This window comes from Armigeres subalbatus, chromosome 1 (assembly GCF_024139115.2).
Source record: "Armigeres subalbatus isolate Guangzhou_Male chromosome 1, GZ_Asu_2, whole genome shotgun sequence".
NCBI lineage: Eukaryota > Metazoa > Arthropoda > Insecta > Diptera > Culicidae > Armigeres > Armigeres subalbatus.
In genome coordinates this window covers 80751854-80823942 of record NC_085139.1, presented here as the reverse complement: position 1 = coordinate 80823942, position 72089 = coordinate 80751854, and the positions used below count along the sequence as shown (strand labels likewise).

At 41.7% G+C, this 72089-nt stretch overlaps 3 protein-coding genes and 2 long non-coding RNA genes across 5 annotated transcripts; 3 read left to right on the top strand and 2 right to left on the bottom strand.

Annotated features, from left to right (window-relative positions):
- Positions 1-40460: 40460 nt before the first annotated feature.
- Positions 40461-44218, top strand: LOC134206298 (uncharacterized). Its single transcript, XM_062682001.1, has 3 exons — positions 40461-40800; positions 40883-42871; positions 42972-44218. Exons 1-3 carry the CDS (start codon positions 40461-40463, stop codon positions 44216-44218), a joined length of 3576 nt encoding a protein of 1191 aa, XP_062537985.1.
- A 10993-nt stretch (positions 44219-55211) lies between these two features.
- Positions 55212-57248, top strand: LOC134214115 (glutamyl-tRNA(Gln) amidotransferase subunit A, mitochondrial). Its single transcript, XM_062693570.1, has 3 exons — positions 55212-55349; positions 55409-55896; positions 56265-57248. The coding sequence occupies exons 1-3, from the start codon at positions 55317-55319 to the stop codon at positions 57217-57219; spliced, it is 1476 nt and encodes a 491-aa protein (XP_062549554.1). The 5' UTR covers positions 55212-55316; the 3' UTR covers positions 57220-57248.
- LOC134214226 (uncharacterized) lies at positions 57194-57917 on the bottom strand. The gene is made up of 2 exons (XM_062693665.1): positions 57755-57917; positions 57194-57689 (listed from the first exon to the last, which is right to left on the bottom strand). Exons 1-2 carry the CDS (start codon positions 57821-57823, stop codon positions 57264-57266), a joined length of 495 nt encoding a protein of 164 aa, XP_062549649.1. The 5' UTR covers positions 57824-57917; the 3' UTR covers positions 57194-57263.
- A 9731-nt stretch (positions 57918-67648) lies between these two features.
- On the top strand, positions 67649-68500 carry LOC134214046 (uncharacterized). Its single transcript, XR_009979642.1, has 3 exons — positions 67649-67872; positions 67935-68296; positions 68365-68500. It is a non-coding gene; the product is annotated as an uncharacterized LOC134214046 (long non-coding RNA).
- A 1981-nt stretch (positions 68501-70481) lies between these two features.
- On the bottom strand, positions 70482-71076 carry LOC134213981 (uncharacterized). The gene is made up of 3 exons (XR_009979600.1): positions 70870-71076; positions 70735-70795; positions 70482-70659 (listed from the first exon to the last, which is right to left on the bottom strand). It is a non-coding gene; the product is annotated as an uncharacterized LOC134213981 (long non-coding RNA).
- Positions 71077-72089: the final 1013 nt, after the last annotated feature.

Below are 72089 nucleotides of genomic sequence, written 5' to 3'. Positions count from 1 at the left end.
AATCAAATTCATAAAAATAGTAACATAGCACTGAAGATGTAATCATTATCCGGTAATCAGAAGAAAAAAAAACAGTGTAGAGTAGTAAAAGACAGTAAAATAGTTCACAATTATTTTCCAAATGTAAATGTGCACAATAACTTACTCGAGAGGCAAACGGGCGAGAGAACATCCAGCGGAGACGAACAGACAACATCCGATGGCGAAGGAAGACAACAGTGCATCGAGAAATACATACCAGAGTTAATTGGTATCACCAGAACGACAGGTCATACAGAAGGTTGAAGATAAAGAGTGGGGGTATCAAGACGGATTCAACGGGACGAAATCTTTGGAGGAACATCAGGAGTAGAAATTTTCGGAGGAACATCAGGAAAAGGTGAATTATACAAGGCGATATAAAAGAAGATTTAACCAGGCGGAATAACACAATAACTCCGAGATAAGCAGAAACAGGAAAACCATGAAGACTAAACTCCCACGATAGAAGACAAGTTATGAAGAGGATCAACCCAAGGCGAAATATCAAACGAGCAAAATTTTATCAATAACAACTAATTTGCATCACACAACAAAAGATGCGAATGTCTCACAACAAAACTGAGCAGCGTATACACGGCAATTCACCACAACTTACGTATCAACGGCGAATCAACTGAAAACTATTGGAGATACATTATAATAGCTACACATTTTTTGCTATAAGGCAAGCAGTAAATTCATGAACTACAACCAGAGGAAAGCAACATATACATTCGGAGATGGCACGTCAAATTATTACTAGTGAACGGTACGATCAAATTTTACGCACCCAGCAAACGATAGACACCATATATCAAAAACTTTACCACGGAGACCCAATATTACGTTACAAGTTCAAACAACCAAGCAACAGACCAGGAGTATACCCTGCACTCGGAATCTGAAACCGACCAAGTGATCTACACGAAATATTATGAAGAAGCGAGCATCAGCTAGCAGACGCTAGGCGAGTTAAGAAGGCATCATCAGGTAAGACACTCTCGAGGAAGTATATGTGTAGAAGGATTAAGCGAAAATATTACAAAAAAGTTATAGCAAAATTAATTTGAGGAATCAGAAAATTGCACGAAAATAGTATCAAGGAATTTCGAAGATATACACTGCTTGAAATTTTGTATTTTTTAATGATCAGAGGACAACTTTTGAATATTTCATGAATATGTTTGAACTATAGCTTCAGGAGAACCCTAAAGTTTCGAAACGAAACCATCAACTATCCACTTGAAATGATAATTTACAATTCTAATTTCAAGCTCGGTGGGTTGGAAGAGATGTCGCGACCCTAAACGCCATGCAATAATCATCATTTTTCTTCTGTTATTAAAGTATGTCATATAAACGAACAAAAGGAAAGATTGGACAGGTTGGAACCTGTCCATTTATGTTTATCAAATAGCAACCGCTGTTGAAAATAAACAACGGATATTTAAGTATAAGCAAAACTTGGCGAATAAGCTGGCCTAGAAATAGTAGCTGACTCAATTGTTAAATAATTGTTTATTTAGAGAGTACGAATGCTCTCGGAGCAGAATGTCACATGAGAGTAAATGTAGGTAGCATGCAACATTCTGCAACATTATTGAAAATGAGAGAAAAATTGTAAACAATAGCCAGTAATTATAAATAGCGTTTTTGTAAATAAAGAAGAGAGTCGGATTTTGGACTTGGAGTTAGCAAGTCACATCAGAATTGTTCAAGTGTTTTATTTTTCAAATTGTGATGACTGTTTTCCAGAAAACTAACCGCTCGAGTTCGCGCACTAGTAACCGATTCTGCGGCTTTGACCCACATAATGACGGCTAAATGAAAAACAGCTTCCCGGTGCAGCCGGTGGTGCTTGGAATTGCAATACCACAATATGACGGTGATACATAGACGAGGAAAAGAAAACACCGTCGCCGATGCCCTTTCACGCAGTGTGCCCCTCTCGAGTACGCTCTGGCTGTGGAAATCAATGAGGATCCCCCACAGACCGCACACATGGAAGAGTCGATTGACAGAGACCTCCAGTGGTATGAACAGTTACTGGACGAAATAGTTGAAAATCCGGAAAAGTACGTGGATTATCAGATAAGGGAGGGGAAGTTGTTCAAGTTTCTATCAAACCCTGGCACGGTACACGACCAGCGGTTCGACTGGAAAGAGGTACCCGCGCCCCATGAACGTTCCGATATTCTCCATGAAAACCATGAGGGATCGATGCATGTAGGGACTGATAGAACGTTAGCTCGCATACGACAACGTTATTTCTGGCCGCGAATGGCAATAGCAGTCCGGAACCACATTAACAAATGTGGGGTTTGCAAAGAAACTAAGGCTGCAATGTTGCGTTAGCTCCCCGTTAGGAGAGCAGCGAGTCACTACCCATCCGTGGCAAATCATAGCACTTGATTTTATAGGCCCACTTCCTAGAAGTAAGAAACAAAATCAATATATATTCTCCGTGATTGATATTTTTAGTAAATGGGTAATGCTCATTCCGTTTCGAAGAATCGATAGCGTTGCCTTGTGCACCGCCCTAAGGGATCAGTGGTTCTTCCGAAACTCTGTCCCAGAGGTCATAATTACGGACAATGCGTCCTGTTTCCTTTCGAAAGAGTTCCGAAGTCTTCTAGTACGATTCGATGTGAGACACTGGTTAAATTCAAAATACAATTCTCAGGTAAATCCCGTAGAACGGGTTCACTGCACCATTAACGCCGCTATTCGCACCTATGTGCGCGACGATCAAAAGTTGTGGGATTGTAGGTTGTCTGAAATTGAGACAGTTCTCAATACTTCGCTTCACTCGGCTACTGAGTTGACTCCTTCTTCACTACACACGGGTATGAAATGCTGGCTCAAGGGTCCGATCATCGCCTCGGGATTCGGGAGCTGTGGTCAATCCTGAAGAAAAATTGAAGCAGCAGAGCGAACTTTGTGCCAAAATTTGCGATCTGGTGAAGACAAATTTGGCCAAAGCCCACCACGAATGTGAGAAGCGGTACAATTTGCGACATCAAAGATTTGGCAAAGAGTTTCAAGTAGGACAATTGGTGTTCCGTCGGAACATGAAATTGTCTAGTGCCATTGACAACTACAATGCGAAATATGGTGCTCTGTTTTTACCGGCCCGAGTGACACGGAAGAAGGGCTCTTCCTCCTATGAAATTGAGGACCTCGATGGCAAATCACTCGGTGTCTGGCCAGCGGCACACCAAAAACCGGGATAACTATTCCACAATTGGCCCTGACGAAAGCAAGAAAACAAAATGGGGGCCGGATGATGCGTTTCTATTTCACCTGGCAAGGGATATAGGACGTCAATTTTAAAATGCTTATTAAAACGTTAAAGCACATTTTAGCTGAAAATAGTTGGATTTTTCGGGTTAGAAATTTAATTTTCTTTTAAATAAGCAACACGAGAATAGAAATATTTTGATTAAAAAAACATGTGTAGATAAATAGTCTAACATGTAGTTTTTCAAATTTCTAATCCTACTTATTAAAAAGTTTTCAATATATCACTGTTAATAACATTTTAAAAGCATTTTAAAATTTACTTCCTATATTTCACCATGTTGAAATACAGTGATTTCACGCACACGTCCGTCTCCGCTAGATGGCAACAGCGCAGCTTCGTCAAAGCGAATAGCCACGCAGCAGGTAAGCAATCCGAGACTTATAGAAAGGACGGATGGAATCTATTAATGGGTCTCGTGCATATCGTTCCTTCTCGTACGACAATCACTTTGTTTTGATTTCAAATCAATTTCTTTCATTCGCGAACTGTCAAATCGCGGAATGGAGATGGCTGCGAAGTCAGCAGCAAACCGCACGACGGGCCTTGAAAAGGGCGCGTTCACGAATACAAATTCGCCGTTTTCCAACCAGATTTATTTCAGTAACGGGGATGAGTACTGCCGAATTTTCCCACGGCAGTGGGTAAAATATACCTATTATGGATTGTTGAAATAAAACAAATGTGGAGAACGTAACATTCGAGGCAAGAGATGCCTCGGTGATATCCGTCTAAGATGGTAGACGTCTTACGGATGCCAAGATGAATTTCTGATAAGACGGTAGGCGTCTTACGGAGAGTACTGATAGGCAGTATAGAAATAGCAAACTAGAGTGAATCATCATATATTACAATATCATATATTAGTTTTGAGAGTATTCGAAAGAATGAATGAGTTAGGGCCCAATGAGTGTTGATGAATGAGATGGATGTTTGAGAGTAGGTAGAATAATAGAAAAATAGAAAGAAAGAAGCAAGAAGTAGCTTCTCTATAAGGGAGTTCAAATAAGTTCCTTAAAAGCAAATAGCGAAAAATAGATAAGTAAGTTAACACAATTATAGACCCACCAGAAAGGGTGCACATTTAAGCCATTTCAGAGGAGTTCATTGTTCAAAGAAAGTGAATGCAAATTGGTACGAGCACATAAATATTATAGTTCCAAACCGTCGCCCTATTCGGATAGTCCCAACGTTGCCGCTGTTAAGAATGGTTTCCAATAGCCAATCAAAATATCCCATTAATCGAACGCAGAAAAATTAAGCAAAGCTTAATTTTTTCTCCCTCAGAGGGGCAATTGTTACCGAATGAGGTAACAACCCGCATAATTAAAAACTGTACATGGACATTTTCCCGTGCGGTCGGCAACAGTATCCTTTACTGTTGACAACTGTATATGAACAATCTCATATAAAGTTCCAACAGTTTGTGGTACGGTTATTTGACAAATAACAATATGTTGAATGGGTTGTTAAGTTATGTCACCATAAAAAATCAGCCGTTTTCGCCTGCAAAATTTTCGCTCGACAGTATGATAAAATGTTGACATATAATGCATGAAATATAAAACATTTTCAAAACAGCATGTTATACATTGACATTTAGTGTTGATGTCGAGCAGTTATGGTTGAATCGGCCGAAAAGTATTTGATAACCGCAACGTAAACTGTGAAGCTATATCTTACATCGTTATAATGATTCTGACCATATAACATGTTGTTTTTTATTATGCGGGAATATAGTCAACTACTGGTTCCATCCAAACGAAAAACCATCCCATCCAAAAACCAACTAACACACCCCTGGACATTTTCCACAACCGGCGAAATTAAATCGGGCAACCCACCTTTTTGGAGCGAAAAAGCGACAACCCGGAAACTGAACGAAAGGGGCAGCGAAGAAAGACAAAAAAAAGGGGGAATCGAGGAGTCAGTCGCAGACCGTTGAAGCAGCCAGTTAAAAAACGAGGAGTCTCCGTATTTAACCTCCGCGCCGTGGTGAAACGTGTTTACCAACCCGTCGGACCACAACCAAGCCAATACAACGTCTGCGAGTCCAACCTCCGCTCCGGGAAACGGGCCAGCGAACCCGTCGGACGCCAAGCCAGCCACCAAAAGTCTTCGAGTCCAACCTCCCCTTCGGAGAACGGGCCTGCAAACCCGTCGGACGCCTCCAAGCCACGTGTAAGTCGTCACATCCAACCTCCATTCCGGGAACCGGGCTTGCGAACCCGTCGGACCACAACCAAGCCAATACTAAGTCTGCGAGTCCAACCTCCGCTCCGGGAAACGGGCCAGCGAACCCGTCGGACGCCAGGCAAGCCACCAAAACATCTTCGAGTCCAACCTCCCCTTCGGGGAACGGGCCTACGAACCCGTCGGACGCCAACCAAGCCAACAAAGGTCTTCGAGTCCAACACCAATCCCCACTTCGAGGAACGGGCCAACGAACCCGTCGAAAGAACCCAGCCACGTATCGGGCCTACGAACCCATCGGACGCCTCCGGCGACCTACTAGGCGACGCCACGTCTTCGCCGTCGCCTGCATCCTGCCTTTCGTTCCGAGACAGCCACCTATACGAACGCTTCCGGCGACCAACCAAGCGACGTCACGTGTTCGCCGTCGGCACCATCCTGCCCCTCGTTCCGGGCCAGCCAACCCGTCGAACCCATTCCTCCGTTCCGCGTATGAACCCGTGTAACGCCACACAAGGTATGTCAACAGAGCATCTTCTAAGTCGCATGACCCAACCATCAGGTACCCAACGTAAGCAAACGGCCGCACCGAATGTTAACCCTCCCCAAAACTAACCCTACCAAAATGAACCCACAATAAACAATGTAAAATGTATAAAAAAATCTTTTAAATTAACCACTCAGCCCTAGGTAGCATGCCAGTCCGTTGACTTTCTTGTCCAGTCCGCTTCAGCCAGATTAATGTGTCGTGTGTTCCCCCAAGCAGGAGTCGTGCCGACCCTGAGAAATTAAGAGCAGAGAGCTAGTGAGGGGGACGTAAGGACGTCCACTCCGCAGGCGTACGGACGTCAAAGGAGTTTGTAACAGGTTTTGACGTAAACTACGTCTAAGGTGAAGGCTCTAATACAGGGTGTAAAATGGATATTTCAAAATTGGGAACCGTCACGAAATCATGTAAGATTTTGAACTTGAATAACGCCTTTATCGTTTGATGGATTTTTTATATTAAACGCATCGGAAACTCTCCACCAATTTGCAAATTTCATTGAAACTTTTGATAATCAACGTTAAACTAGTGAAAATTTCAATTCTTTCTAAAATCAGTAAAAAAATTCAGAACCAATCAATTCAATCCTGCATCCCTAGCACGGACATCAGTTTGATGTGAGTTACGGTTCTTTTCGCCCATCGTTTCATTTCTTTGTTTATGCATAAAAAGACTCGAGGGCTGCAAAATGGTGGGTTCACATCAAGGAACGAGCGCCCAACAGAGCTCTGGTCCCCACAAGTTCCTATCTCACGCTTCCACGGGCCTTCCGATGACAAAGGACCGCCAGCTAAGGGTTGGTTCTGACATCAGCAAGAGTGAGAAGGTGCGTCTCGAGTGTCTGTTCACCAGGAGGTGCGGCTTCAACAGTATCTGCCTAGTACCCAGTGGCTAAGTAACGAAATGCTGTATCGTGTCAGCTATATCTAAATGGGCAGCCCCACCATCCCAATGTAGGTAACGCGACCCTGGTAAGGTAGCTTACTGAAACCTCTGAAATAGCATAGCATAGCATATGTGATTGTACAAATCGCGGGTGGATATGCAATGCTCAATTGAGCAATCTACTGTATATTGTTGCAAATTGGAACTTGGGATTAGTACCTTTTCCTATACAATAGAAATTGTATACCTGGCTACGTCCTTACAATCACGGAAAGAAGGGAAAGAATGTTAGTTCAACATCTACTAGTAGATGCAGGGAACCCATACTACCTTCATAGATGTCTCGGGAAGGAAAATTTGTGTTAGTGGGTAATAATAGGAAGCTCTATCGACAATATAGAGCGTTTGTCAATAAGGTACACCGGGGCAAACTGAAATGCGGGGTAAGCTGAAACGGAAGCTGTAATTTGGATCGGAAATGACCGAATGCCCTGATTATTTTTTACAACAAACTACTCCCCTGAACGCACCTTCTGACTGCCATTCCCTGAAGATTGCAGCTACAAAAAAGCAATTCCTGCCATTTTTTATTTTCGCCCTTTACAAATTTAATCCAAATTTTGACGTGCCAATGAAACAGGTCTCAAAATTATGTTTGGAAGAGTTTTTCCATCAAATTTTCACGGTAGGTAATCATTAGAGTGGGGCGCAGTTGTATGGAAAAACGCAAACTTCGTCCGATCAAGTGAGATCAAGGTTTTTCTGAATCGTTTTGGGACCCCAATCAACTGTGCAAAATATGGGCTCGATTGGTTGCGACCTCGCATGCCGCATCGCGTTTTAAATTTACATGGAGATTAGTATGGGAAAACGTACTTTTTAACATTTTTGCTATTAGCGGCTTCAATTTATCATCAATCACGTGACTAAATACGTTAGCATATAGCCTGGAAGATACCGAAAGACTTTGCCGAAGAAGGTACGTAGCTGGAAGGTCTACAAAAAATGTTATTACGTTTCGAAAATTGATTGTTTTATACACTAATTTGGAATTGAATTTTATAATTAAAACACAATGCGAATTATTCCAAAAGTTGCCAAACGTCAAACGAAGCGAGTTACCCTGAAACATCAATAGCTATGGAAGCAAATTACAATGTAACTAAATTCAATGTTGAGGTGAGTCACATCAATGTTGCAAAAAAATATTGTTACTAGTAACTAATCTTCACAGGCGTACTAGTTGCAATGTAACTTGTGTAAGATTTGTCAAAATGATAGGTTACTTGTAACCCGCATGTAACGGATTTGTATAGCCCCATTTATATGATCAACACTGCATGTGAAATGATTATGTCTATATCGAAAATCGTTGTATACTGAAAAGTTTCTTGTGCACTTAGAAAAACCGAATTTTGGTATTATTTTGGTATTATTTGCTAGTTTAATATTGTTTAGTGCACAGCAATTTGACAAAACTGTGATTTGTCTTAACAGCCATTAGTATAAAATAAGGTAGATCGAACGTACTTGAGTGTTAAGTCAATAGCAGTTACAGTTACTTCTATCTACTGCCTAATGCCTTTCCGAGTCGATTTTTGCTTCTTTGAAAAATGTCAAAGGCATCTACTAATCTCGGAAATTTGTAATAAGATACTCGAAGTTTTTTCCCTATAGTTTTTTTTTCCACATAGCTATTTTTTCCATAACTTTTAAAAACAAGAACAACAACAGTGCATTAATGATTAGATGCTGCTTGTCGATCAAAATTCTTGTTTTATAAAATGTGGGAAAATACTTATCCGTCAGAATTTTTGTACCAATCTTCCTATGAAATTACCAGCAAAAAATAAATTTCCATTCCTATTTATAAAGGAAAACGAAACCCAAAGGTGTGCATAAGTGATGCTAAAATTTTGTCATTAAAAAATAAGGAAGTGTTATTTGAACACCTGCTTTAGAAAGATGGTCGAAGACGGTGATACTGTCTTTATGTTGATAAATCTACGGCCTTCCATAAGGGTCATGTTTTGAAATTGACAGTATGAAAAGTAAAAAATATAGAGATGCAAATAAGCAAGAAACGTAAAGACAAAGTACATGCTTGTGGGCGGAACCGAGCGCGACAGGGCCCGCCTGGGAAGCAGTGTTACGATAGACGGGGATACCTTCGAGGTGGTCGAGGAATTCGTCTACCTCAGATCCTTGCTAACGGCTGACAACAACGTTAGTCGTGAAATACGAAGGCGCATCATCTGTGGAAGTCGGGCCTACTACGGGCTCCAGAAGAAACTGCGGTCGAAAAAGATTCGCCACCGCACCAAATGTGTCATGTACAAGACGCTTATAAGACCGGTTGTCCTCTACGGACATGAAACATGGACAATGCTCGAGGAGGACTTCGAGTATTCGAGAGACGGGTGCTTAGGACCATCTTTGGCGGTGTGCAAGAAGACGGTGTGTGGCGGCGAAGAATGAACCATGAGCTCGCCCAACTCTACGGCGAACCCAGTATCCAGAAGGTAGCTAAAGCCGGAAGGGTACGATGGGCAGGACATGTTGCAAGAATGCCGGACAGCAACCCTGCAAAGATGGTGTTCGCTTCCGATCCGGCAGGTACGAGACGGCGTGGAGCGCAGCGAGCGAGATGGGCAGACCAGGTGCAGAACGACTTGGCGAGCGTGGGGCGTATCCGAGGATGGAGAGATGCGGCCTCGAACCGTGTATTGTGGCGTCAAATTGTTGATTCAGTGTTATCTGTTTAGATGTTAACTAAATAAATGAAAATGAAGCAAGAAACGATTGAACCAAATTGAACCATACACGACCTTTTACTTAAGGCAGAAGCATTATCCAAATATAAACATCAGTACATTGAAAAATTACATAAGTTATCAAGTCTTTTGAACCACCATGTATGCGGTCGTTTGATGAAATATGCTCGGAAATATGCTTGTATAATATATTTTTGAAAGATGATTAATATAATAAATAAGAAAACGGCTGACTCTATGAATCTACTTTTAATTTTAAATTCGAGATTTAGAGATATAATAATAGAGACATTTTTTTCTTTCCTTGTCATGATACTTATTTAGAAACAAAAATATATTCATGTTACTATAAATGATAAAACCTAAAAGCTGGTTTAACCTAGGGCGCGAGGTTTTTAGCTAGCTATAATGATAGGTTTCACCAAAAATTCCATTCCGCACATTAATCTCTGCTAATATAACATAAAAATATCACTTTGCATATAAACATTTACATTTTTGTTATTTTAGATTCATGTCTTCAACTTAATGATTAATGACATTCAATTTAAGTGACATTGTGACCAGATTTGTTTTATTTTCGTATTAAATACATAACAAAGTTTCATGACAACAAATAAAATGTTGACAAGTAGAAGTCAGTAAATAGTTACAAAGTGGCAATCAAGACCAGAATGTTTCAGTTACTGTAACATGGAAATGTTACGGATGGATTACAGTGCAACTTAATGTGAGACCGTATAGTTAGTTACATAGTAGCTCAATTTTTTGCGCTTTTTTGGTTGCACTAGTGTTACAAATACAGTTACAGTTATTAAAATTTCACATATAGTTTTGTCGCATATCGATCACCGTAATTCAATTGTGACAATCTGTGCTACTTGGGGTACTTTAAGGCAGCGGTTCTCAACCTGGGGTACATGTACCCCTGGGGGTACCTTTGCTAGCCGCAGGGGGTACCTCGGACAAAAATGCGTAATGGCGGACTTAGTACAATTCCAATCAAAACATATTGATAATGTTTTGATAATTGTGTATTTTTTTATTTCAAAACTTTGTCTTGTACATAATATGCATAGCGATCAGTAAATCAACCGCCAACCAATAGCCAACTGATTCCTGACCTCTACAACCAAGGGCTTATATGCTTCTTAACTAAACTCTAGAATTTAAAGGCACGGGAGCTTTCGTTTGACAGGATGGCGACTTTTTTTTTCGAAAAGCTCGGTTGTTTTGTTGCAGAAGGATTTCAGAGGCCCAGAAGCCTCCTTTCAAGAGGCCAGAAAGCCTCCTTTCAAGAGGCCCGGAAACCTCGTTTTAAGAGGCCAGGACGCCTCTTTTAAAGAGGTCCAGAAGCCTCGTTTTAAGGAGCCCGGACACTTCATAGGGCCGTACACTTATTACGTAAGCATTTTTTCTGGGTTTTTCAACCCCCCCTCCCCCCATGTAAGATTTTTTCCACACAAAAGATTTTTTATCTATATGGCGCGTAAGATATTGACAGACCCTCCCTCCCCCATCAGTGCTTACGTAATATGTGTACGGCCCCATATCAAGAGGCTTGGAAGCCTCCTATGAAGAAGCTCGAAAGCCTCCTTTCAAGAGCTCAGAAAACATCCTTCAAAAGGCTTGGGACCTTCCCTAAAAGAGGTTCTGAAGCGATCTTTATGTGGTCTGGAAGCCTCCTTTCAGAAGCCCGGAAATTTTGTTTTACAAGAGGCCAGGAAGCCTCCTTTCAAGAGGCCAGGAAGCCTCCTTTCAAGAGGCCAGGAAGCCTCCTTTCAAGAGGCCAGGAAGCCTCCTTTCAAGAGGCCAGGAAGCCTCCTTTCAAGAGGCCAGGAAGCCTCCTTTCAAGAGGCCAGGAAGCCTCCTTTCAAGAGGCCAGGAAGCCTCCTTTCAAGAGGCCAGGAAGCCTCCTTTCAAGAGGCCAGGAAGTCTCCTTTCAAGAGGCCAGGAAGCCTCCTTTCAAGAGGCCAGGAAGCCACCTTTCAAGAGGCCAGGAAGCCTCCTTTCAAGAGGCCAGGAAGCCTCCTTTTAAGAGACCAGGAAGCCTCTTTTTAAGAGGCCAGGAAACCTCCTTTCAAGAGGCCCGGAATCCTTCTTTCAAGAGCCCCAAAGCCTCCTTTCAAGAGGCTTGGGAGCCTCCTTTTAAGAGGTTGAAAGCCTTTTTGCAAAAAGCTCATAAGGCTCTTTTCAAGAGGTTCTGGAGGTTCCATTTAAGAGACTCTGAAACCTCCTTCTAAGGGGCTCGGAAGCCTCCTTTCAAGAGGCTCAGAAGCCTCCTTCCAAGAGGCTCGGAAGCGTCCTTTCCAGAAGCTCGGAAACCTTCTTTCAAGTGGTTCGGAAGCCTCATTTCAAGAGGCTTGGAAACCTTCCTTCAAGAGGCTCGGAAGCCTCCCTTCAAGAGGCGTAGTAGCCTACTTTCAAGTGGTTCGGGGCTCAGAAGCCTCCAATAGTCATGTAGGAAGCTTGATGGTTAAACTTTATGTGAATTGGAAAGTTGCACACAAAAATAAACATTTCAGCCAACTTAATGGAGATCCGATATACACTGTCAGTTAACTATGGGCTATATTCCGTTAGTTTTCAGGTCCATTTTCAGTTACGTTTATTTTAATTTACAGCAAAATATAGGGGGTACCTCAAAAAATTCAAAAGTTCGGAGGGGTACCTCTAATTAAAAAGGTTGAGAACCGCTGCTTTAAGGTAATATGCCACTTGATTTACGATGAACTGAAACCTCTAGTAGTAGAAATGCAAAAATATACGTTCTCCCATACTAATTTCCATACAAACTTCAAACGCGATGCGGAAAGCGAGGAAGCAACCAATCGGTCCCAAATTCTGCACAGTTGTTCAGGATCCAGAATGGCTTCGAAAAACCATTGATTTGAAAAAATGACCATGACGCCCCACTCTAGTAATCATTCAATGTTGAACAAGCATAATGATTATGAAAAATCAATGGTAAACCCGTTAAAATTTGTGTATTTTGGCCGTTTGAAATTGCTCCGGGCCTTGGTTTCGAGTAAAGAAACCCCCTCGGTCAACCGCAGTTCCCCGAAAGGAGTTAATTTTCGGCCCTTATCAGGGCCAAGAGAGTTAATAATAATTTTCGCAATTGGGTGGGATTCGTCACTGATTCGTCGCATGCTGCATTAAGGCAATTCGCATCCCGCTGGTTCCATTGAAGAAACAGCACACGTCAAGCGGATACGCTGCATGAAGACAGCTTTGGTTTGGCGCTCCACCCAGGAGCACCCAGCATCAGCCTTACAGTCCGCTGCAACATGACGCAACAGATGGAGATAGAAAATGTATTTCTTTGAAGCAAACGGTTCTTCTGAGAGCCAAAGTTTTAAATACCCTCCGCGTTAGAAAATGTACTTTGGTGTCAAATCCAATATTCTAGAGATAAAATGTTATACGCGAATAGCAGAATATCAAGATTTTTTATAACCGTGACATAACAAGAACTGTGACCGCGAAGTGGATGAAAACTAGACTTGACCATGCCTTTAAAGCCACTTAAGGTGATTATAGAATGAAGCCCGTGGTGAATTTCAAATTCACCACACGTTTATATACATACATTTTAATAAGCCCAAATCTCTCGGAATAGTTTTCGTACAGTGCCGAAAATCAAATTATGATTGTTCAGCATAATTAAGCAAACGATCTACCATTATTTCAGCCCCATACGCGTTATGGTTCTTTCATCTCGTGCGCTTGAAAAAAATATTGGAAAAGCACGTGGTTTACAAAATGGCCGATTTTCTGGCTTCATTCTATAATCACCTTAATATGTCCAAATTTCTTACATAATCTAATTTAGATAAAAAATCGGTGATAACAGCCCAAACATTATTATATAACAGTTTTCGTGAGCAATTCAAAAATGATATCTCAAAATGAAAAGCTATCAATCGATTTATATAGAAAAACATTGTTTGATACTGTTCGCGCACAAAGCGAACGTGACTGAATGTTCTCCCAAGCTACCAATCCGCATTTTCCGCACTTCACACCTGAACAGCAATTCTTAGCTCGATTGCCTGGCTTGTGGCCTGTACCGTGCGAAAACTCCCGTTAGGAAATAGACGCCAGCAGCGAGCAACAAAAGAAAGAAGAAGAAGCCCATCACGAACGCGTCGATGATGACGACGCTTTGGCTGACAAAGGAACAGGATACAAGACGCTCACTGATTGGCCGACCAATCAGGAAGCAGAGACGATTCAAAATCTATCTATCTATCTATCTATCTATCTATCTATCTATCTATCTATCTTATATATATATAAAACTCAATGTTTGTATGTTTGTATGTATGTTTGTATGTATGTTCCAGCATAACTTCTGAACCCATTTACCGATTTTAACCAAATTTGGAACACACATTCTTTATCTTGAGGAGACGACGATAGGGGGGTTAAGCATGCTCTTTGAAAAAGGGGAAGGTGTGGGGGGATTGGTATTGCTTAGTTATCGGTCAACTGAGTGTAAATTCTGAACCCTTGGCCGATTTCAACCAAATTTAGAACACAAATTCTTTATCTTAAGGAGGGACGGGTCGAGCATGCATTTTGGAAAAGGGGGAGGGTATTGGGGGAGGGGTATTGCTTAATTATCGATCTACGCAGTTTAAATGCTGAACCCCTTGGCTGAATTGGGCCAAATTTGGAACACAAATTCCTTATCTTAAAAAGGGGACGATAGGAAGTTAAGCATGCTCTTTGTAAAAGGGGGAGGGGTATTGCTTAGTTATCGATCAACTCAGTGTGAATTCTGAACCCCTTGGCCGATTTCAACCAAATTTTGAACACAAATTCTTTATCTTAAGGATGAGACGATAGGAAGGTTGAGCATGTTCTTTGGAAAAGGGGGAGGGTATGGGGGAGGGGTATTGCTTAGTTTACGATCAACGCAGTTTAAATTCTGAACCCCTTGGCCGATTTCGACCAAATTCGGAACACAATTACCTTATCTTAAGAAGGAGACGATATCGGGCTAAGCAGGCTCTTTGGAAAAGGAGGAGGGTGTGGGAGGAGGAGTATTGCTTAGTTATCGATCAACTCAGTGTAAATTCTGAACACCTTGGCCGATTTCAACCGAATTTGAAACACAAATTCTTTATCTTACAGAGGGAACGATAGGGGGGTTAGGCGTGCTCTTTGTAAAAGGAGGAGGGTATGGGGAGGGTATTGCTTAACTATTGATCAACGCAGTTTAAATTCTGAACCCCTTGGCCGATTTCGACCAAATTTGGAACACAATTTCCTTCTCTTAAGAAGGGACGAACGGGGGTTAAGCATGCTCTTTGGAAAAGGGAAGGGTGTGGGAGGGGTATTTCTTAGTTATCGGTCAGCTCAGTTTAAATTCTGAACCCCTTGGCCGATTTCAACTGAATTTGAAACATAAATCCTTTATCTTACAGGGGGAACGATAGGGAGGTTAAGTATGCTCTTTGAAAAAGGGGAGGGTATGGGGGAGGGTATTGCTTAATTTTCGATCAACGCAGTGTAAACTCTGAACCCTTGGCCGATTTCGACCAAATTTGGAACACAAATTCTTTATCCTAAAAGGAACGATAGGGTTAGGCATGCTCTTTGGAAAAGAGGGAGGGTGTAGGAGGAGGAGTGTTCTTTACAAAAGAGGGAGGGTGCGGGGTAGGGGTATTGTTTAGCAATCGATCAACTCAATGTAAATCCTGAGCCTCATGACCGATTTGAACCAAATTTGTATCAAATATTGTCTGTCCTAAGGAAGCGATTTTAGTGGATATGGTTAAGTAATTTAAAAAAAATGGGAGGGTGTGGGACCGGGGTATTGTTTAGTTATCGATCAATTAAGCATGACTTCTGAACCCATTTATCGATGTCGCCAAAATTTGGAACCCATATTATCTGTCTAAGGAAGACTATATCAGACTGGGTATGAGTGCCATAGCTAAATGAGAGAGAGGGTATATTCATTAAACGAACAGTTTAGTATACCTTTTTATCGCATAGGTCAATTCAAACCAAACACGTAAGCACGTAATGCCTACCCAAAGGAAACTATTATAGAGAGGCTGGAAGGGACTTTTGGAATGGGATGGGGGGGGGGGGGTATTGGGATTGGGTATTGTTGTTCATCGGAATAATTGTATGCTCAGTAAAAAGTAATGATTAATGTGTTTCCTTCTGAATGGTGGATGTGATTGCTTCTTCAAAAGTAGGCATTTGCCCGGAGTAAGGCAATGGTGGGTGTGATCCCTTCTTTAAAAATATGCGTTGCCCGAATATGGCATCGATGAATGTTTTTCCTTCTTTAGAAATAGACGTTTTCCCGGAATAAGACCTTTCAAACCCAAGATCCCTTCTTCAAAATCAGTCAATGTTTCCAAAAGCCTTCTTTTAATCAAATGATAAAGTATGAATAAGTAAACACAATTACCCTGTTGATCAATTGGTTTTATCATTTTCGATTGTAAAAGAAAACTGCAAACCAAACTGGCAATTCCGAGCAAGGCCGGGTACATAAAGCTAGTTAAGTATAAAAGAAAAGTGCATTCGCTTACAGAACATTCAGTCGTTCTTATTAGTTGGACCAAACCGAAACAAACAGCCTTTTTCAAGGCTATAAGAGTTAAATAATGTCCTTATTCAGTCAATATCGCATGGACTCGGAGGCCCTTCAGTCGAAGCTGCGAATGAGCTGTTGCTGGGTCTGACGAGAAGGCATAAAATAGCGCAAAGGGATTTTTTTCCTTTCATTCTGACCGGGACAAGCCAAGTAACAGTAATATCGATTCGAAAGCATTCACACCTTTTAGCAAGGCAGCATCGTCCATACTATCCACTTTTTCGGCCCGGCAGAGCCGAGGTCAACATCAGCCGAAGCATAGCCATCAGCAGTAGAAGAAGTTCCAGAAGCAGTAAACCCCACAGACCCGACACCGCAGCAATGTCGAGCAGATACAAGCAACAGCAGCAGAGTCGAGCCGAGGCCAGTCGACATCAGTATCGATCCGAGACAGGCTAAAGAAAAGCAAGAGAAAGAATTGAGATGCTTTTGAAGAAACCATGTGTGTTTTGGGTTCGAACAAGAAACTCTTTCGGTCAACCAGTTATCCATGAAAATTTAATTTCCGGCCCTTATCAGGGCCAAGAAAGATAATGATAATGCTCGCAATTGGTCACCGGTTCATCGGTCGGCAGTTCGTATCCCGCTGGTTCCATCTGGAGAAACAACACACATCGGCACATACCTACACTGCATGAAGACAGCTTTAGCACAGCTTTAGTTTCGCGCTCCACCCGGAGCACCCAACATTAGTTTTACAATCCACTGCAACATGACGCAACAGATGGACATAGAAAATGTTTATTTTCAAAGCATACGGTTCTTCTGAGAGCCATTGATAGACTTACTAAAGAGTTCTTAAAAATTCTAAAATACTCTAGAGATAAAATGTTATACGCGAATAGCAGATTTTCAAGATTTTTTCATAACCGTTACATAACAAGAACTGTGACATATAATGAAATAAATCACAAAAAATTCCACTATTAGATGAAAAATCGATTGAGAGCTTTTCTTTTTGAGATATTTTTTCCTATATTGCTCATGAAAATTGTTATAATAATGTTTGGGCTGTTATCGCCGATTTTTTTATACAAATTAGGTGACGTGAGAGATTTGGATATATTATACATCTTCAAAGGCATGGTCAAGTCAAGTCCTACGTCCACTTCGCGGTTATGTCACAGACATTACCCACTGTTCGTTTTTTTCTAAAATTCAACATGGTCCGTTAATACATTGGGAAAACATAAATTTATAAAAAGATCCAAACTTATGAAAATAAATTCAATAAATTTCCGCCCATCCCGTCATGAATGCAACCCTCCTACAAACTCGAGTAAAGAACAGCATGAAAAGGGATCATGTTTGAACTGCATGATCTAGTTTTAAGATTCTTAATCTACTTTTTCGTGTAGTGAGCGGCTATCAACAAAATAAAACAAAGAGCATGAAAACATTTCGTTAACTCCACCTTTCACTTCTTCAGTCCCATCTTCCTCCAATCGAGGAGTTTATGAGAGATACGTTGGCTAATAAAAGTGAAGCCACAACCGAATTAATCAAGCGCACAAATCAAGTGAACCAAATAATGAACCATCCTGAAAAGTAATTCGAGTGGTCACCAGTAAGAGGTAATCAATCTGATCAATTTCCAGTGCGTTCTCTAGAATATGGTCCCTGAAAATAACCCTTGTGACTTTGTTGTATACTGCCCTTATTCGCAGAAGCGTCCAATGTCAGTTTGTTCCGACTTGAGTAATTTGCCGTTGATTTCTTCAAACATGTTTTGCATGGAGAAATAGAAAAAAAATCTTATAAATTGAAAAATTCCATTTATTGAAATAATATTTTTTATTTGTATACTTATATTGCTATGGGACAATTGAATGGACCACATTTAAGTTTATTTTGACGTAGGACTACGTCTATGTTTTCTATATTGGGGTAAACTTTACGATTGCGAAAATCGGAAACCGTCACGAAAATATAATAGACTTTAAACTTTAATATCTCAGCCGTTTCTCGATGGGTTTTAAATTTTTTTGTACCATTCGATCAAGGATGAGTCAACGCTTCTTTGTATTCATATGAAAGTACTATTCTTAACCTATTTATTATCGATAATTGATCAAAAGTTTAGAAATACGTACATGCATCACTAGCACAGACTTCAAAAATCAATCACTTGCGGGTTTGGATCTAATCCTCAGTTTGAACAAGATTTTACGCAGAGCGGACGCATCAAAGCGATCGCAGCAGAGCGGACACAGCACGGAGGCGGTAATCACATTTTCAAAGAAAATTCATCGCATTGGTGGTGGTGCTCGATATGTTGCTGCAGATCATTCAACCTCAACGAACCAGCATTTCATATGAAGAAAGGGTTGACCATAAAAATAGCACTGTGGCGATCCCGCACCGCCAGTGCCGATGCTGAAAATTTATTACAAATTGTGGTGTCAGTTAGTTGGAAAGGAGCATTGGGAAAAGAAAATTGGTTCTTCTCAGGACCAACATTTTATGAAAAAAAAGAGTTTATTGCGAAAATGGACTGTTTCGGTGGCATCGGGTTTGGCGTGGTAGCTTGGTTGCTGTTAGTAATTCCATCCATTAAAATTCACTACATCATCTCCCTCCGACGCGCTACCAAATTCGCTATTTACGATTGAGTTTTGCACTTTGAAGAAAGTTTATTTCGTATAGTCGGAACAACCTTCTTTGGGGCCGTACACATATTACGTAAGCACTTATGGGGGGGGTCTGTCGTTTTCTTACGCACCATATAAATAAAACATCATTTGTATGAAAAAAAAATCTTACATGGGGGGAGGGGGGTCGAAAATCCCAGAAAAATTGCTTACGTAATATGTGTACGACCCCTTTTGTATAAAATGGTGGCTTTTGTATAAAATCAATGAAGACGCCACCTTAGTGGAAACTTTCTACAGCAACCACCCATCGGTGAACGTTGCTCGGACAAACAGATGACAAGTGATAATGTTTGGTAATATGAAGAAACTTCGTCTTGAGACAAAATTCTGCAAACAACATCTCATAACCAAATTCAGAATCTTGCGAGAAAGTTTCATAGGATTCTTTGAATTTGTTACTCTCCGAACGGTCCGTTATTTGCGGAATTCCGATCGAAATGGCTCGCGCGCGCCGAAAAGCAGCTTTCTTATATCTAATGAAGTAATTCCATTAGCCCAGCCCCTTCATTAATTGTTTTGAGTGCACATTATATTCACACCCATATCAGATCTCAAAGGGCGGGGCTAACGTGCTTAATTTATTTAATACAAGAAAGCTGCTGTTCGGCGCGCGCGAGCCATTTTGATCGGGATTCCACAGAGAGCGGTTCGACATTCGATGCAGCGGAGCGGACACAGCAGCACGAAGTGGGTGGCAGTGTGGCAATGCTGAAAATTTATTTCAACCTTTAGAGGCTTAGCGAAAAATCATCAAGTGGCGGCCGGACAGTTGCAACGCAAGGTGTCGACAAGCGATTTTATGGAAAGAAAGAGTTAATTGCGGAAATGGATTGTTTCGGCGGCATCGGGTTTGGCGTGGTAGCTTGGTTGCATCCGTCCATCCGTTCAAATTAATTAGATCATCTTCCTCCGCCGCGGTATCAAATTTGCTAGTTACGATTGAGTTTTGCACTTTGAAGAAAGTTCATATCGGATTGTCGGATCAACCTTCTTTTGTATAAAGACCTTTTTGGAGGACACCATCCTCAAAAATGGCCGAAATAAAGGAGAAATAAGCAGAATCAGAAGTGGCGCGAAACCAAACGTAAATATATTTATTTGCAACTTTTGGTTTTTGCCCGCGATGTAAGCGTACGTGGCAAAGTAAGGATTGTGATGTCCCCGACTGAAAGCCAGTCGAGTGGCTTCAGCGGCCGATGATTTATGTTAATTCCACGGTTAGAGACTCAAAGTCCATCCAACTGGGAACAACTATTCGACTCAATGTAAATAAAACGACATAAATTATTATGGCAAATAGGGTAAAAGTTCCGATAGTCGTGGGTGTTCCTATAGTTGCGGTAGTGCTATTTTTACTAAATTCACGGCTCAAACGCAGCAACTCATCTAGTCTACCAATTTGTTGACATGTCAATAGAGGAAATAACAGAAAACAGTTAAGGATTACCCGTAAAATCGGTAAAGTATCATTTAAATACCTTATATTTTTCTCAGCCTTGCACCAATAATTGCGGTAGTGTTCCTATGGTTGCGAGTCCCATGTAAAAACAATGAGATTCGCAACTATAGGAACCCGAATTAAAAATTATCGCAACTATTGGAACACTACACCAATAATTGGAGGTACCATTTTAGGAAACAAAGATGGGAGTTGCTGCAGTTAGCTCAGTTTTTGGATGAAATATAGTAAATAACCATTCATATGCACACTCGAGGTAAGGGAAATGAAGTATGGACTTGGTGTAAACCAACAAATAGTGATAGAACGTGCTTAGTTCCTCCACTATTGGGTCTTTTACCCTACCATCAATTCCGTATAGCAACGTAGTCCTACGTCACCTTTGCGTACAACCCGATTGGGCTGCACCTTTGAGTTTTTTGAGTAAAAGAGTGTCAATATCTGGAATGTGACTTTTATGCGTTCAAATATCAAGATCAGGCAACAAAATTTGGGATTTGGTTTTCAAATTTTAAGAACAAAGCCTACTATTTTATCAATTTTGCTTAAATAGGAGACAGTTTTAGGCTAATGTCTGAAAAAAAAATCAAAATCGCCAAAAAATTTCTTGGGATTCTTATGCGAATTTAGTCACCTTTCCAATCTCGCGCATCTTGCATCTCACTGAGTACATAATATTATATTGTGTTTTTAATACGGAAAAAAATAGCTTATGTCTGTATGTAGCGCAGTGTTTCAACTTGCCCCGATACGCGAGGCAAGTTGAAATGATGCATATAAAAAAGTAGTTTTAGTATGCAAAATTTGTATAGAAAAGTTTGGTGATGTTGCTAATTTTTTATGTACATATAATATTTGGCCCGAACTAGCAAACACCGCAAACGGATTCAAAATTTATCAAAGAATGACTTTTTTATAGCACTTCAAAGTTCAACTTTGAAAAACCCGTTTCAATTAGCCCCGGTGTACCTTAACAGTATATGCTAAAAAATTATTAAAATATATTCATCAATTTACTTACGAACCATCCAAAGCAGGACAAAGTAACCTGGATCTTGTAAATGTTTCGCATGATATACAAAACACCGAACATTAAAATCAGAACCAAAAACTCGGATTCGACCGCGCGAACTATCTGCTTACTGAGCAGAAACACGACAAAACAGGCACTCAGTTTACTGAAGCCTCTGAAATACCACGAAAAATGGAGATAGAGGAAAAGAGAACGTTACTTTTGACAACCGACCCTGCAACGAAATGAGGACTATGATTGGAAACTCGGTACCTAGAATGTCAGGACCCTAAATGCACCTGGACAAGTGCGCCTTCTGGCTCGTGAACTGCAAAAGGTTGGCGTGAACGTGACCGCTATTCAAGAAGTCCGATTGCCTAGATCCGGAGAACGTGAATTCCGAGCCGTGGAGACCACGACCCACACTGCATTCAAGAAGGGTAACTGTTCCGATCTCCATCTCACTGTACATATATCCATCACATCGCTAAACAAAGAAATACGGGACCAAATTCGTCGTTTCTTTTTGTCAACATGCGTGCTCACTGCTAAAAAAAATCACAAAAATAATAAACAAACCAAATTCCTTTCCATTTCTTTGTTTTTTATGTGATGGACATAGGAGCTATGAGATGAAGTGGCAAATCGTTCCCCTATAACATCTATCGCAGCGGCGGCGGAAAAGCAGACCATGGAGTTGGTTTCGTAATGATGGACAAGCAGGTAAAGCGAGGGATGCGGTGGACACCCATTAGCGAACGAATCTGTGTGTTGAGGATAAGGGGAAAATTCTTCAATTACAGCCTAATCAACGTTTACGCATCGACAAACGATAAATCCGACGACGTGAAGGACACGTTTTATGAATGTCTTGATAAAGCCTATGGAGAGTGCCCAAAGCATGACGTGAAAATTGTTATCGGAGACGCTAACGCTCAGGTCGGTAGAGAGGACTTTTTCCGTCCCATAATTGGTAGGGAGCGCCTTCACTCCGCTACCAATAACAACGGCCTACGGCTAGTAAATTTCGCTGCTGCCAGATGGATGAGTAGCACCTACTTTGCACGAAAGAATATCCGAAAGCACACCTGGAGAAACCTAAATGGTGAAACTTGCAACCAGATAGACCATGTTCTGGTGGATGAGCGCCATTTCTCAGATGTTATCGATGTGCGGACATTCATAGGTCCGACCAATGACTCTGATCACTGTCTCGTTGTCAGTAAAATTTAATCACGGTTGTAAACTGTATCGAGGGAAAGATCACAGCGAACGATGCGTTACAATATCCAGCGATTGTCGGCGGAAGGGGTATCGGCTGAGTACCGCCATAAGCTGGACGAACGGATAAGTGCAATCAACGTTAGCGACAACATCAACGATCTATGGGAGTCGATCCATGGAGCGATGAGCACAACAGCACGAGAAGTGGTAGGCACTGCACAGAGGCGCGCCAGGACGGGTTAGTTCGATGTGGAGTGTCAGAGAGTGAGAGACGAGAAGAACGTTGCCAGAAGGCGGATGTTGGTGTCGGGTTCCCGATCGAGAAGAGATCGTACAAGGTAGCAAGAGCAGCCGAAAAACGAACCCACCGCAGGAATAAAAAAGAGTACGAAGAACACGTGATTTGAAGACGCAGAAAAAAATGAAGCGGAATAATATGCGGAGGTTTTATGAGACTGTCAATAGCGTGCGGAGAAAGACAGCGCCATCTACCGTCATGTGCAACGAGCAAGAAGGGAATTTGCTGACAGATAAAACCGAAGTGGCTGCCAGATGGAAGCAACACTTCGAGACTTTGTTGAGTAGTGGAAGTGACAGTGTATCAGTGAACAGAATAAATACTAGACGACGATGGACAAGCTGTGGAGTCGCCTACACTAGATGAGGTTAGAATAGTTGTTAAAGAGCTGAAAAACAATAAGGCTGCGGGGAAGGACCAGCTCCCGGTTGAACTTCTCAAACATGGCAGTGAGCAGATTTATGAATTTCTGCACCATATTATGTCGAAAATATGGAAAGACGAGGAAATGCCTGCTAGCTGGTTGGACGGCCTCATTTGCCCTCTCTTTAAGAAAGGGCACAGACTGTCCTCGTTTACTGAGGGCACGTGGATGCTGAGTCATCATCACAAAATCGAGCATGCAGTGATCCTTACTGACGTGTCGGGGTCCACACCCGCGGCTGCGGTTATAAAACATTCAACCAAGCAAGCAAGTGGCAACGCAGAATGAAGTGGCACTCTTCTTTTTTCCCCCGAGCCACACCATGTGAAATTGTGCTTCCTGGCAGTAAAGTGGCACTCGCTCCAGCGCCAGCGCTAGCCAAACCAAGGGACAGGAATAACTGAAGTGAACCGGCGCCAAGCGGCACGACGATGCCCACGGCAGCAGTGAGGCATCGTTGTCGCTCGTTTGACTGATGAAAGGGTAATTACTTTGTTTATGTTTCAACGAATGCTCCAACTATCGCCGACTAGTAGCAACTCAAGTGCGTCGTCCAATTAGGATTCGCAAAGTAACTTCCACGTCCCTTTACCGCACCATAAACATAAAGCCCCAATCAAGACCATCATAGAGGGAAGTGAAAGGATGCACATAGCCGCACAAAGTTAGTATTGCTCCGGACAGCATTCACAAAGTGTGAAGATACTTGTCACACACGAAGGAGAGTGCTTGCGGAAATGTCACACCACACTGCACATTCGTTGGTCTGAATAGATTTGTGCATTTGTGAAACTGAATTGAGTTTCAAAGGCAAGTGTACGCGGCCTTGCGTTAGTAATGTCATTAATAATTATTTAAAGCATGTTCTCGCAACGCTGCGCAGAGCACCTTTAACTGGTGCCTTTACTACAAATTAAATTAGATGATATGATTTACATTACAATACATAAATAAATGCCAGAATTAAAATCTTACAACTCACATGAGTACTATAGTTTGTGAACTCTGATAAAAACACTCTTTGCACAAACGACGATAAGTATACAATTTCATCACTTCAAGAAAACAATAAAAGCAGATATATATATTGGAATTTAAACAAAACCATTTCCCAACCTAAACTCGGACGCATTACAATTGAATTAGTTGATTATTAATACGTGGTAAGCTTTTGCACGTTTCTAGTGATATGAAAAAATCAATCCATTTATTTGGCTGGAATGCGGCCGAGTAATAAGAGTTGCTGATGGGAGAGATGGGATGAAGGTGCTACCCAAATGACCCTTCTTACCACCACCTGATATATTTTTTCCGTGAGATTTCCTCAACGCATTTTGACTTTTTCAATACACGAAAAATGGAAACAACATCGCTAGGATTAATTTCTGTTTTCTATTGGATTTTAGTTCTGTTTATCTGTTATATGAGAGCACATGGATCGATTTTACGTCGTTCTATTTTATAATTTCACGCCACCATAGAAACTAATATCATCACCATAGATCGAATCATAATTAATACCGGTTTCTGGTGCATATTTGATATGAGGGTGAGCTCCAACCAGCCGAATGTGTTAATTTGCATAGAATATTATGGCCAATCGTTTGATGGTCGTTGCTTAGTCGGTCTATAGCCTATATGGATGGTGTCGGCTATTATGTATTCCCTGACTACCTATTCACGGGAAAAGTTGCTCGCCATAACACCTCCCACTGGTCGTTTTTTGGAATTAATAATGAGTCTGAGGAAGCGAATCGCTTCACTGGCACTGTGATCGAGGGGGAATTAGGCACTTTCAATCGATTGTGTTTCAAATGCATTTGAATTTCGTAAATACTATCAAACTAAGTTATCATAGCAATCCGTCTGTTACTATCGATCCGTACGATACAACTTGTCAAAGCTCAGTCCACTCACCGCAACCCAACATCGAAACGAGATAAGGCCTCTGATAGAACACTCTGCTATAGAGATGAAGGTTTCCATTGCAAAGTTAACCTTTTCTTGTTCCTTCAGCTGTATTCTTACAGCTCGGACACTTTGGTTTTCCGACGCATTAAAACATTGGTTTTATATTTCACATATTTCAACAAACTACATTTATTCGGCTTGGGGGCAGCAGGGACTATGTCCAAGGGCTTGACGATCCCTCCCCAGGCCATCTGCGAGTTGCGGTGTCTGCCTGGGATGTGGTGGGGTTCAACAGTCGGCTCTGTTAAACTTGTATAAAAAGCTGCATGAATCTGCTTGCAGGCTCCGCCAAAACGACCGTGTGCCGCTCAAAGCGCACAAGCCCAAGTCCTGGTATTAGGTGGGACGCTAAGCAGATCTAATACGACGGTCCTCCGACGAAACAGAAGGGTTTGCATAGGCCAAATAATCCGCCATTAAAAACAACCGTTACGAACGACATAGAAGATAATACGACTCGATACAATCGGCAAAGACCTAGGCGACGAATAAAGGATCACGATTGGAAGCTTGGAACATGGAACTGCAAGTTGCTAGGCTTCGCAGGTTGCGACAGGATAATCTACGATGAATTACATCCCCGCAACTTCGACGTCGTAGCGCTGAGGAAATCTGCTGGGCAGGACAGAAAGTGTGGAAAAGCGGGCATCGAGCGGCTACCTTCTACCAAAGCTGTGGCACCACCAACGAGCTGGGAACCGGCTTCATAGTACTGGGAAAGATGCGCCAACGTGTGATTGGGTGGCAGCCAATCAACGCAAGGATGTGCAAACTAAGGATTAAAGGCCGTTTCTTCAACTATAGCATCATCAACGTGCACTGCCCACACGAAGGGAGATCCGACGACGAGAAAGAAGCGATATACGCGCAGCTGGAGCAGACATACGATGGATGCCCACTGCGAGACGTCAAAATCGTCATCGGTGACATGAACGCTCAGGTAGAAAGGGATGAAATGTATAGACTGGTCATCGGACCGTACAGCCTTCATACCGTATCGAACGACAACGGCCAACGAAGTAGGAAGTACTTTCTTCCCACGTAAGAATATCCACAAGGCCACATGGAAATCCCCTAATCAAGTAACGGAAAACCACGGCAAATTCTTCTCCGACATCACGAACGTACGCACTTACCGCAGTGCGAATATTGAATCCGACCACTACCTCGTTGCAGTATGTCTGCGCTCAAAACTCTCGACGTTGATCAACACGCGTCGGAGTCGTCCGTCGCGGCTAAACATTGGGCGGCTACAATACGGTAGACTAGCCCAAGACTACGCGCAGCAGCTGGAAGTGGCACTCCCAACGGAAGAGCAGCTAGGCGCAGCATCTCTTGAAGATGGCTGGAGAGATATTCGATCCGCCATTGGAAGCACCGCAACCGCTGCACTAGGCACGGTGGCTCCGGATCAGAGAAACGACTGGTATGACGGCGAATGTGAGCAGTTAGTTGAGGAGAAGAATGCAGCATGGGCGAGATTGCTGCAACACCGCACGAGGGCGAACGAGGCACGATACAAACGGGCGCGGAACAGACAAAACTCGATTTTCCGGAGGAAAAAGCGCCAGCAGGAAGATCGAGACCGTGAAGAGACGGAGGAACTGTACCGCGCTAATAACGCACGAAAGTTCTATGAGAAGTGGAACCGTTCACGTAAGGGCCACGTGCCACAGCCCGATATGTGTAAGGACATAAACGGGAACCTTCTTACAAACGAGCGTGAGGTGATCCAAAGGTGGCGGCAGCACTACGAAGAGCACCTGAATGGCGATATGGCAGACAACGGTGGCAGTATGGTAATGAACCTAGGAGCACGCGCGCAGGACATGCGACTTCCGGCTCCGAATCTCCAGGAAATCCAGGAGGAGATCGGCCGGCTGAAAAACAACAAAGCCCCTGGAGTTGACCAACTACCAGGAGAGCTGTTTAAACACGGTGGTGAGGCACTGGCTAGAGCGCTGCACTGGGTCATTACCAAGATTTGGGAGGAGGAAGTTTTGCCGCAGGAGTGGATGGAAGGTGTCGTGTGTCCCATCTACAAAAAGGGCGATAAGCTGGATTGTAGCAACTACCGCGCAATCACATTGCTGAACGCCGCCTACAAGGTACTCTCCCAAATTTTATGCCGTCGACTAGCACCAACTGCAAGGGAGTTCGTGGGGCAGTACCAGGCGGGTTTTATGGGCGAACGCTCCACCACGGAACAGGTGTTTGCCATTCGCCAAGTACTGCAGAAATGCCGCGAATACAACGTGCCCACACATCATCTATTCATCGACTTCAAAGCCGCATATGATACAATCGATCGGGACCAGCTATGGCAGCTAATGCACGAACACGGTTTTCCGGATAAACTGATACGGTTGTTCAAGGCGACGATGGATCGGGTGATGTGCGTAGTTCGAGTTTCAGGGGCATTCTCGAGTCCCTTCGAAACGCGTAGAGGGTTACGGCAAGGTGATGGTCTTTCGTGTCTGCTATTCAACATCGCTTTGGAGGAAGTAATACGAAGGGCAGGGATTGACACGAGTGGTACGATTTTCACGAAGTCCGTCCAGTTATTTGGTTTCGCCGACGACATTGATATCATGGCACGTAACTTTGAGAGGATGGAGGAAGCCTACATCAGACTGAAAAGCGAAGCTAAACGGATTGGACTAGTCATCAATACGTCGAAGACGAAGTACATGATAGGAAGAGGCTCAAGAGAGGTCAATGTAAGCCACCCACCACGAGTTTCTATCGGTGGTGACGAAATCGAGGTGGTTGAAGAATTCGTGTACTTGGGATCACTGGTGACCGCCGATAACGATACCAGCAGAGAAATTCGGAGGCGCATAGTGGCTGGAAATGGTACGTACTTTGGACTACGTAAGACGCTCCGATCGAATAGAGTTCGCCGCCGTACCAAACTGACTATCTACAAAACGCTTATAAGACCGGTAGTTCTCTACGGACACGAGACCTGGACGATGCTCGTGGAGGACCAACGCGCACTGGGAGTTTTTGAAAGGAAAGTGTTGCGTACCATCTATGGTGGGGTGCAGATGGCGGACGGTACGTGGAGGAGGCGAATGAACCACGAGTTGCATCAGCTGTTGGGAGAACAATCCATCGTTCACACCGCGAAAATCGGAAGACTGCGGTGGGCCGGGCACGTAGCCAGAATGTCGGACAGTAATCCGGTGAAAATGGTTCTCGACAACGATCCGACGGGAACAAGAAGGCGTGGTGCACAGCGGGCAAGGTGGATCGATCAGGTGGAGGACGATTTGCGGACCCTCCGCAGACTGCGTGGTTGGCGAAGCGCAGCCATGGACCGAGCTGAATGGAGAAGACTTTTATGTGCAGCACAGGCCACTCCGGCCTTAGTCTGATAATCTTCTCTTCTTCTATATACATAAAAATGAATTTCTGTCTGTCTGTGCCTTATAGACTCGGAAACTACTGAACCGATCGACGTGAAAATTTGTATGTAGAGGTTTTTGGGGCCGGGGAAGGTTCTTAAGATGGTTCGAGACCCGCTTTGGAAAGGGGGGCTTCCATACAAATGAAACACCAATTTCTTCATAACTCGAGATCTAATCAGAAAATAAATCAATTTTAGGCGAAACGAAGTTCGTCGGGTCTGCTAGTAATAAATAAAATAAACATTTATTCGGCTGATCAAATATATGATACATATCGACGGTTTCGTTCAATACCTACCTACCCTACTTGCTTCCAGAAAATACGGTAACTTATAGCAGCCTACGCTAAATAAACTGTTGTTGAAAATCACGTTTCAGTGGTTTTACCTAGCCCTTTCTTCCCCTATTGTCCTTATTAGAGGTACACTGTCTCGTAAAATGGCTTATTTGCGGGCGACGGTGACGTTCGAGGCTTGACACTTGTAGACAGGGTTGGACTGCTGAGGAGTTGTTACTTACGATCCCACCAGTGCTGCCAGTGGACGTAACAAAGGTGCTTTTGGCACGGCAAATGCTGGGTGAAGCGTACCATTGGTACTTTGCGTACATGAAGGAATAAAATAGACCCCATCTCGCGGTCCTTAGCCTCTTACCCAGCAACTCCTATCCCTACCTCCTCGTGGTGCTGGCCGGGATACGAGCAAGCTTAGGGAAGATCGGGTAACCAACCCCGGTGGGAACTATGGTCGTATGCTGGCAGGGAAGAGGGGTTTGCTGCTCTCCAAAGGTGCAAATCTTACTAAACCTCTGTTCTCCATGTTAGGAGCGGCTCACAACAGCGTCTGTTCTCCATGTTAGGGGCGGCTGATCATCGTCCGAGTGCCAGCGAGGGACTCTAAGTGAAACTGTGCACCATGGTCCACCGGAAATAAGGAGGAATGGTCCTCCGGAAATTTAGGGGGCTTGGTACTAGGCCCTGCAAGCTAGCCTTTAAAAAACACTCGCAACGAACAATCAACAAGAGAATACGGACCGGAACAATCGGCGAAGACCACTGCAACGAAAAGGGACTAGCAATTGGAAACTCGGTTCGTGGAACTGCAAATCTCTCAATTTCATCGGGAAGCACACACATGCTCCCCGATGTGCTCAAGGACCGTGGATTCGGCATCGTAGCGCTGCAGGAGGTTTGTTGGAAGGGATCAATGGTGCGAACGTTTAGAGGTAATCATACCATCTACCAGAGCGGCGACAACAGCTTCCATAGTGATGGGCGATATGCAAAGGCGCGTGATCGGGTGGTGACCGATCAACGAGAGAATGTGCAGATTGAGTATCAAAGGCCGGTTTCTCAACTTCAGCCTAATCAACGTCCATAGCCAACACTTCGGAAGCACTGATGATGATAAGGACGCATTCTACGCGCAGCTGGAACGTGAGTACGACAGTTGCCCGAGCCACGACGTCAAAATAATATAATCTTAGGAGATTTTAACGCTAAGGTTGGCCAAGAAGAGGAGTTTAGACCGATTATTGGAAAGTTCTGCGCTCACCGGCTGACGAACGAAAACGGCCTACGACTAATTGATTTCGCTGCTTCCAAGAATATGGCCATTCACAGCATCTACTTCCAACACAGGCTTCCGTATCAGTACACCTGGAGATCATCACTGCACCACGTTCTGATTTATGGACCACACTTCTCCGACATTATCGACGTCAGGACATATCTATGCGCTAACATCGACTCTGACCACTATCTGGTGATGGTTAAACTGCGCCCAAAACTATCCGGCATCCACAATGTTCGGTATCGACGACCGCCACGGTACGACCTAGAGCGACTGAAGCAATCTGATGTTGCCACTGCATACGCGTAGCATCTCGAGGCAGCGTTGCCGCAAAAGGGTGAGCTCGATAGGGCCCTCTGGAATACAGTTCCCCAGTAACATTTTGGTTTAATTCTGATTTTATAATACTCTTGAAGAGTAAATTATGGTTTTCAAGAGCGTTATAAAACTTAAAATGTTACTTGGGTTAAAGCAGCCCTTAACGTCGCAGCAGAGAACAACGTCGGGTATGTGGGACGAAGTTGACGGAACGATTGGTTCGACGAAGAGTGCGGACAGATTATGGAGGAGAAGGACGCAGGGCGGGCAGTCGCGTTGCAGCAAGGTACCCGGCAGAACGAGGAACGTTAGAGACGGAAGCGGAAACGGATTAGAGCATCTTGACGGAAGAACGTGTGGTGATCGAAAGGTGGAAGCAGCACTACGAAAAACATTTAAATGGCGCTGAAAGTACAGGCAGTGAAAGTCAATGCAGCAAAGGAAATTACTACATCAGTTCAGCGGACGATGGAAGACAGCCAGTCCCCACTTTGAGGGAAGTTAAGGATGCGATCCAACAGCTAAAGACCAATAAAGCAGCTGGTAAGGATGGTATCGGAGCTAAGCTCATCAAGAAGGGCTCGGAAAAGCTGGTCACTTGCCTGCATAAACTGGTAGTCAGAATCTGGGAAACTGAACAGCTACCGGAGGAGTGGAAGAAAGGGGTTCTATGCCTCATCTACAAGAAAGGCGAAAAGCTGGAGTGTGAGAACTTTCAAGCGATCACCATCATTAATGCCGCCTTCAAAGTGATAACTCAGATCAGCTTCCGACGTCTGTCACCATTAGTGAATGAGTTCGTGGAAGTTATTATATCAAGCCGGCTTCGTTGACGGCCGCTCGACAACGGACCAGATGTTTACTGTACGGCAAATCCTTCAAAAATGCCGTAAATACTAGGTCCCAACGCACCATCTGTTCATTTATTTCAAGGCATACGACAGTATAGACCGCGTAGAGCTATGGAAAATTATGGACAAGAACAGCTTCCCTGGGAAGCTTATCAGACTGATCAAAGCAACGGTGGATGGTGTGCAAAACTGTGTGAAGATTTCAGGCGAACACTCCAGTTCGTTCGAAGCGCACCAGTAACTAAGACAATTACATTGACAATCACATTGTGATGAACTTATTGCCTGTTGTTCAACATTGCGCTACTCTATAACTAGACGGCTAGGTATGATCTTTGCCAGGTTTGAGAATAGGGATGATCTAAGCTGCCTTTCAACTACTGGGGAATTAGTTTAGTTCCAAGCATCGATTACAAATGCTGGCCAGTACAGAGAGTACCTTGTTTGAAGACTTCTTTAGAATAAGGTTAAAAATTCCAAAGAAACCGGGAGCGTTTATATGTTTGGATCCTTTAAGACCGGCGGAAATATGTTCAACAGTGATTCTTTGCTCTTCAGGCACCTCACAAGGAGAGCTGTCATCATCGTGTATGCACTGCATGATTTCGTGCTCGTGGGGACTTTGTATTGTTTTTCCAAGGTTATGTGAGAAAACCAGGTGATTTTCAATAGTTGCAGCTTTGTTTGATGAAGTTACGCGCACTTCTGTATCTAGCTTCAACGGAGGGATACACACTAAGTCTTAGTTTTAATTCTGCAGCTCGGCAAAAATCCGCACAGCCGTGCGCCAGCAAAATAAAAAAAAACTTATATTTCAGCAAAAATTATGTTTGTTAGCAGATTTTCGGTAAAATATCTGCTGATTTTCAGCAATTTTGACAGAAATCTCGGCAAAAAACATGTTTGCTGGGGCACGGCTGTGCGAATCTCGGTAAAAGTTCAACATTTTGCTGAGATCCCGGTAAAAAAATAAGTGTGTAGGTTTCGGTTTTTTTTTAAGCACTTTACAGACTTCCCAGAAGGGTGTGGAATTGTTATCGAGGCCTTGTAGAACTCTATCGAAATTTGTGTTCCTAATTTGATCCATTCGATCTTTGATATGCCTGTTCAAGGTGAGCATTTCATACATTCTGCTCAGATCTCCACTCCGTTGAAACTGTCTAGCTGTTTAGTAGTTGGATTAGGTATATTTTATAAGTTTGATAAATTTGTTATCATGGCTTGTTATGATTCGGAACAGTTTGCAAACCCCTTTTTAAACTAATTTTATTTGCCAATTATCTAATATGAATGCATATCTTAGACTAGGTGTTCCGTGTTTTCTTAACACTATAATCCTCATTTGCTTTGTTACATTTTAGTTATTATTAATACATTTCAATTGCCTCTGGCAGTTAGGATGTTTCCTCTGGTTGAATTGAACCATGTAGAAATTACAATGTTTTAAACTTGAACTAAACCTAACCTAATTTATACTAATGGTACAGGAGCTAATCGTTGCAATAGAAGATTGCAACGATTTTTGTCTAAAATTGAAATTATTTTGTTGGACATTTGTTGCAATGTCGCAATATTAGAAATTATATGAAGATCATTGGTAATATACCACGGAGGCAATTGCCTTCTTACTGGTATTGCAGCAACTAGTCCATATTGGGACAGCATACAACATGGCAGGTGTTACATTTTCAATGTTCCATAAATATAAGAAAATTAAAGCGTAAAGATATAGGAGCTAGAATTATTCTTATATAACTCACTAACTGTGGAATTCGTGATTAGCGATAGCTAAGTGCATCGAAACCGCCGCTGTGACAGTGTCGGCAAGTGTGGCCAAAGCCGAATTTCCTAAAACGTTTCCCAAATCGGGATTCCCTGACCTTCCATGAGTGCAGTGTGCAAATCCCTCCCGAAAAAGCTAAACCATTGCATCGGTATTGGCCAGGGTGAACCCGGCGTCCCCATCCGGCGTTTAGAGGCCGCCATATCAGTAGAATCTGTAGGCTAGGCAGCCCCTGGGATGAGATTAAGGTAAGTCTGCATGCTTAGTCCAAGCCTTGGCAAACCCCTAACTTATACAGGTCTAAAATTTGTTTGTAAATCAAAAGTTTTTTCTTAAAACAAAGTTTTGATTTTCTGTTTATAAGTGGATATAGACACTTAATATATTTGTTACATTTGGCTTGAAGGCCTTCAATGTGATTTTTAAAAGTTAATTTATGGTCTAGCAGAAGTCCTAAATATTTGGCTTCAATAGACCAATTAATTGGAACCCCATTTGTAAGCACTGGCAACACGGACGGTCACATGGCTATGTGTGCAATAGATGGTGGCAATCAGGATCACCCTCAGATCACACGTTCGTAGATAGATGTATATGTACCTATATTGTGTCAGATATGATGATTGGCGAAAATTGAATAAGTTGTTTACATCAGTAGTCATACAGTTATATACTGTTTCATAAAAGTAGTAAATTTCACTTAAATAATGAATAATTACTAACTGTGAGTAAACATTTCAGTAAATTTGATAGTGCCTAAACTTAATGCAATATAATTTAATCTTATCAGACCGCATCGTGCTTTCGTGCTGTGCGGTTCTTTCTCTCTTTGCGGAAGGAAGTTTTTAATACTACCCGAAGCTATTTTAATTTCAACGGTGCTTCTTAGCGCTATTTGTACCCACTGATCCTGTTACGATCTTTGCAAGGACCCGTGCCTTCGTTTTACGTTGGACCCGTTTGCGGAAGTAAAATTCCGACAAGCGGTGGTAATCCTGCAGGGACACCGTTCTGGGAAAAACCTCTTAGAAGGTCACGTCTCCACGCTCAGCAATGAGTATTAATAAAAACAAGAGGAAGGAGTCTTTGAATTCTCCACTTCCTTCTAAGAAACAAGGTTTCAAGACCGTCCTGCCAAAGCGCGGAAAAATAGAAGGAAGCTGGAGAATTCGGATATTCCTTCAAACTCTAATGTCGGAAATAATTTTTCTCCTATCGAACTGAGCAATCAGTTCGATTTGATTAATGATGATATTGAGCAAATCGAATCTAGCCCAGGTGATTCGATTCATGCGAAAAGCAAAGGATTCCGCCGATTGTGGTATCTGTTGCCGAGTTTTCTGGCTTTAGGAATGAGATTTTGAGTAACCTTCAGGGGATCAAGGTTTCATTCCAGATTGCTAGGAAGGGTGACTGCCGCGTTTTGCCGGGATCCTTTGACGATCGCAAACGTCTTCTTCAGTATTTAACTGAGAAGCGCCATAAATTCTTCACATACGACGACAAAACTGAGCGATTGTTCAAAGTCGTCTTGAAAGGTCTCCCCAGTGATGACAAATCACTGGATGAGATTAAAATTGAAATTTCTCAATTACTTGGATTTTCACCAGTCCAAGTTATTAAGATGAAAAAGAAATCCCACTCTGGTACTTCCCAGAGGGGCATTTCTCAAGAATTTTATTTAGTTCATTTTAACAAAAGTGAACTAAATAATATGAAAAGTTTGGAAAAGGCCTGTATTATGTCTCATGTCCGTGTTACATGGGAACATTTCCGCAGGCCTGGGGGAAATTTCCAAAACCCCACCCAGTGCCGTAAGTGCCAAAAGTGGGGTCATGGAACCAAACATTGTCACATGGATGCTAAATGCATGATTTGTGGTGGAACCTCTCACGCCAAGGACGCATGTCCTGTGAGAGAAGATTCCAATAAATTTAAATGTGCAAATTGTGGGGCAATCATAAATCCAATTTCTGGGAATGCCCTTCACGCAAAAGTTTTGAATTCCCGTGCAAAATTGATGACGGAAATTCCAATCGGATCCCAGATTCGACGGGTAGAAATTTTTCAAACGCTCAAATTTCGAAACCGGTTACCGGTCGAGCAATTCATACCCACCACAATTCACAAACAAATTTTGCCGCTCGTCAAGGGGTAGCAAGCACTTCAGTAAATTCAAATTTTCGAATGTACCTACGTATGCAAACATCGCTGCTGGTAGACAAAATTTTTCTTCTCAAAATGAGGTTTATACCCATGTCCCAACGGAAAATAATGGTCATGTTGCCGATTCAGGTAGCATGACTGCTTCCGATTTTGATTTTTTAACTGAACAATTGCATCACATGATTGATGCAATGTTCAAAGCAAATACCATTCCTGAAGCTGTTCAGGTTGGTATAAAGTACACACAAAAAATTGTTATCGGACTCCGTTTCAATGGATCCAAATAATTGTGTGAAAGTTCTAAATTGGAATGCCCGCTCTCTAAAGGGTAAGGAAGATGAATTATTCAACTTCCTTTCAGTTCATAATGTGCATATTGCCATTATAACTGAAACGTATTTAAAACCAGGACCAGGACCAGGAAATGATCGTCTTGACAGCGCCTGTGGTGGGGTCGCCATTGTCATTAATAGACGTATCAAACATAAATTATATTCTTCGTTTGAAACCAAAGTTTTTGAAACCTTGGGAGTTTCTGTTGAAACAAATTTTGGACAATTTTCCTTCATTGCAGCCTACTTGCCTTTTCAATGCAATGGGCAGCAAAAGAATTTGTTGAAAGCTGATCTTCAAATTCTGACTCGCAACAAATCAAAATTCTTCGTAATTGGTGACTTCAATGCCAAACACCGTTCATGGAATAATGCTCAAAGCAATTCCAATGGTAAAAAAAAAAATTATTTGAAGATTGTTCTGCGGGATATTATACTATTCAATATCCCAATGGACCAACTTGTTTTTCTTCCAGTCGAAATCCTTCTACAATTGATTTAGTTTTAACGGATTCAAGTCAGCTGTGCGGCCGATTGGTAACTCATGCTGACTTTGACTCTGATCACCTTCCTGTGACATTTGAAATCTCACAAGAAGCCATTTATAATCCAATCAGCTCTACTTTTAATTATCATAGAGCTGATTGGGATTTATATAAACGTATATCGATAGGAATTTTGATGTTGATATTCCTCTCAATACCAAAAGTGATATTGACAATGCGCTCGTATCTTTGACAAATTTAATTGTCGAAGCCAGAGGCATTGCAATTGCTAAATGTGAAATTAAATTCAAGTCCATCATAATTGACGACGATTTTCAGTTACTGATCCGTCTTAAAAATGTGAGAAGAAGGCAATACTAAAGAACTCGCGATCCCGCGTTGAAAGTTATTTGGCGAGATTTGCAAAATGAAATTAAAACGTTTCGCTATTCTGAGAAATACCAACTTTGAGAATAATGTCTCGAAGTTGGATCCCAGTTCGAAACCCTTTTGAAATTAACAAAATTCTTAAAAACCTCAAAAGCCAATTCTAGCGCTTAATGAGGGAAATAAAATTTTATTAATAAATGGCAAAAGGCTCAAAACTAGCTCAGCAGTTCGAGAGTGTCCATAATTTTAGTCTAGGTCTCACTAGTCCAATTGGGGATCAGGTTACACGAAGCTTCGAAGACATTCTCAGTCAAGAGAATGTTTTTGACCCTTCATTGGGAACTAATTTGGATGAAGTAAGATCTATCACTAGAAAAAAATATGAAAGCCCCGGATGATGATGGTATTTTCTACATACTAATAAAAAAACTCCCTGAGAGCACTTTATCCTTTTTGGTTAATTTATTTAACAAATGTTTTCAATTGGCATACTTTCCAGATAAATGGAAAAACGCCAAAGTTGTTCCAATTTTTAAGCCGGACAAAAATCCAGCTGATGCTTCTAGTTATCGCCCAATCAGTTTGCTTTCTTCAATAAGCAAACTGTTTGAAAAGATTATTTTAAATAGAATGATGGTTCATATTAATGACAATTCTATTTTTGCTGATGAACAATTTGGTTTTCGCCATGAGCATTCAACCACCCATCAGTTATTAAGAGTAACGAATTCAATTCGGCTCAACAAATCTGAAGGATATTCGACTGGAGTTGCTCTTCTTGATATAGAGAAAGCATTTGACAGTGTTTGGCATGAAGGTTTGATTGTAAAATTGATGAATTTTAATTTTCCTCTGTACATCATTAAACTGATCCAAAATTATTTATCAGATCGCTCACTGCAGGTAAACTATCAGAATGCTAAATCTGATAGATTACCTGTAAGGGCTGGTGTCCCCAAGGCAGCATACTGGGGCCCATATTGTATAACATTTTACTTCTGACTTACCTGATTTACCACCAGGGTGTCAAAACACGGGCCTTTCAGCCAAAGGGCGAAGCCTTCGTGTCATTTGTAGTAGATTGCAAAAAAGTTTGGATATTTTCTCCACTTACTTGCAAAAATGGAAAATTTCCCCGAATGCTTCCAAAACTCAGCTTATAATTTTTCCACATAAGCCGAGAGCTTCTTATTTGAAACCTTCTGGCAGACATATTATCACTGTGAATGGAATTCCAATTAATTGGTCTAGCGAAGCTAAATATTTAGGACTAGGCAAAATGTAACAAATATATTAAGTGTCTATATCCACTTATTAACAGAAAATCAAAACTTTGTCTTAAGAACAAACTTTTGATTTACAAACAAATTAGACCTGCCATGTTGTATGCTGTGCCAATATGGACTAGTTGCTGCAATACCAGAAAGAAGGCACTCCAGAGGATTCAAAATAAAATTTTGAAAATGATTCTGAAGTTGCCTCCGTGGTATAGTACCAATGAACTTCATAGAATTTCTAATATTGAGACATTGCAACAAATGTCCAACAAAATAATTTCCAATTTTAGACAAAAATCGTTGCAATCTTCTATTGCAACGATTAACTCCTTGTACCCTTAGTACAAAATAGGTTAAGTTTAGTTTAAGTTGAAAACATTGTAATTCCTACATGGTTCAATTCAACCAGAGGAAAAATTCTAACTGCCAGAGGCAATTGAAATGTATTAATAATAACTAAAAAGTAACATAGCAAATAAGGATGATAGTGTTAAGAAAACACGGAACACCTAGTCTAAGAGATGAATGCATGTATTAGATAATTAGCAAATAAAATTAGTTAAAAAAAAAAAAAAAAAATTTAATCTTATAGCTAGTAGTACGGATGAAAATAAGAGTTATCATTAGTACGGATACAGTTCAGTGAGTCAGCTCTTAAGGTAAACTAGATCAAGTACGTTTTTGAGATTTATTACCGATTAAATATGTTTGAATAGTCTTGCCAAGTGGATTGAATTGCTCGAGATTGTGGTCAAGAAGGGGAGTTTCTAGTAGAAGTCACCGAAACTGTAAGTAGATGGTTTGATCAAAACACAACAAACAACTAAATTAGATTTTCGTCCGTAGCTTAAAAGCAACAACAAAACCAATAAATTTGTTCGCTAAAGAGACGTTGGCGCGTTTTATTACCCCGTCGGCCACAAATCTTTTAAGAGTTTCGTAAGAAGTCGATCGAGACGTATATTATACAATGGCAACAGCATCCGGGGATCCAACTTTCAACCAGCAGAGCTGCGTTGGCTGCAGTGAGGCCGCTTACAACGATGGTACATCGATGGAATGCCACCGATGCCTTCGTTGGTACCACGGTGCTTGTGCAGGTAATAGTGATGTGGTCACGGATGGCAATTGGAATTGTCCAGCGTGCGTTTCGATAATAAGTACAAAGGCGAAATCGATATTGTCAACCAGCAGCAATCGGTCGTTAAAAAGGCGGCTGGAGATGCAACGGTTAGAAGAACTTCAAAAAGCGAAAGAGAAGCATATGCTTGAACGGCAGGAGCTGGAGCGCCGCCGAGAAGAACGTATTCAGAAGGAAAGGGAAGAACTAGCGCAACAGTTCATCGAGGACAAATTCGCGTTGCTGATGTCGGAGGCGTTAGATGATGAAGGTGGTAGTGTGCGGAGCAGTAAAACTGGCGAAAACAGCGTAGACAAGGTTCGAAAGTGGATGCAAGCAGGAAATTGTGAGGCTACCGCTGGAGATACGGCGCTAGGAGATTCTATAGTGAGTTTGCTGCAGCCACCAGTGACTGGAAATCAGAACATTTTTCTGCATGGAACTACGCTTAGTTCATTGGGGACTAACGTCGTCAGCACCAACACTGCTAGATTAAACACCGGTGCAGGCAATAGACCCAGGCTTTATCCCTTACTACACCCAGAGGGGATCTCTACAGACGGCGGAGAAGTGAGCAATAATATATGTGTACATAACTTGCCAACGATAGCAGAAGACTGTTATTATACACTTCCTCCAAAAACACCACCTCAATTGTCCCAGCCATCATCAGCACCAAACATGGAGACCAATAAGGAACGCATGTCTATGCCAGTTCCGAGGATGCCTCAGTCATCAGTGCCGATGCCGACAGTTCCAACAGGGATTGTTATGCAGCAAACGTATGGTGTGCCATTAGGTCCATGTGCGAATATGCATTCAGTGCCAGCTACAGATTCGACGTTACCTCTACCACCACGACTGAATCCAGTACCAGCAACAGGTACAACGTTGTCAACAATGCCAGTTCCAGGATACCCAACGCATCAGTTCATACCACAGCAACCACCATTCTATCCCGTACACACGATGCCGAAACCACCAGGGCAACCATATCATCCACAGGTGCTGCCGGCTAGTGCAACACGTAACGAATTAGCCGGGCCACATCTCGGTCAATATCAGCAGCAGATGGCAGCGAGACAGGCAGTGCCAAGAGATCTTCCGAGCTTCACAGGGGACCCAGAGACCTGGCCTTTATTTATTAGTAGCTATCGCAATTCGACGTTGATGTGCGGTTATACTGATGCGGAAAATTTAATGCCTTTGCGAAAATGTTTACGCGGTAATGCCCTGCAACCTGCTTCTTCCATCGTCAGTTCCACAAGTCATGGCTACATTGGAGACGCTGTTTGGCAACCCGGGACGCTTGATCCCAAGCTCGATCCAGTCGCTGCTGAGTAAAGTTAGGAGTACACCGGCACCAATGGATATGCTTAAAACGCTCATAAATTTTTGTGTTGTCGTGCAAAACCTGGTAGGGCATTTGAAGGCAGCTAATCAGCAAACGCACCTGACGAATCCTTCTTTACTGCACGATTTGGTCGATAAGCTCCCTGCAAATATTCGATTGGACTGGGCGCTTTACAAGCAGCGAATGGTTGTAACAGATTTGGAAACGTTTAGCAACTATATGTCGGCGATAATTTCAGCGGCAAGCGACGTTACGCGTTACAGTGACGTAGAAGTGCCGAGAGCAACTAGGATTGAAAAGCAGAAATCGAAAGAGAAGTCGTATGTCAACATGCATAGCGCCGAAGACGACCGTAAGCAAGTAAAGGGTCAAAGAGCCGAAAATAGTTCTAGCAAAATACTGGTACCGTGAAACCTTGCTTCATTTGCGAGAAGGTTGGGCTGGGGTAAAAGAATGCTTTAAATTCAAGTCTCTGTCCCTGAACGATCGTTGGAAGGCGATCAAAGAACACCAATTATGCCATAAGTGCCTAGTGCCACATGGTAGATGGCCTTGTCGGACGTCGAAGTCCTGCGATGTCAGCGGTTGTCGCGCCTACCACCATTCGCTTCTCCATCCCGGATCTCCTGAGTCAACTGAAGTCGCTGTTGTGTCCGTTCATCGTCAGCCGAAGCATCCCACCATATTTCGGATCATACCCGTCATACTCTATGGCAAGGTCAAGCAATTCCAAACGTTCGCTTTTCTAGATGAAGGCTCGGATTTGACGCTGATAGACGAGGAGATTGTTGACCAGCTGGGCATCAACGGAGAGAAAAGAGAACTGTGTATGAAGTGGACTTCGAACGTCACCAGAGAAGAGAAGCATTCCAGAAGAGTTAATATGGAGATAGCAGGTGCAGAGGGAGGACAACGCTTTCCTTTGCTGAACGTGCGCACCGTCGGTCGTCTTGATTTGCCTCATCAATCGTTGGACTACAAACTGCTAGCGGAAAGGTTTCCTCATCTGAGAAGACTGCCAATCAAGAGCTACAAGGATGCTACACCGAGGTTGTTAATAGGTCTGAGCAATTTGCAACTGGCCATTCCGTTGAAATGTCGCGAAGGTAGTGGCAACGAACCTGTAGCGACCAAGACAAGGTTAGGGTGGACCGTATTCGGCCACATGGCGGAATCGGAAAGGTTTCATTCATTTCACGTATGTGAGTGCTCAAACGACGAAAAGTTGCACGATTTAGTCAAGCAGTTCTTTTCTGCGGAGAACTTGGGAATAACTACAGGGCCGTTACCCGAAGGTGTCGAAGAAGCTCGGGCGAAAGCTATTCTACGCGAAACAACGAGGAAGCAGCGAGATGGTCACTACGAAACGGGCCTGCTTTGGCGATACGACCAGTTTGAGTTCCCACCAAGTTACGCGATGGCTGCGAGAAGGTTCCACTGTCTGGAACGACGTCTTCGGGCACACCCTGAGCTACGTGACAATCTGGATAGGCAAATTAGCGAGTATCAGGAGAAGGGTTACGCGCATAAGGCCACAGAGCAGGAAATTAATGGTTCTGATAGCAAGCGTACTTGGTATTTGCCATTAGGTGTGGTTATTAACCCAAAGAAGCCCGGAAAGGTCCGGATTGTTTGGGATGCAGCGGCCAAAGTAAACGGAGTGTCCTTCAACTCGATGCTTTTGAAGGGTCCGGATATGTTGACCTCACTTCCGGCAGTTCTATTCCGATTCCGAGAACGAAAGTTCTGCGTCACTGCTGACATCAAAGAGATGTATCATCAGGTCAAAATTCGCGCAGCTGATCGTTCGTCCCAACGGTTCCTGTATCGATCTGATCCGTCTGCAGAGTTGGAGATTTACATAATGGATGTGGCGACATTTGGTTCTACTTGTTCGCCATGCTCGGCACAGCATGTTAAAAACGTTAACGCTGCCGAATGGCAAAAGGTGTACCCTGGAGCAACAAGAGCAATAGTTCAAAACCACTACGTGGATGATTATTTGGACAGCCGAGATACGGAAGAAGAGCTGATTAACTTAGCAAACGACGTTCGAACTGTGCACTCCAAAGCTGGGTTTGATCTGAGAAACTGGCGCTCTAATTCGAATGTAGTCTTGCGACGGGTCGGGGAAGGACCGGCCTTGCTGGAGAAAGTGATTGGAGAGGACAAAACGAATCAACAAGAGAGGGTTCTGGGAATGACTTGGCTGCCTGTAGAAGATGTGTTCACATTCTCAGTCGTTCTGTCAGACGACTTGCAGCGGATGGTATTCGGAGACGGAACAGTGTCCAAGCGAGGCATTCTGCGGCTGCTGATGAGCTTATTCGATCCCCATGGATTGATCTCCAACTTTCTCCTTCATGAAAAAATTGTAATCCAAGACCTATGGCGTAGCGGAGTGAGTTGGGATGAAGCAATTCGTCAGGAAATCTTCACCTTTTATCTACTACAGCTGGAAACGTTGGATCAGCCAGCTTCCCAATCTGCAGATTATTCGTATGCCAAGGTGTTATTTTCCAGATTACAACGTAGACGACCTTCAAACTCTCGAGCTGCACGTTTTTGTCGACGCGAGTGAGTTGGCCTATGCTTGTGTGGCTTACTTTCGCATCATGGAGCAGGGTATACCTCGGTGCGCTTTCGTGTCTTCGAAAGCCAAGGTAGCGCCACTTAAATCGCTATCGATTCCACGCATGGAGCTGCAAGCAGGTGTAATCGGATGTCGGCTAGCGAAAACCATTAAAGAGAACCACACTCTTCCGATCAAGCGTACCGTCTACCATAGCGATGCTAGTACGTTACTGTCGTGGATTAGGTCAGACACACGGAAGTATCGGCAATACGTAGCAGTCAGGATAGGAGAAATCCTTGAAAGTACCAATATCTCCGAATGGCGGTGGGTTCCCACGAAACTAAATGTGGCAGACGAAGCAACGAAATGGACAAAAGAGCCTGCCGTTGAGCCTGACAGTCGATGGTTTGAAGGACCAGAGTTCTTGTATCTGCCGGAAAAATTATGGCCTCAGCAAGTTGCCCAACCAAAAGAAACGACTGAGGAGCTGCGTCCGGTTCACATGCACCAGGAGATAGTACGACCTTCTATTATCGAAGTCTCTAGGTTTTCAAAATGGGAACGCATGTTAAGAAGTATGGCTTACGTTTTCCATTTCATTGATAGCTGCCGTACCAGAAGAGATGACAGAAGAAGCATACTGAGTCAAGAAGATTACAAGCGTGCTGAAAATGCCCTTTGGCGATTAACACAATCTGACGAATATGGAGATGAAATAGTGGAGTTGACTAGAAACTCGAAGGATACAGCCAGGCGGCAGATTAAGTCAGGCGTTTTACGCATGCTCTCACCCTTCTTGGATGAATTCGGAGTGATAAGGATGGAAGGTCGCATTGAAGCATCGCCCTTCGCCTCCTATGAGGCAAAGTACCCAATTATCCTTCCGAAAGGACATTACGTTACTAAACTTCTAGTTGATTGGTACCACAGGCGTCTAGGACACGGGTTTGGTGAAACAGTGGTGAACGAGATGAGGCAGAAATTCTATGTATCAAGCTTGCGTGTGCTGGTGCGTGGCGTAACAAGGCGTTGTGCATTTTGCATAATTCAAAGAGCCAAACCGAAGACTCCAAGAATGGCTCCTCTTCCTGCGGCACGAGTAACTCCGTATGAACGATCATTCTCCCGAGTAGGCATCGATTATTTTGGGCCATTCGCCATCAAGGTTCAACGAAGCAACGTAAAAGGTGGGTAGCCTTGTTTACATGCCTGGTTACCCGCGCAGTGCACCTAGAAGTAGTGGCGTCATTGTCAACGGAATCTTGCAAGTTAGCATTGCGGCGGTTTATAGATCGACGGGTGCACCAACTGAAATCTACACCGATAATGGGACAAATTTTCAAGGAACGTGTCGAGAGTTAACCAAGCAAATGACCACTGTGAATACAGGGTTAGCGGAGACGTTTACCGATGCCAACACCAAGTGGTCGTTCATTCCGCCGGCCTCTCCACATATGGGAGGAGCGTGGGAGCGCATGGTGCGATCTGTCAAGGCAGCTATGGATGGAATACGTCATCTGCGGGCGCCCACTGAGGAAGTATTCCAAACACTGTGTACAGAAGCTGAATCAATGGTGAATTCTAGACCTCTAACATACATACCGCTGGATAGCTCGGACCAAGAAGCCTTAACTCCCAACCATTTTCTTTTGTTGAGTTCTTCGGGGGTTAAGCAAACAATCAAGAAGCCTACGAGCGATAAGATAGGGCTTCGGAGTGACTGGGATCAATGCCAACTGATGCTTGACCGTTTCTGGACTAGGTGGATTCGCGAATATCTACCTACCATCACCAGGAGAACAAAATGGTTCGAGGACGTTCAACCGATAGCAGAAGGCTCGCTGGTGTTCATCGTAAACGAAAAGGAACGTAATAGCTGGGTACGAGGTAAAGTGGTTAAGCTGATTTCCGGAGCAGATGGACGAATCAGACAAGCTGATGTGCAAGTGGCTACAGGAGGAGTTCTACGACGAGCAGTAGCGAAGTTAGCAGTGCTAGATGTGCTGGAAAGTGGTAAGGCTGCCAGAGCCGGGCATCCTTACGGGTCGGGGAATGTAAGCACTGGCAACACGGACGGTCACATGGCTATGTGTGCAATAGATGGTGGCAATCAGGATCACCCTCAGATCACACGTTCGTAGATAGATGTATATGTACCTATATTGTGTCAGATATGATGATTGGCGAAAATTGAATAAGTTGTTTACATCGGTAGTCATACAATTATATACTGTTTCATAAAAAGTAGTAAATTTCACTTAAATAATGAATAATTACTAACTGTGAGTAAACATTTCAGTAAATTTGATAGTGCCTAAACTTAATGCAATATAATTTAATCTTATAGCTAGTAGTACGGATGAAAATAAGAGTTATCATTAGTACGGATACAGTTCAGTGAGTCAGCTCTTAAGGTAAACTAGATCAAGTACGTTTTTGAGATTTATTACCGATTAAATATGTTTGAATAGTCTTGCCAAGTGGATTGAATTGCTCGAGATTGTGGTCAAGAAGGGGAGTTTCTAGTAGAAGTCACCGAAACTGTAAGTAGATGGTTTGATCAAAACACAACAAACAACTAAATTAGATTTTCGTCCGTAGCTTAAAAGCAACAACAAAACCAATAAATTTGTTCGCTAAAGAGACGTTGGCGCGTTTTCTTACCCCGTCGGCCACACCATTCATAGTGACAATATTTCTGCTAGAAGGTTTCAATTAAGACGCTCTCGGCTTATGGGAAAATTATAAGCTGAGTTTTGGAAGCATTCGGGGAAATTTTCCATTTTTGCAAGTAAGTGGAGAAAATATCCAAACTTTTTGCAATTTACTACAAATGACACGAATGCTTCGCCTCTTGGTGGGAAGGCCCGTGTCATCTGCAAACAAAGACTTTTAACACCCTGGTAAGTCAGTTAAGTCAAAACTGAAAATGTTATTCAATATGGGTCCCAGTATGCTGCCTTAGGGGACACTAGCCCTTACAGGTAAACTATCAGATTTGGAATTCTGATGGTTTACCTGCAGTGAGCGATCTGAAAAATAATTGTGGATCAGTTCAACAATATACAGAGGAAAATTAAAATTCATCAATTTTACAATCAAACCTTCATGCCAAACACTGTCAAATGCTTTCCTATATCAAGAAGAGCAACTCCAGTCGAATATCCTTCAGATTTGTTGAGTCCGAATAAGATTCGTAACTCTTAATAACTGATGGGTGGTTAAATGCCCATGGCGAAAACCAAATTGCTCATCAGCAAAAATAGAATTGTCATTAATATGAACCATCATTCTATTTAAAATAATCTTTTCAAACAGTTTGCTTATTGAAGAAAGCAAACTGATTGGGCGATAACTAGAAGCCTCAGCTGGATTTTTGTCCGGCTTTATAATTAGAACAACTTTGGCATTTTTCCATTTATCTCGGAAGTGTGCCGAGTGAAATAATTTGGTAAATAAATTCACCAAGAAGGATAAAGCGCTCTAAGGAAGTTTTTGTATGTAGAAAATACTATCATCACCTGGGCTTTCATATTTTTAAATTTTCTAGTAATAGATCTCACTTCATCCAAATTAGTTCCCAACGAAGGATCAAAACATTATCTTTGTTGAGAATGTCTTCGAAGCTCCGTGTAACCTGATCCTCTATTGGACTAGTGAGACCTAGACTAAAATTATGGGACTCTCAAACTGCCGAGCAAGTTTTTGAGCCTTTTCGCCATTTTTAAGTAAAATATTATTTCCCTCTTTAAGCGCTGGAATTGGCTTTTGAGGTTTTTTAAGAATTTTCGTTAATTTCCAAAAGGGTTTCGAACTGGGATCCAACTTCGAGACATTATTCTCAAAGTTGGTATTTCTCAGAATAGCCAAACGTTTTTAATTTCATTTTGCAAATCTCGCCAATAACTTTCAACTCGCGATCTTCCCGAGTTCTTTGGTACTGCCTTCGCCTCACATTTTTAAGACGGATCAGTAGCTGAAGATCTTCGTCAATAATAATGGAGTTGAGTTTAATTTTACATTTAGGAAGTGCAATGCCTCTGGTTTCGATAATTAAATTTATCAAAGATACGAGAGCATTATCAATATTTACTTTTGGTATCGAGAGGACGCCCTTATTCGTAATAAATACTAATAGAGTAGAAGGTTGAGAAGAGCCACCGTTGCTTACTGAAGCGTGAACCGGATACCTGGGACTCCCACAAAATCCGCGGCAATAGCAGCAAACGATGCCCTGTACGTATTTAATGGTATTTTTTATGAATATATGAATTTATAAAGTGATGAAGGTAGGAAAGATAAAGAGCTACAGAATATAGAATAAAAGTTTATTGTATGAAATATATAGAATATTATATATATATATATATTTTTGTCTTTTATTAAAGAGACTTTCAGCCCGAGGCTGACTCTGTCTCTGGATTATATTTATTTTAATAAAGAATAGATTGAATGGCAAAAAAAAACTAAATTATAAGAGACCATTTGACATTTTTTTTCGACCTCCAGACTGTCGGTGAGAGCGATGATCCATTATCATGACGGGAATAAATACTGCAGTATTGATAAAACTAACAAGAGATAATTTATTAAGAAGGATAATTATGACTGTCCTACAACAGGTTTATGAAGAGACATGAAAACAATACATAGTTCATTCAACTGAAAGATAATAAGGCTACAAGGATAGATCTCATCAAATTTTTTAATAGCCTTCAGAACTTTGCACTATTCACCACAGAGGTTTTCTGGATCGAGGAAAATAGTGGCTCTAACCTACATTGTACTTGCGTCTCCACGCACTATCGATACCAGAATGCTGATTCTCCGACGCGTGGTGCTTTGTTCCCTAGGAGCTGTCAGCTAAGAGGCGTTTTGCCTCATGAGTTTTCCGGCAACAGAATATCACCACTTTTTTGAAAAGGAAGTATTATCAATATGATTGTGATTTTTGACAATATTTGAATGGCATCAACTAGCTATCATGTTTGACTGATGCATAATGTAAAGGTACCCAGGAATAGCGTTACAAATAAGACAATAAAGCAGTGTTTGCTTAGCTAGGGCATATTGCCCCCCTTCCCCTATCAACAACTATACCAACATGAAACAGAAGAAAAAGCTCTTCTTCAAAAAATACACAGCACATACATTGACGGCACCAGTAGATAACAAAGGAATCATTCAATTTGATTTCGGAAACACTTATTTTTTCATTTTCCTCCTTGCAGTTTTTCAAATCCATTTATAAACTTCTATACATTTTCCTTGAACACGAATAATATACACGACCATGTGGTAGCGTTCGTGGTAGTAACAGCATAACCTCGATGAACCAAAGATTCCGGGAACTAGTTCTAAAATATCCCCAAAATTCTCACTTTTTCTTAATCGACATAAAAAGTTTAAACTGAAATTGTCCTGATTGTCACTTCGCCACACGCCACACTATCTCTGGAATCACAACCGGCCGAATCATATTATTTCGCCGATGATTGCAATGCGGGATTTTGACACGAGATTTTCTTTCACATCCGTTCACGGTGCTTACTACGATCGTTCATTTTTTTATAGCATGAGTATGTATCTTATGTGGCAAGTAAAATGGATACAGTATGCTCAGGGAGTCGAGAATGTTTCTCACCCGAAAACAACAATCTTGACCGAACCGAGAATCGTACTCGCCATCTCCTTTGCTCGCAATTTGAAAATGTTCAACTTTACTCAATTCGTTAAACTGAACTATTTAGTACGAGCTTGATTTATCTGTTTGCTTTAATAACTCAGCATTTTGAATTGATAACGTGGAGGTTCCTTTGAAATTCTTGCTAAGCCAGCCAAACATATTGAAATTTCCTTAACTTTTATTCTTTATATTTCTTATAGCTTTTAATGGGAAAATTAACCGTCTCTGTGCATTCGGAACGATTTCTTCCTACCGTGATAACTTGTTTGATTTTCCATTACGGGACAGAACAAATAGATATTTTCTTCATATTGCAAACTAGATAGGGTAGAGTTCTGTTGCACAGCGCTTCAGTATCTAAACGGATGCAGCGTCAAGCTTGAACGGAATATTGCATCCTTTATCAAATTCCACGAAGTAAATAGAATTATACCAGCGCGCTGGAGCATTGCAAATAATGCCGATAGACTGCTAAGCCATGCACTACTATCAGTGTTAGAAGCGATGGAGATATCACCGGAGTGCTGTAGAACAACCAGCCAACGAACAATGCAACACGCTTTTTACACAACAACAGACTCAGAATTATTAAATTCTCCTCACTCTAGTGTGCCGGTATCCGTTTTCCGCTTGAGTTGATTTTGCAATCCGAGATCGCACAGTGAAAACAAGCGTTGGCGGTGACTGGCGAGAGCCAATCTTTGGAAGAAAATTATGGACATCTCACCGGTTCATATTTCTACGCGACGGTACGATTTTGGTACCCACAACCAACAAGCTAAACCACAGCTCTTCGTGAGTTATGCTGAAGAAGGGGACGATAGTTCAATATGATGCCATTGAAAATGCGAAAGTTTGAGATTGGTAAAAGTATGTTTTGTAAAGTTGAAAATGTGAGATAATAATAACTTGAACAACGATATCGTAACTTTGTGCGGTTTGTTGGAAAATAAGTTGCAGAGTTATAAATAGTCCCGAGATTCTGATGATTTTTTTTATCCCAGCATTCGATATGTTAAACAAAAACGTACCTACATACTAAGAATAGATGCGAGGCGGCAATGTTCCAGTGGGGTAGGTAATGCAAATAATAAGAAGAAGCGGATTGTCTTCATCTGTCACAAGACGAGTTTAGTGCTATTCCATTGTACATGTGATGAAATTCGCATAAAAAGTTTAGTCACAAGGTGAATCATTGCACAAAAGTACCATGCGTCTCCATATGCTTCAGATCATTTTTCAATATCCCTTAAAACCCTAACCCCGATAAGAAGCGCTGCAAGTTCGGGAAAATTCTTGAAAACAACATAATATCCCTTTCGATTCACCATGTTTCGGTGCACTTCAGTTCACTTTCCCCTACGAGTGCGGCTGTGTTTGCCCAACTATTGCAATGAAACCTTCCCACACCAGCCACAACTACCAGATATGCAGTCCTACTGCTAACAGTCTTCGGTAAAAGTAGTTGTTGATTTTCAGAAGCAGTAGGTATTGTTGCACCTGCACCTGGAAGCGCAGTCACGTCCCGAAGGAGTGCAAAGATGTGCTTTGGAATTAAGGTTTAACCCAGTTGCTTGAAAGCTAGCGAAACCAAAGCACGATCCACCATGGCAGTTTGGGTTGGTTTCTGGAAGTTTTAGCACAAGAAGAGGGAGCTGCGTTTTAGTTCGGTGCTCGCTAAGAAACTGGAATAGTGGTTGGTTGGCTTCCCATTTACTCTGTTCGGGATTTGATTACGGATGTTGCATCGTTGCTGATTTGTTCGTTGAAAGTTGTGATTCCCCTAGGGTGCAGGAAAGTTGGTTAGCGGTAAAACCGTTAAATCTTGTGCATCGGATTAGAACTGACGTCTTGGTACTTCAAGCTTACGCCCCTTATGCCGAAAAGGATTTAATTGAAACTTCAACCAAGAGTTTGTAGTTCTCGCTTAAGCTCAGAGATAGAGGATACGAAGTTACACGATTATTATTTTATTTTAATGTTTTATTCCACGTTGGATGCTTTTCGTCTTACTGATTCGCAAACTACAACAGCTTGTCATGAGAAGATGATTGAGTTGCAGAGCTGTACAATATACACGTTCCACAGGGGCTATACCTCTGGTGCACACATCGTGACATGATACTCACAACCTAATATGAAGACAAAACATCAGAGCAGTAGCTTTGTCCTGCTTTCAATGCGATTCCTCATTTACGCTTTGCCTGAGAAAGCATGACAATAAAGCACACCACACCACAGGATCAGAATAATTGGTAAATTATCAAACAGGAATGTAAATCACTACAATTAGGAACTATCGTATTATGGAGTGCAAATTGTGTAATGACCACAAACAGCTTTCGAGATCCTGCTTGACTGAGCGATGCCATTCTTCCTTGGCATGCACACTTGTTCGCATACAGGCTGCATAAAATTGAGCACACACGTAGATACATTCGTTGCAAAGGAAGGCTGCAGCAAGAGGGATTGTTTACAATATGCCGGCATTGTTCCATCAACAGCATGTTTAGAGAGTGAGTTAGTTCTGCATTCTATAAGGCATTTTATGAGACAGATTCAGCAGACCAAAATTTCACCATCAACTGACATGATGTCGGACAGTGGCGTAGCCAGAAAATTGGTCTGGGGGTTTTTGAATATTTCTCAGGTACTTATTCAGTGACGTATGTGATTTTGTAAACAAAGATTCAAACGTCGATTTGTCTGATGGCACTCCCACGCAAACCAACACCACCAGCAGGTAGCCGAAGGCTTCCCCTACCTGCCTGTGGTGATGGTTTGCGTGGGAGTGCCATCAGATTGGACAAATCGACGTTTGAATCTTTGTTTTCAAAATCACATACGTCCTTTTGAATAAGTCCCCGAGAATTTTTAATTTCTAGAAGGTTCGAAATAAAATTTTCTTCAAAAAATTTTGTCTCGGGGGGGGGGGGGGTTTATGTCCAAACCCACCCCCGTGGCTACGCCACTGATGTCGGATCATGTGAACGTCTGAAAGAAGTTTATGTGATTCTTCAAGAAGTGGAATGATAACAGAACTATGCTATAAACAGGAGTGCCAGGTGATATTTTCGAATGTCTTCACAGTAGTGTAAAAATGTCTTCACCTCGGTTGTCACTATGGGGCTGTGACGAGTTAATTGTTTGACTTCAAGTTCCATTCACCCACAAGCAGCTGAGAAGAGCGGACCACAATAACTGTCAGTCAAGTGTAGTGAAGCCATTTTGTTCGGTTAACCGCGTTTATTCAAATCAAATTGTTTTTCACAGAGTTAGAAAGAATCGACAAAGAGCAAAAACAAAAAAAAATAGATTGAGATAGATTTTAATAATTTATTATTATTATTTATTCAGACTAAGGCCGAAGTGGCCTGTGCGGTATATAAGAGTCTTCTCCATTCGGCTCGGTCCATGGCTACACGTCGCCAGCCACGCAGTCTACGGAGGGTCCGCAAGTCATCTTCCACCTGATCGATCCACCTTGCCCGCTGCGCACCTCGCCTTCTTGTGCCCGTCGGATCGTTGTCGAGAACCATTTTCACCGGGTTATTGTCCGACATTCTGGCTACGTGCCCGGCCCACCGCCCAACAGCTGATGCAACTCGTGGTTCATTCGCCTCCTCCACGTACTCCGAGTGCGCGTTGGTCCTCCACGAGCATCGTCCAGGTCTCGTGTCCGTAGAGGACTACCGGTCTAATGAGCGTTTTGTAGATTGTCAGTTTGGTACGGCGGCGAACTCTTGCGGAGTCCAAAGTATGTACGATTTCCAGCCACTATACGTCTCCGAATTTCTCTGCTGGTATCATTTTCGGCAGTCACCAGTGAGCCCAAGTACACAAATTCTTCTACCACCTCGATTTCGTCACCACCGATGCCAACTCGCGGTGGGTGGCTCACATGGTCTTCTCTTGAACCTCTTCCTATCATGTACTTCGTCTTCGACGTGTTGATGGCTAGTCCGCGATCCGCTTGGCTTCCCTCTTCAGTCTGATGTAGGCTTCCTCCATCTTCTCAAAGTTACGTGCCATAATATCTATGTCGTCGGCGAAGCCAAATAGCTGGACGGACTTATTGAAAATTGTACCACTCGTGTTAATCCCTGCTCTTCGTATTACCCCTTCCAAAGCGATGTTGAATAGCAGACATGAAAGACCATCACCTTGCCGTAACCCTCTACGCGTTTCGAAGGGACTCGAGAATGCCCCTGAAACTCGAACTACGCACATCACCCTATCCATCGTCGCTTTGATCAACCGTGTCAGTTTATCCGGAAAACCGTTTTCGTGCATAAGCTGCCATAGCTCGTCCCGATCGATTGTATCATATGCGGCTTTGAAGTCGATGAATAGATGATGTGTGGGCACGTTGTATTCGCGGCACTTCTGCAGTACTTGGCGAATGGCGAACACCTGGTCCGTGGTGGAGCGTTCGCCCATAAAACCCGCCTGGTACTGCCCCATGAACTCCCTTGCAATAAGGCAAAGACAAAGGTGCAGTTTGAACGAGATGGCGCCACAACATTTAAAGTAAAATGAATTTCCTTGTATGGACAAATCATCCGTTCTCATTAACTACGCATCGCATCAATATGAAACCTAGGTCAAAAAACAACAAATAATTTTTAGATTTTTTGTTCCCATGACTTGTTTTACAGTTCTAAACAATAAAAGAGATTTCATTGTACCTCCATACTAAATTCTAGCTGTATACTTTCAATTTCTTCAAGACTGTTCTCCACCTCGTGTGTGTGGAAGGAACATTGAAAGCTTACGATATCGAACAGCAGATGTCACTAGTGTATATGCAATATTACATTGATACAAACATTACAGCAATACCACCTGTCGCCTGATAATGGAAATATTGCAATTATACCGTCAGGTGTAGTGACTGTTGTTAAAATATTTAGGAAGGGCCTCAAGCGGAATTTTTGCTAGAACGCAACTGACAATCTCCTATTGGTGCTAGTCGACGGCATAAAATTTGGGATAGTACCTTGTAGGCGGCGTTCAGCAATGTGATTGCGCGGTAGTTGCTACAATCCAGCTTATCGCCCTTTTGTAGATGGGACACGACACCTTCCATCCACTCCTGCGGCAAAACTTCCTCCTCCCAAATCTTGGTAATGACCCAGTGCAGCGCTCTAGCCAGTGCCTCACCACCGTGTTTAAATAGCTCTCCTGGTAGTTGGTCAACCCCAGGGGCTTTGTTGTTCTTCAGCCGGCCAATCTCCTCCTGGATTTCCTGGAGATTCGGAGCCGGTAAGATTATGTCCTGCGCACGTTCTCCCAGGTCCATCACCATAACGCCATCTTCGTCTGCCACATCGCCATTCAGGTGTTCTTCGTAGTGCTGCCGCCACCTTTGGTTCACCTCACGCTCGTTCGTAAGAAGGTTCCCGTTTATATCTGTCGTAGCCAAGCAAATCCGTCTTCCGATTTGCCTTTTACCAACGAAAACAAGCGCGGAACACCAAAGGATAATTCGCATGTTCACGCCTCAAAAACATAACACTGAATGATCGTTTATTTTCACCGTTCGAATCATCTAGAATTCCTGTCAGTCTACTGAGATTGAATTTCAAATTTCTCCTCATTAGCTTCTTAGTATGCTGGCATTTCAAATGCCAACTACGATTGAATTTCAAATTCGTTATCATTTTTTCTATTAATGTCATTTTTAAATATTTTAGTTTATTTCATTATTTTTATCATGAAATAAGAAATACGTTCCACTTCATCCATCAATGTAACCAACAAATGCAAATGCATTTTTCAGACTCACTTTATTCCCCACAATATCCTTACACATATCAGGCTGTGGCACGTGGCCCTTACGTGAACGGTTTAACTTCTCATAGAACTTTCGTGTGTTATTAGCGCGGTACAGTTGCTCCGTCTCTTCACGGTCTCGATCTTCCTGCTGGCGCTTTTTCCTCCGGAAAATCGAGTTTTGTCTGTTCCGCGCCTGTTTATATCGTGCCTCGTTCGCCCTCGTGCGGTGTTGCAGCAATCTCGCCCATGCTGCATTCTTCTCTTCCACTAACTGCTCACATTCGCCGACAGTGTACCGACGTGAACCGATTTAGTCGGGAGGATTTTTTATGGACTAATGGGCTAAACACAATGGATACGTTTGCGTGCGTTCCCATGGGAAAACTGTCAAAAAGCACGCAAACGTATCCATTGTGTTTGACCCTTAACTGATGCGTTGTTTAGCGCATCTTTAGGCGAATCCAGCGCACTACTTCCGAAGTTGGGAAAGTTGCCTGTACCTGGAGAAAAATCCAACTTCGGTATGAACAGCGTTATTTGTGATTTGTTCCGGATAGACAATACATATACGTTAGCGCCTGCGGATACTGCAGCGGCGGGAAGGAAACCAACCACTGTTGTATGTGATTCATTGGAACAGAACCTGAGTTGATTTAGGTTGACGTGTATATGACGTATCAGAGCTGATTTCAAAAGTCTTCGAAAAGGCCTTTCGTCTGACAGACAGACGTTTCAGATTTTATTTACTTTTTACAGTTTCATGAAATTAATCGCAAGTTTCTGTTTTCGGTAGTTTTCTTCTGCAAACCTATCTAATCAATAACTATTTATGGATCGACGCCTGCCATTGAAGCTTAAAGAGGTAAATAATATATAATATAATATGGAACGCCTAATTATTTTCCGAATTGCTTTTATCAGCTCTCTGAATGCTTCCGTTCCCGAACGTTAGACCCATTGTCCACGATTGAGCAAACACTGCTACAAGTGGGCCGACTCAAGCACCTGAATGCCTTCATTCGGACATCCCCGGAGAAAGCTTTAGCGCAGGCAGAGAAATCCTCCACCCGGTACAAAGAAGGAAAATCCCTCGGTGTGCTGGATGGTGCTCCGATTGCAATAAAGGATAACTTTTGCACCAAAGGAATCCACACGACCTGTGCAGCGCGGATGCTGCAGGACTTCGTTCCGACCTACAGTGCCACCGTATACGAGCGATTGGTTCGCAATGGAGCAGTGCTGGTGGGAAAGACCAACATGGATCAGTACGGGATGGGCTCGGGAACGGTTGATTCAATCTTCGGCCCAACGAAAAACTGCTGGAGTGCGGAAGAAAACGACGACTACCGCATCGCTGGGGGAAGTAGTGGAGGGTCGGCCGTTGCTGTGGCGTCTGGCTTATGTTTCGCGTAAGTTTTATATTTAATTTTGTTATAATTTCTATATTTTGGCTTATCTGTATAAGAGAGGTTCTTATTACTTTCCATTTCAAAATAGTTATTGAGAAAGTAGATGGGCAGAAATGTTGAACGTTATCCAAAGCAAAGGTATAATAGAAGGTGGTCTCTAGTTTTCCATAAGGCAACAAACAGCAAATTTGCAGACAAATTTAGAACTTTTGAAATTCATAAAAAATCTGTAAATATGTGCACAATCGTAAAAACTAAAAAGCACCAGACACATAGAAAAGCAGAATACTGTGATTAGTGTGAATTCATTTGCTTTTGGATAATTGTATGCATTCTAATGTTTGTTGCTTCCATTGTTGCATTTTCAGGGCTTTGGGTTCAGATACCGGAGGTTCAACTCGTAATCCAGCATCATATTGTGGAGTGGTTGGATTCAAACCAACATACGGACTTCTATCTAGGCATGGTTTGATTCCACTTGTAAATTCCATGGACGTTCCCGGGATTTTAACAAAAACGATAGACGATTGTATAGCCGTGTTCAATGCAATCGCTGGACCAGACGCCAAAGATTCTACGACTGTTAAATCAACATTCGCACCAATTTCAATTCCAGATGAACCTAGCTTAAAGGGGCTGACCATAGGAATACCTATTGAATATCATTGCGAAGGTCTCTCGAATGAGGTTCTCAGCACGTGGACCAAAATAGCGGATATGTTAGAAGATGCAGGTGCATCCGTAAAAACGGTATCCCTTCCCCACACGTCCGCTTCGATATTCGTCTACTCTATTCTAAATCAGTGCGAAGTCGCTAGTAACATGGCCCGATACGATGGCATCGAATACGGTCACCGTTCCGATGAGGACACCAGCACAGAACAACTTTATGCTAAATCACGGGCTGAAGGGTTCAACGATGTCGTTAAAAATCGGATTCTATCTGGTAACTTTTTTCTGCTTAGAAAAAACTACGACAAGTACTTCGAAAAAGCACTTAAAGTCCGTCGTTTGATTGCCAACGACTTCGATCAAGCCTTTCATAAAGTGGATGTTTTGTTGACTCCGACAACTCTCAGCGATGCCCCTCGTCACTCTGAGTTCACTCAAAGCAACAATCGTGATCAGTGCGCCGTTCAGGACTTTTGCACCCAGCCGGCCAACATGGGAGGTATACCGGCGCTGTCCCTACCAATAAGGCTTTCGGAACATCGACTTCCAATAAGCTTACAACTAATGGGACCTAAGTTTTCCGAGAGACGACTTTTTGAAGTCGCGAAATGCATTGAAAATCATGTTAAGTTTTACAATTTTTATAATTGAATCAAATAAAAACAATAGTCAACTTTTTATTTATTTCGTACGATTTAATTCACGTATCCAACTACAATCCGCGCTACGAAGTTGTTCACAACGATCCAGAAGACGGTTGAAACAGCATTTGGAACTCCTGTCGGTAAATTGAGTACTTTGCCGAAGGGTTCAAAATTGAAATTCTTTCCAAAAATCACCACGGGTGTGTATCGGTAGAATATAGAAATTACAATCAATCCCAAAGCCAGCACCGCATACAAACCGTATCCAATACCGTAGTCGAAGAATACCTTCCGACTGTTGTAGTTACTCTTCGGTACTGTTAATTCCTTCTCCAGCGCTACCAGAAACCGCTCCTTATGCACGTACTCGAGATAGTTTTCGCGCATGGATATTTTCGCAAGCTCGCGGCGGGTCTGTTCGATTTTAGCACGCAACGATACAAGTTCCGCCGGTTCACGCAGCAGGAATGGAAGGATCTGTGTATGATACAAATATGAATTCAGTGAGGTTTGGAGCGTATTATAATAGTGTCTTCTCTTACCAGTTTAGCAATTTTAGATGAGAAAGCCATCAAAAAGCAGATGGTGCTAATGACAAATAATAAATACATATTTTACAGATTCTATTTTTTAAACAATCTCTTCAATCTCCGCTGCCGCTCTCTATCCGAAAAATCCAAAGTTCTTGCATGGAGTGTTCTTGTTTTTATTAAAAAGCCTTTTTATGTGACAGAAGGTGACAGATACGTCTTCACGCAGCCAAGGTGACCAAATTATTTTTTGATGAATCGGTATTTATTATCCCGACTGCAGGGCTACCATGTTCACACACTGAAACAAAGCGTATAGTAAATTCAACCATGGTGCTGTAGTAAAATAACAAATTCTAGTGTTGTCAAAATAAATACAAAGATCGTTGAAATAACAACATTGTTTTTAAAAAACAATGCTAACACGGTATTATTTTACCGTGTACATAGTAAAAACAACAACATCTGCTCCTGGTTCACTTGACTCACATTTTTCATAATTACACGTCATCTTATCCGCCAGAAAGTTTTTTAAGAATATTTATTTATTTATTGGCTGTTGATTCGACATTATATAAATTCACAATTATTCTTATGCAGAGATTTGTTACACTTACAGCTGCGATTAATGCTGTGGCTTATTTAGAAAATTGATAGTTCATTGGCGAGATAGTTCACAAGGGAGAAAAATATTTAAAAAAAACCCTGAATTCAACTTAGATACTTATATACTAATTTTATCGCAGATATGCTTATGGGAAAATGTCCAGTATTAATGGATTAGCAGACGTTTCACACGATGTTCTAACTCTTGCTGAAACTTTCTATACAAAACACTTCTGCTATTTGGTGGAAGTCTTCAGTGGAAACCAGGGGTTAAGATTTAGCATCATTTTCAAAAGCTTATTTTGTTTGACTAGTAATCATCTATGATGCAATAGGGCACGCTTTTGCCACACCGGGCAATCATAAGTGAGAACAGGAATGAACACACATTTGTTGAATAGTAGTTTGTTGGATAACTGGAGGGACGATCTTCGGTGGATCAACGAGTAAAGTAAGCGTGATAAACCGTGGAGTTTTTCAATTGTTCGATTGACGTGCTTGTCAAAAAGTAGTTTTCTGTCCAGAGTAAGTCCAAGGTCATTTACTTCTTCATTCCAAGGGACGTTGTTCCATTGATGGCGATTTCATCTGATGGAAAGTATCTCGGTGAGCGCTTTCGACTGAAGAAAATAGCTTGGGTTTTAGAAGCATTGATTTTGATGCGCCACTTCTGCTGAAATTCTTGGAGTTTATCCTGAGCATGCTGAAGTTTACAGGTGATGGTTTGGGGATCTTCGTCGGTTGAAAGGTAAGCAGCATCGTCGGCGAAAAGGCATAGGTGACTCCGTCTACCATTAGCACGTCACTGGTGAATATATTGTAGAGTGTGGGGCTCAGCACAGAACCCTGAGGGACGCCGCAAGGTATTTTGAGGGACTCCGACTTGCAGCCATTGACATACACGGCGAAAGTTCTTTCAAGAAGAAATGATTTCACTAGCTTCACTATGTACAGCGGGCAGTTGGCTCTGTGTATTTTGAAAATGACCGCTTCTTGCCAAACAGAATAGTACGCGTTTTCCACGTCCAATGGAATCATACCAGTAGACTATTTTGTGTTGAATCCGTGTTTCACAAGTTTCGTAATTCGGGCAAGCTGTTCGTTGAGTGATCAATCTTGAATCCGAAATGTTCATTGGGGATCACAGGGTTGACTTCTAGATGACGTTCCAAGCGGTTGAGGATCAATCGCTCAAGAATTTTACTCAAACTGCTCAAAAGACTAATCGGGCGGTAGTTTGTAGGAGAGTGACGTCTTTGTTGGATTTGGGGATAACTATAACTTTTCCGTGTTTCCATTTGTCGGGGAAATACATTAGTTTGATGCACGCATTGCAAAGTCTCGTTAGGTAGACCAGTCCTTTACGAGGTAGCCTTTTCAGCATTACGTTCCGAATCCCATCCTGTCCTGGTGCTTTCCTTCCTTTCAATCGATGTATGATTTTCTTGACTTCGCTGGGTTTTGTGTATGTAGCAGGGTCGATGTTAATGGTATTATTGTTCACGAGGTCATCCATCGAGCGCCGTACCTCAAGAGTTGTTTCGGGATCACTAACCAGTTGATTGTTGTGTGCTCGTGCAAAACTTTCCGCCAGAGCATTTGCGTTTTCTGTGTCGGTAACAACCAGTCGATTATCGTTACGAAGAGAGAATTGGTATTTTATTTGATTTTATTCGAAGATTTTTGCTAATTTTCCAGAACTCAAAACTGCCGTTTTTTAAATTGTGAATGATGGTTCCAAAGGTTTTGAATTTGCGTGCCGCACATTCGTTTCGAGTCCGAAAGTTAAGATTGTCTACGATTCTTTTCAGTAATGGATCTTTTGAACAACAAAACTGTCTTCGTCGCAAATTCCTTAATCGAATAATAAGTTTCGTTTGATCTGGGAGCTGATATTTGCGGGGAGTAACGATTTCGACAGGAACTGCATCGTTCTCGGCGGTATTTAGTGCAGATTCAAGGTACTCGAGAGCAGCATCGACTTTCTCCGTTGAATTCAGACTGTTGATTAAGGGTGATGTGAGGTCGAGTCTTCTTGAAACAGAGCTGTTGAATAGTGACCAGTTGGCACGTTTATAGTTTTTGAATCTCTTCACCTCATCCTTGAATGGTGTATCGGCGTTGATAGTGAACAGAACTGGAAAATGATCCGAAGAGAGATCGTGAATCGTTTCTGGAACCGACATTCCAATAAGATTGTTGGATAGGACTAAATCTAAGGTGGAAGTAGTTTTTCCGTTGGGAGACATGCGTGTATAGCTATCCGGAAAGTGTATGAAAAGAATTGAAGACTCGTATTCGCGAAATAGTATTCTACCCGCCTTGTTCATTCGATTACACTTCCAATAACTATGTCTGGAGTTAAGGTCGCCAATAACAAAGAATGGTTCCGTGAGACGAGTAAGGCACCGCAAATCTCGATGAAACTTGTTGAGAATAGTTGAGCTCGCCGATCCGGGAAAATAAGCGGCAATCAGATGAACTGGAGTGGATGCCGTGTAGACAGTGATCTGTATAGCCTCGATAGCACTGGTGTTTAGTCCGTCAGCTTGGGAAAATTTGATACCTTTACGCACGAAAATTGCAACGCCACCGCCTCGAGTTGCTATCGTAGTGGAACGGTCTAAACGGACGCATGTGTAGTTTGACATGTGTGGGCGTAACCATGTTTCCGTAACAATAGCTACATCAATATTACGGTTATCCAATACAATTTGTTGCGAATGGAACGACTGTTCCAATTAAGTATGTTTAGGCTGGTGGTATTATCCATTGTAAACATATTTTATCATCAGCTCCGACAGAGCGAGTAATTGTGATGCTTTCGATTTGCATGTGGCGAGACGTGAAAAGAGCTCGTTAGCTAAATTCAGGAACTCGGAGAGCGAGAAAAGTTCCGAGTCGTTGGTTCTAACGTCACCTCCTGTCGCAGCAGCGGCAGCGCCAACAAAGCAGTCGTTTTTCTTAGTGGCTTCGGCGAACGTTATATTCGGGGATACGAATGTAGATCGAAAAGTGCGTCCTGTGGTGCTAGCCATTTGACTGCGCCGTGTAATCTGTACCTTTTTAGTTGCAGTCTCGTCGATATGTTTTTTTCTTGCAGGACAGCCTTTGAAACTGGATGTATGGTTCTGACTACAGTTTGCGCACCGTATCTTCGATCGGGAAGATTGATCGTCGGGAGTTGAGCGTGACGGTATGCTGCAATCCTTCGTGAGATGTAACTCGCCGCACTTCACACACCTGGCTTGCATATTGCAGTTCCGCATGCCGTGGCCAAACTGTTGGCATCGGAAGCACTGGACGATTTCTCCAATCTTCTTAGAAAAATAACGCCAGCTATCAATGACGTTGAAAAGGTCCTTCTGTTTGTCCTGTAGTTTTATCGCGCCCTTGCGAAAATTGAAAAGATACAAAGCGGAATCACCTTTCTTCGATGAGTGCAGCATTTTCACCTCCACCGGGAAAATGTTTTTGCACTGTAGTTCTTCTTGTACATCCTTCAAGTCGAATGTCGGTAGGCCAGCTAGAACTATTCTTATCGGAATCTCATCGCTAGTGCTGTGTGTAAAAACTTCACATCGTTTGATTTGAGAGCAGCAAACAACTGTGTCGAACTTTGCCTTCTCGTTAATTTGCAGTCGGATTCCATCCCTGATGATCTTCTGCGAGTAGTTTTTTTTTTACCTACTTCTAATGAGGACATAAGCTTGTTGATGTCAATCACGTTCGAATTTTGCACAAATATTGGTGGGCAGTGAATCCGTGCAGTGGGTTGTGGTGTTGCACCCGTTTCGTGCGAACTGGTGGGAACATTGCCAACATCCATCAGTGAGTCGTATGTGTTTACAGTTGGCACATTGGGAACTGCTACCAGTGTATATAGCTTGCTGACGTTTAGTCATCTTACTCTTGCACGCGCACAGAAAGAATGGGTTTTGTTTTTCATCGGGAAACGCTTCCGAAGCGTTTCCCGATGAAAACAAATCCTATCCTCCCCATGCGCTTGAAAAAGAAGGATGAGTCAACGTCAGCAAGATCTATTATTGATACTACTACAACCGGCCATCGGTTGGGATGCGATTGATGTCTGCTGTTGGTCGGATCCGGGTGCTGCACGGTGCAATCGCCCATTGAGTTGCTACGGCGTCTTTGCTGAGCATTTGCAGCTTGCAGATTTCTCTCGATCATATCATTGATCGCTGGTTGAGTTGAGGTTATGCGAACCTTGCTTTTGTCGTAATTTTTGCGGATCATTATGGTATGTGGTCCATTGGTACCACTTTCCGAACTCGCGACGTTACACGAACCGACCGTGGTGCGTTTACCCAGAATTCACGGTTTTTAGGATTATATTTCGAGAAAAAAAAAATAATAAAGCAAGTGTGTGTAAACAATCGTTCTAGTCTTGCTGACGTTTAGACGTAAACATCCGCCAGAAAGTATTAACGATTTAAGTTCTTGTGTTATTTTAAATCTAATGTAAAATGAATGCGCAAAACGATAACCAAATAGTTAAAATCGCTGTTGATGGTATAATGAATTATTGGCAGTGGCTGATTTTCTACCCGCCGCAGCCACATCCAGGCGCTATAGTATATGCACAAAATAGCCAGCAAGAGTTAACCGCCAGAAGTTTGTATGGCGAAAGACATCTAACGCTGGTTTTCTCAAAATTAGGAACTTTTCATGAAAAACTATTTGGTACCGGTTATAAGGGATGGTGTCCGCTACAACGCCTACCAAATATTTTTTCGATTAAAGTGCTTAATTTTGAGAAATCGAACCTTAGATGCATTTCGCCATACTGATTTCAGAAAGTTAACTCCTAGTGTGCCGCTGTAAGCACGCTCAAAGCAGGCGTTGACGCAGCGTTAAGGCCACCTTACACATCGGGAATTTGGTCCGCGGATTTTTCTCCGTGTATTTTTGCATATGCGATGTTCTCGGGATTTGGGCACGGAAAAGCAAAATCCCGGCCCCATTTAAAATGCACGGGGACCAAATTCCGGCGGAAAATTCTCCCGAGGTGTAATACTTGTGACACATATATGATACCAATATCACTGTACAGCATAAAATCATTTGTCTGTCACCCAGAATCACGCTGGTATCACGATAGCACGATGGTTTCCGTACCCTCCTCTCCGACCGTTGTATTGTACGAAACAGAACTTAATTTGTTGTTTTGAAATGTCAAATACGCCGTTTGACATATGAAATAAAAACAAACATTTGCAAGCTGACTGAGTAAAATTTGTTTTTCTGCAATTCCGTTTCACAACATTGGCAAAATAATTATTCGTTAGCCCATTGTTTGCTACAATTACGCTATGAAGATGTCTTCCTATTAAGTTTGCCAGTTCTTGGGTTGTTTCCGGGAAGATCTGCCGTTGCATTTGCATGACATTCAATGGTTTGAGTTCTGTATCGTGTGATTTCGAACAGTTTGTGCACGATTCTCATGGGTTTTAATTGGAATGAGGTCTGGGGATAGGGAAGGATGCGGGATCTTTGATTTGCCATTAGTCAGCATCTACTTTTTTAGATGGGAAGAATGTTTTGTACCGTTGTTTTGGACAAATTCAAAATTGGATCTATAACCCAATTGAACGGTGCTGGCTTTATCCTTCAGAATGTCCAAATGAATTAAACGATCAGTGCCGTTTGCACTGAAATCACCCCAAACCATAGAATAGAGTGATTAAACGTCAGCAGAGATAATTGCCCTGCGGAATATTTGCAAGAACTCGCATATTTCTGCTAAAATACCAATACGAAGAATGAATTATTGGCAGTGGCTGATTTTCTACCCGCCGCTGTCACATCCAGGCGCTATAGTATATGCACAAAATAGCCAGCATGAGTTACCCGCCAGAAATTTGTATGGCGAAAGACATCTAACGCTGGTTTTCTCAAAATTAGGAACTTTTCATGAAAAACTATTTGGTACCGGTTATGAGGGATGGTGTCCGCTACTACGCCTACCAAATATTTTTTTGATTAAAGTGCTTAATTTTGAGAAATCGAGCCTTAGATGCCTTTCGCCATACTGATTTCAGAAAGTTAACTCCTAGTGTGCCGCTGTAAGCACGCTCAAAGCAGTCGATTCATTCATTATTGGCAGTGGCTGATTTTCTACTCGTCGCTTACACATCCAGGCGCTATCGTATATGCGTAAATAGCCAGCATGAGTTAACCGCCAGAAATTTGTATGGCGAAAGACATCTAACGCGGGTTTTCTAAAAAAATAGGAACTTTTCATGAAAAACTATTTGGTACCGGATATGAAGGATGGTGTCCGCTACTACGCCTACTAAATATTTTTTCGATGAAGGTGCTTAATTTTGAGAAATCGAACCTTATATGCCTTTCGCCATACTGATTTCAGAAAGTTAACTCCTAGCGTGCCGCTGTAAGCATGCTCAAAGTAAGCGATTCATTGGAAAACTATGAAAACTATGAATGAACTGCTGACGCTTCAGTACATTCAAAGTTAATTGCCTACACACTTAAAATTTTTCGCCGAGGCCGGCAAAATAAATTGCCGAGAATCCAACAGCTGATATCTCGGTAAAAATCTCGGTGAAAGTTCAAATTACCGATTGGTCGTAAAGTGTTTGACATCAACCAGCTGTCAAAATTTGCCGTGCCGTTCGGTAATGTGTTGCTGAACTGATCGGTAAAGTGCTTTGCCGAAATTCAGTGAATAATTATTTCTAGATAATATTTCCAGATGAATCAAAACAAAAATTAAAAGCATTAATCAATATCAATGTGGAGTATATTTTAGTCATTTTTTTGCTGTTGTACATATTGTGCAAGTAAAACTTTAAAAATTATAACCAGCAGTTCGAATCCGTATTCGGGGTTGAATAGATAAAAGTACCAAAATGAACAGGATGTCCATTCGATTAGGCAGCCATATCTAACATTACTCCACGATTCCACAAGAGAAAGGATCATTTGGGCAGCACACTTTACCTCCGTTCCCAACGTTCATAACTCTTAGAATTATTGTTCAACTTTCGCACAACTTGTAAATACTAACCATCTAAGATAAACCTAGAATTGGAAATACATTCCACTAAAAGCTTAAAACAAGAATTTCTGTAGTTAACGTTAGGGACGGGAATAAAGGGTGCTACCCAAACGGTCTTTTTTCCTAGGTTCCTGATGTTGCCAACGATGTCTAATACGCTCATTTTGGCTTCTTCGCGCATGGAAAGTGTGTGAATGTTTTAATGTTTCTGTATACGCAAATGTATACGTTAAATGTATTGTAAATTTACAACAGAATAGTGTCGTGTCCGGAGAGGTATTTTAAATCAGATTAAATGCTTACCAGAAAAATTTAAAGATGATTGTTCAATGTTTCCATTGCTTTTTGCTTCTTCACGTGTTTTTAACAGCAATGGAGCACGTTAGAGGTTATTCGTCTGACAGAAAGGGTTTGCCGAAACTCGGTTAAACTCCAAACTACCAATCACTATTGCAAACTTGATTGCCGAGTCTCAGTAACTTGAGTAAACGTCATATTTATTCACGAGATATCAGAAAAATAAACTTTAACGATCGTGTTCGTCAATTTATATTACCGAGAAATAAAATGCAGATTAAGTGTGTATATGCCGGGTATTAAGCCACCCGGAGTGGAAATTAATTACTATGTCTGAAACTTGATTATGCATATGTACAACAGCCGGGTATTAAGCCACCCGGAGTGGAAATTAATTACTATGTCTGAAACTTGATTATGCATATGTACAACATGTGATAGATTTAGTTTAACCGCCCCTTCGGTGGGGTTTGATCCCACGACCCCAGTTCGCATGACAGGTGCTTTCCCTACTAAGCTACGAAGGACCTCCGTCATATAGGCATATAGGCAATTAACTTTGAATGTACTGATCTCGAGTGGCGATCTCTCTTCGCTTGTGTGGTCGTGTTGGGATCTGACGACCAAACTGGCAAATGCTTACACAACCCTACTTCATTGAGCGCCGTTGCTGATGAAGCAAGTGTGTAGGAGCCGGACAATATTAAATACTCATCCTACTTGGTTGACATTGTGTACAAAAATACATTTGAGAGAGTTAGTTCTGAAAATGTATTGCGAGAGATCGGCTGGTACCTGGTGCTGGGAATTTGGTTTCATCAGTACCCGCTAAGCTGCGGTGGACGACGGAGGTCCTTCGTAGCTTAGTAGGGAAAGCACCTGTCATGCGAACTGGGGTCGTGGGATCAAACCCCACCGAAGGGGCGGTTACCCTCCAATACCTTTTCCGAACTAAATCTATCACATGTTGTACATATGCATAATCAAGTTTCAGACATAGTGCTGACGCTTATTCAAAAAATACGGGTAAATATTGTGTAATGCCCATAAAAACTATAGTAACATTGTGTGTGTGTGTACAAACTAACCCCCACTGTCTGGCAGTGATGTTATGGAAGAAAGCTGTCTGTTAAAACAGTCAGATTTAATCCGGGAGTTAGAAAGTGCTAGCTCTACTGCAGCTCCAGTGACCCATTTCAGAGTGCCTGGTATTTCATGTCCGAGGTCACTATCACTAACAGTAAGCCCCTGCATAAATACATTCAGATATCAAATGGATATATGCAATATATTTATACTTCCGGGATCAAGATTTATATCCATGATACATCATAAATATACATCGTTGAACTCAGACCGTATTTAGTGAAATCAGTTTTAATATTTATATTTTTAAGTATGGAACGGACTCACCATATTTGAAACTTTCCAATCCATCGTTTGTGCCTGACCATTTTGATCCAACCATAATCATTCTCTATAATCTTGATTCATTTTGAAACATCAGCTCATCGTCATCATCTGGCTCTGGATTGAAACAAGTGTCCTCACATCCTTGCCTTCGCTCACCCGGTCAGCATTTATTGACAGCAACTATAACTGGACCTTCATGGCAGCATAATGTATCAAAAAAGCACAAACAATGTCACTAAGAATTGCTAATTTTAAAACATTCACTTTAGTCTCAGAAACTTGACTTTTTTTTTCAAAGAAACGGTTTTTTCACATGCGAGACGAGCCAGCCTTGGGCTGGAAGTCTCGATAATAGACATAAAAAACTATAGTACCAGTTTATGATTTCTATACATTTTGATGAAAAATATAGTTTTGGAAATCGGTAGAATCAGTTTCAAAACAAGCTATCAAATACACAGAGCGAAAAAAAGTTGTGATTTCAAGATTTTCTAATTTTATTTTAAAAGTTGGAAAAATTTGGTATTTTTGAGTGCTAAAATGCTTAATTTAAAAGCAAAATGTTTGATTTGATAGTTTTTTTCTCAGTGTAAAATTGTTATTTTTACAGCGCGAACACTCAGAACAAAACTTAAAAAACAGTCAAACTAATTTGCATATTTCGTGTTTCTGGCAACACAGATGGCAAAAACTAATGTAACTGGCAGCCAGTGATGATCTGTCATTGCATGTTGAGAATTGAAAAATGAGACAAAAGTTCTATGTTTACCAAGTAAGTTTTATTCATTATCTGGTTTTAAAACAGAATTTTAAATGGGGATTAATGTTTTTCAGGAGACGCATTCAAGTTCTTGCTCCGATACAACCGTTGGCACAAGAAATGGTGGATACTTTCGGAAAGAATTTGTATAATGCGATTCAGACACTCTTGCGAACTTTTCATCATTGGCTGACCACTGGTTGAGGCGGATTTGACCGGTCGTAGGATCATCGTCGACACCTACTTCAGAAAAAAAAACTTCTCAAGGATCGACCGCTAGGCTGCTCGCCAGTTCCCCCAGAAGGCTGTTATCTACCAGTGCTGTTCAGTACATTCTAGGTACGCCATCGGTCTCACCGAGCCGCTTCCGGTTCTGGTACTTCCAAAAATAGAGTTTAAAAGGACGAAACGATAAATATAACGAACATTGCTCCTGGTAAGTTTAACTTAATAAATCTGAAAATGTATAATAAAAGGTAAATATATTTCATATATTGGTTCCAGCAACGCAAGGGGATTCACGGTGGAATGGAGGGAATACGTTCGAAACTAAGAAGGAAGCAGTCGTATTCCGGCTTCACAGATACTGACTGTCGAGGACCATCAACCACAAACCGAATTGTTTCTTTTTCGAATCTGGCCCTCAAGACGTTAAAAAAAGTAAAATTAATAAAAAGGATATAAAATAAAAACAATATTCATTTCTAAAAACAAAACTGTATTTTATAATTGCATTTAAATAATACTAACTTAAAATGAAAGCATATATGACTTGTTATTTTGAAAGTATCTTGTTGATTTGAAAAGAAAAACACATTTTATTTTGAATAGAAAACTCTTGTTTTGACAAATAGTTGGTTCTTGTCGAAGGACAGTTTTAGCGTTGGTAAATTTAACAATCCAATACTTTCTACTGAAAATCACTAACGAATTTTCTTAAATTTACCAACGATTCTTTTATTTTCACCAACGATTTTTTTTGTGTAGATACAACGGTGGAAAGAAAAGATGTGTGTCATATCGTCAATGTACGCGTACAGCGTGATACGAAAATCATTGTGCGGAAATCATATGTCTGTCGATAGTATAAGGTAACCTTTACTCGGCGTTGAATCAGGCTATGAATGCACACGACAAGCGGTAATTTGCCGCAAAACTTCTAATGTCAAACCAATCTGTCACGCCAAATGTCATCCGCTTGCCAGCTGTTGTCAGTTTGACATTTTCCATTCTGTTTCAATATGAATCGAGTTATCGATTCACATAAAGACGATAAATATAACGAACATTGCTCCTGGTAAGTTTAACTTAATAAATCTGAAAATGTATAATAAAAGGTAAATATATTTCATATATTGGTTCCAGCAACGCAAGGGGATTCACCAAATATACTCTATAACCAATATAGTCAACTCTGGCTGATTTGAAGAGACAATGCAGTAGCGCCGCGGTGTCACAAAAGGCAAGCAATGTAGTGAACAGACATTCCGAGGGGTGCTTAAACGTATAATTCAATATGCAACATAACATTTCTTAATAATATGCTAGAAATCAACCCAAAACCCTATTTTGATATCTGAGTATAAAAATAAAATTAAAAAAAGTAATTCAAAATTTCAAAATTGTAAAATTAGTGTAATTTTCTCAAAAACGCACCCCTTGGCTATCGTTTTTAGGCGTTAGTTGCCTTTTGTGACGCAAGATGGTGTTAATATTCAGTCTCTTGCCTAATATATGGGATTTACGAAGTGGACTATATTGTTAATATAGTATATTTGGGATTCACGGTGGAATGGAGGGAATACGTTCGAAACTTAGAAGGAAGTAGTCGTATTCCGGCTTCACAGATACTGACTGTCCAACTACGAGGACCATTAACCACAAACCGAATTGTGTTTCTTTTTCGGATCTGGTCCTCAAGACGTTAAAAAATTGTAAAATTAATAAAGAGGATAGAAAATAAAAACAATATTCCTTTTTCAAAACAAAATTCAATTTTAAAATTGCATTTAAATAATACTGACTTAAAATGAAAGCTTATATGACTTGTTGTTTTGAAAGTATCTTGTTGATTTGAAAAGAAAAATACATTTTATTTTGAATACAAAACTCTTGTTTTGACAAATAGTTGGTTCTTGTCAAAGTACAGTTTAAGCGTTGGTAAATTTAACAATCCAATACTTTCTACTGAAAATCACTACACTGAAAACAGCTTTGTGGTAAAAAATACTATATTGATAGTTTAATTTAAATGCACAACACCAATTGATTTGTGCAGACTACATACCGCATTCATTTCAAACGAAATGTGTAGTGTTTTTTACCATGACTGCATAATATACAAACAAATGTCAAAATTACCATGGAGCATGGTTATTTATACCGAATTACAAAGTTAAAAAGTTAACCATTTCTTGCATTCAAAATAACAATTGAGTAGTAAATTTAACTGCATTATATGTAGTATTTTCCTGGATGGACATTTCTTGTCGACAATTTTTGGCAATAATCAATGCAAAAAGCACGGTGATTTAATTTAACAAAAAGTTTTATTTATTCTTTAAACTATTTATGTAATACATTACGAATACCATGAAGTATCTAGTATTGCCATTTGCAATGCAATAGTCTCCATTGTCTCCATTTCGTTTGTTCCGGTTGTGTCCTCCAGAAATCAGAGTGACTGATGCATACATGTGAACAGACGAGGTTGAGGGGGTGCTCGTAAGATAACTTGTTCGGATACCATGGCGGACGAATTGCCGATCACCTTATCTCGTTGAAATATTGAACTGTTTCCTGACGACAGAAAATATTTTTCAACAAAGATATCTTCTTATGAATTCAATAAACACCAACAAAAAATATTCTTACCAGTAAAACAAAATAAATTCATGACTGCGGTTGCGATTATTCACGGCCGGTTCCAGGAGCTCTGGGTTTTCTCACGGGATGAAAAAAGAAATAAAGTTTAGCGATGAATTTAATTCAACAAACTGCCAGACATACCGTCAATTGCTCTTCATCCTTAATTAATCCCTTGGACAGTAATTTTTACACTCGATTAGCATTTGCGGCTTTTTTTATCGATATAAATATCAACAAAACTTAAATTTATAATACTTCTTAAGAGAACAAAATGACTTGTTTTGATGAAAAAAGGGAAACAAACTATCGGAAAAGCTGTTGTTATTTTTACCATGTACATGGTAAAATATGCCATGGCAACCATTTATTTTGACAGTATGCAGAATTGTTATTTTTACTGCCCGACCATGGTTAAAATTACTCCACACTTAGTTTCAGTGTAACGAATTTTCTTAAATTTACCAACGATTCTTTCTGACATAGTTGTTTCATAAGGGCCGAAGTCGCAAATGTAAACAAATCGAGTTTATGTCATAGATCGAAACTCCTGGAAATGTACTATATGTAGCATATTTAAAATGGCACAAAATGTTGTTTTTCTGCTGTAAAAACAAACAAAAAATGCAGGAGTGCGGTATTACATTTCCGTTGGAATTTGTTTTCTTGGTGCTATTGCGCCCCGTTTTTTCCATGGCAGCAAAAGGGCTAAACTGTGTTTCATTTTTGCATTATGACACTTCGTTCTTGCATCAAAAACACATGTGAGCAAAAGGGCTAAACGGTACTTTGAAAACACAACGGGGCGATGCAAACAGGCGATACTGACAAACAGGTTGACAGCCGGGCGTGGAATTTGGGCTAAAAGGATGTTGTCAAAACATTATGGCGCATTTCTGAAGGGCGCAAGTGTACACTGTTAGAAAAAGGACGACTAATTCTTTAATCATATTTTCAAATCGAAATAAATCCAAAGTAAATTTTATTTATATGTGGATTCAATGATTAGATATGGATGAATTTCATGCAAACTATTAACATTTCAATACCAAATTTTCAAAACGACTTATCTGCTTTAGTAAACAAGATTAACGTCAATTTGATGAATCTGATAGCACTCCCACGCAAACCAACACCACCAACAGGTAGCAGAAAGCTTCACCTACGTGTTGATGGTGTTGATGGACGTTTGAATCTTTGTTTACAAAAGCAGATAAGTCGTTTTGAAAATTTGGTACTGATTTAAAATAACATCTACTCTTTGATATATAATTGAAAACATGTCATGGAACATTCCAACCCATTTTCTCCATTCGAGCTCATTGCGACATTGGCCCTTATGAAACAACTGTGTCGCTTTTATT

Coding starts and splice junctions, on each gene's coding strand:
- LOC134206298 (XM_062682001.1), top strand. CDS start 40,461: ATGGATATGCTTAAAACGCTCATAAATTTTTGTGTTGTCGTGCAAAAC. Junction 40,801..40,882: donor GCATAGCGCCGAAGACGACC/GTAAGCAAGTAA, acceptor ATTTGCGAGAAG/GTTGGGCTGGGGTAAAAGAA. Junction 42,872..42,971: donor GAGTTGGGATGAAGCAATTC/GTCAGGAAATCT, acceptor GTTATTTTCCAG/ATTACAACGTAGACGACCTT.
- LOC134214115 (XM_062693570.1), top strand. CDS start 55,317: ATGGATCGACGCCTGCCATTGAAGCTTAAAGAG. Junction 55,350..55,408: donor TGCCATTGAAGCTTAAAGAG/GTAAATAATATA, acceptor TGCTTTTATCAG/CTCTCTGAATGCTTCCGTTC. Junction 55,897..56,264: donor GCGTCTGGCTTATGTTTCGC/GTAAGTTTTATA, acceptor TTGCATTTTCAG/GGCTTTGGGTTCAGATACCG.
- LOC134214226 (XM_062693665.1), bottom strand. CDS start 57,823: ATGTATTTATTATTTGTCATTAGCACCATCTGCTTTTTGATGGCTTTC. Junction 57,690..57,754: donor CATCTAAAATTGCTAAACTG/GTAAGAGAAGAC, acceptor TATCATACACAG/ATCCTTCCATTCCTGCTGCG.